This window comes from Panthera onca, chromosome D2 (genome assembly GCF_046562875.1).
Source record: "Panthera onca isolate mPanOnc1 chromosome D2, mPanOnc1 haplotype 2, whole genome shotgun sequence".
Lineage (NCBI taxonomy): Eukaryota > Metazoa > Chordata > Mammalia > Carnivora > Felidae > Panthera > Panthera onca.
The window spans coordinates 8,971,930-9,041,714 of record NC_138349.1 but is presented as its reverse complement, the minus strand read 5'-3'; the positions used below and the strand labels follow the sequence as shown (position 1 = coordinate 9,041,714).

Sequence of the window (69,785 nt, the reverse complement as noted above, 5' to 3'; positions counted from 1 at the left end):
GCTTGAAATCCTGGGGTTGGGGTGCCTGGCTGGCTCAGTTGGTAGAGTGTGTGACTCTCCATCTTGGGGTCATGAGTTCGAGCTCCACGTTGGGTACAGAGATTACTTAAAAAGAAAATGAAATCCTGGGGTATCGCTCAACCACACTCCGAGAAGGGCATGGAAACATGGGTTTTGAGGGAGGAGCAGGGTCCATCCTGGATCCGACATCCCCCCCACCCCCATCCCAGGGAACACATTCAGGCAAGACCCATCATTGGCCACTGGGGAGCGAACTCGGGTTGCACATGCACGTAGTGCAATTCCCCTGAGACGACAAATGACCACAGGTCCATTGGGAGGCCATCGACTCATCACCATCCAACTACTAAAAACTCCAGTGGGTGACCGCATTTACCCTTATGGTAAATCGTGACACTTCTTTGCTTATCTTTCCTAATTCCAAGTCGATTTCACCTAACTTATTTACTATACGGAAAGCCCATGAGGAAACGGGGCACGTGCTCTGAATTTTACTTGACATGTCACCTACCTCGAAGGGGTTGGGAGGGTCCTTAGTACTGTAGCCTTTTCTGCTGGAGGTGCTGTCTCTGGGGTCTGAAATTTACAACTAATCCTAACAAAATTTCAGGGGAATTGGAATAGTTATGGCTGTTTTTCTTTGATGGAGAATCAAACATGTGACTTGAGTGAATACTTGCCTTTTATGACCCATCCCTGTCCGTAAAATATCTGGTTTATGTGCCAAGAAGAGTATAAACATATGGCACAGTATTGGTTTTTCAGTAACTTGGCTTAAGCCAAAGAGGGGAAAAAATCCCATCCTGACACTATTTATGAAACAATTAATGTTGTCAACAGCCTTCCCACCTGCTGAGTTACACACAGCCATCCAGACTCTGATGACTCCGAGAAGTGTCAACAATTCCAATATGAACTGTTGAAGCAAATCCATTTGAAAGGACTTATTTCTACAACTTATAAAACGTGATGATAGATTGCTCTCCAACTACAGAGTACAAAAGATGCCTTATTCTCCAGTAAAATCCCCTCACCATAAAGCTAACGTCAAGATAAGGAGCGACCGTGATGCACCAAGCGTTCCCGCAAATAGTATCTCACTGAATCCTGACAACAACCAGATGGGGTGGGTATTATTATTGTTATTGGCCAGGTTATAGCTACAGAAGGCAATTCTCACTGAGGTTAAGTAACTTGTTCAAGGTCACGTTGAGGGGCTGCACACAGATTTTTGGCTTAGTCAGCCTGGGTTGCTGTAACAGAATACCATTCATTGGGCAGCTCAGACAACAGAAACTTATTTCTTAGAGTTCTGGAGAGTGGAAGTCCCAGGTCAAGGTGCCAGCATGGTCTGGTTCTGGTGAGAGCCCTCTTCCTGGCTCAGCTGTGTCCTCACACGGCAGAGATCCAGCTCTGGTCTCGTCCTCTCTGTACAAGGTGCTAATCCCATCATGGGGGTTCCACCTTCATGACCTCATCCAAACCTAATCCCCTCCCAAAGGCCCCATGTCTTCATACCGTCACACTGGTGGTTAGAGCTTTGACATGGATTTGGAGGGACACAAACATTCAGCCTGTAGCAAATTCAAACTGATCTTCAGGATCCGAAGGACTGTGTGTCCCCCAGCGGGTCACTTAGAGGGGCCTACATTGAACCTCACCTCAATAAATGAGATTCTCTTTTTTTTCCTTAATGTTTATTTATTTTTGAAAGAGAGAGACTGGGGGTGGGGGGGACAGAGGTGAGCAGGGGAGGGGCAGAAAGAGAGGGAGGCACAGAATCCAAAGCAGGCTCCGGGCTCTGAGCTGTCAGCCCGGAGCTCAACGCGGGCTCGAACGCACAAACCGTGAGATCGTGACCTGAGCTGAAGTTAGACACTTACACGAAGGAGCCACCCAGGCTCAGCTTTTAAAAAGGCAAAATACCGTGGAATACTTTTGAAAACTGTTCGGCAGTGTCATGTAAACTTAATGTATTAAACATAGCCCTACCGTGTGACCAAGCAAGTCCGCTCCTAAGCATTTACGTAAGAAAAACGAACGCATATGTCCACAAACACTTGCACAAAAACGTGCATATAGCATCGCTAATTAGGAACAACACAAATGTGCTCCAATAGGTGAATAGGTAAACAGAGAGTGGTACTTTCATACACCTGTATATTAGTCAGCAAGAAACAGGGATGAACTGCTTGTGCCAGCAACAATCGGGATCCAGCCCCAGAACATTCAGCTGAGCCAAAGAAGCCAGACACAAGAGAGTAGATATCACGTGAGTCCATTTATGTATATGAAATCCTAGAATGGACAAAAATAATCTATATTGACACGAAGCAGGTCAGTGGTTGCCTGAGGCTCCCAAAGGGAGGGTGATTGCAAAGAAATGGCTAGGAACTTTCTGGGGAAATGGAAATGCTCTCTCTCTGGATGGGGTGGTAGGGCCACGGGTGTGTGCATTTGACAAAACTTACTGAACCGTGCGCTTTCGATTGCTACATTTTTATGGCATGCAAATTATACTTCAGTCATGCTTTCAGTTTTTGTATTTATTTTGAGAGAGAGAGAGAGCATGAGTGGGGAAGAAGCTGAGAGTGAGGGAGAGAGAGAGAATCCCAAACAGCTGCCCGTGTGGAGCTTGACACGGGGCTTGATCTCATGAACCTCGAGATCATGACCTGAGCTGAAATCGAGAGTTGGACGTTTAACTGACTGAGCCACTCAGGCAGTCCTCAATAATGTTTTTATGTATGTATGTATTTATTTATGTTTATTTATTTTGGGGAGAGAGAGACAGAGTGTGAACAGGGGAGGGGCAGAGAGAGAGGGAGACACAGAATCGGAAGCAGGCTCCAGGCTCCAAGCTGTCAGCAAAGAGCCTGATACCGGGCTCGAACTCAAGAACCGTGAGATCATGACCTGAGCCAGAGTCGGAAGTTCAACTGACTGAGCCACCCAGGAGCCCCTCAGTAATGTTTTTAACAAGGCGATATGGTATGGCATATTGAAGAGATCATGCCCCCGAGGTGAGAGGACCTGACCTCCTTGGCCCCACAATTCTCTGGACCCACCGCGTGGCATGGGAACACATTGCCTAACCCCTCAGAGCCCTGCTTCTTCGTGCCTTAACACAGATGCTAAGGCTGTGCTGGGGAGGGTTAATTTGGGCTGCACCAAATAGAAAGCTTAAGCAGGGGTGGCTCAGTCAGTGGCTCAGTTGGTTAAGCGTTAGCCTTCAGCTCAGGTCATGATCTCACAGTCTGTGAGTTCGAGCCCCGCGTCGGGCTCTGTGCTGACAGCTCGGAGCCTGGAGCCTGCTTCGGATTCTGTGTCTCCCTCTCTCTCTGCCCCTCACCCGTTCACGCTCCGTCTCTCTCTATCTCAAAAATAAATAAAAACATTAAAAGAAAAGAAAGAAACCTTAAGCAGATGTCCCAGAGACGTTCACACACTTCTGCTTAGACCTGGTTGCCTAAAATCTACTAGCATGGTCCTCCCTGCTGCAAGGAAGTCCTTCACTCCAGGCAGCCAAGTGCCCTCCTAAAACCTGGGGTCTGTCACCAGGAGGAGGGGAGGGAATGCTGGAGGAGGCACCCAGGAGGCACCCAACAGCCTCTGCCCCAAATAGCTTTTCTTCCCAAATGATCTGAGGATCCAAGGACATCCACATACCCGTTCTGTGGAGCTCAGAGCACACGGTTACTGGTATTGGTTATTAATGAGATATTGTTGATTATTCCTTTTCTGAATGGAACGCGTTCTACGCAAAAGCTGTCACTTTAGAATTTCATCAGATAGCACCCTCGCCTACTGCCTTTGCACAAGACACCTTCAAGAGTCAGAGTTCCTGACGGGATCATCCAATTCCAAGTCTAGGCCTCACATGCAATAATTGTTAAAATAATAATAAATATAAAATAATGATAACAACAGACATTAACGAGCTCATGAGCTCATATTGTGTTCCAGGTGCTGTGTGCTAAGTGCTTTATATTCATTTTCTTTTTTTTTATTTTAACGTTTATTTACTATTGAGAGACAGAGAGAGACAGACTGTGAGCAGGGGAGGGGCAGAGAGAGAGAGGGAGGGAGGCACAGAATCTGAAGTGGGCTCCAGGCTCTGAGCTGTCAGCACAGAGCCAGACGAGGGGCTCGAACTCACAAACCGAGAGACCATGACCTGAGCTGAAGTCAGACACTTAACCGACTGAGAAACCCAGGCACCCCAGCCTTATATTCATTTTCTTACTTAATTCTCTCCACACCACCTTGAACTTGTGCAGTAGAAATTTGCTGTGTTTCGGGCGCCCAGCGTGGGAACCGGTACAGGGAATCCCGCCACTGCCTGGCTCTTGGAGGTGAAGGAAGAGACTCACTTCCGCTCTGGAAGCTGCAGAGAAACTTCCCGTCATGTGACCTGGGCTTGACCAATCAGATGCTCCTGCTGGGACTTCTCGTCTTGGGAGGGAGTGGGGACTGTTGGTGGTTGTTCCCAGCAAAGACTGGTGGCTGCGCTGGGGGAGACGAGTGCAGTCGCCTCTACAATAGCAGAGCTCCCACTAGAAAGTGCTTGTGGCCACACTGTGTGCTCACAGCTGTCTAGACTCCTTTGGCTCCTGCTTTTTTCTGAGCCATGTCTCCAGCATTCCCCTCTCTTCTCGGATTATCCCGCATCCTTCCAAAGAATTTCTCTCTGCCACTTCCCCTGGGCCCTGCAGGGAGCCTGTACCTGGGGGTGCTGGATGTCCCCTCTGTAAGCAAGTACAAGACTGGTCTCTGACTCTATACCAGAGCCCGGACTCTCAAAGTCTGCGTGGAAAAGACTCTTTCGCTTTCTGTTCCCAGCCTCTCTCCCCTTCAGGGCTCCAGTCCAGTTCACCGGGTGGGGAAGAAGGGGACAGACGCCATGGCATTCTTTGCCTCTTTTCTCATTGTTCTTTCAAGCTAAATAAAATGGAAATAAAACCAAATTCTTGCTCTTCCCTCCGCCCCAAACGGGACACAACCAAAACCAAAAAGCCCAACTTCATCCACATTAATTTACCAAAAAAGAGACCATAAGGTCACCATAAGGTTTAAAAATGAGCCAAATCCCAGGCGCCTGGGTGGCTCAGTCGGTTAAACGTCTGACTCTCGGTTTAGGCTCAGGTCACGATCTCACGGTGTGTGGGTTCAAGCCCCACATTGGGCTCTGTGCTGACAGTGCTTGGGATTCTCTCTCTCTACCTCTCTCTCTGCCCCTCCACCCCGAGTCTCTCTAACTCTCAAAATAGATTAAAAAAAAAAAAAAAAACTTAAAATAAAGAATACTTTAAAAATGAGCCAAATCCCAAATACAGTTGCACGTTTACCAGGAACCACCATGCCTACCAAAATAAAAATAAATATTCTGCTCGCATGTAACTCCCTGCTGATATTCAGATGGAACCTGCACCCCCTATTTGAGTGAGCTGGCTGGTCCTGTCAGGGCCCGGCCAGTTTAATTTATTCTTTACTGTCGGCTTTGCCACTAAATGAATTCCCTATGTGCTATTATTTGTTCAAATAAACTTATTTGAATTTCTTTGACAATCATTTTGTCCTTAGATTTCAAAACAAATAGAAATCCACACCAACTCTTTTTTTTTTTTTTTCTGGAAAACTCACACTGATGCCAATTCCCAATAGAGACACAAAAGTATTTCTCTTCATCCTTATCAGCATCAAGCATTATCTTTCCCTTAGTTTTGCTAACTTACCAATAAAAAGGTATTTCACTGATGTTTTCATTTGCATTTATTTGACTGATAGAGAGTATATCTGTTGTGTCTGTGACTCACAGATTACATTCTTGGCCTAGAGTTCTGTATCTGGTAAATATTTTTGTAACAATGCATAAATGCTTTTTAAACATTGAGGATATTAATTCTTTATCCTATTAAGGCCAGAAACTTTTCTGATTTTTTTTCTATAGTCATAGGCATGTTGTGGTTGCATATTGACCTCATATATCTTTTCAGAAGGACTCAACTTCCAATTTGATAATCAAAATAAATGCAAAATTCCTGGGCTTGATATACAGACACTCAGTTTACAGAATCTCTTTCTTTCCTGAAGTAGGTACAGCCTTAATGGGCCATGGTTTCTTCTTCATAAACTTAAGTTCTGAACTAAAGGTGATCTTTTACGAAAGGCACATAACTCAGATATATGTCCACGCTGGTTCTCCTTTTTTTCAGAACTTTCCATGTGCTCCCCTGTGGTTCCCATTTCCTCCCTCTCTACTCCCTCCAATGGCCTTTGATCTCACCTAAATTCCTTCCTCTCACCTTTGTCTCCACATTCCAGGAATGTTCTCCTCAGGTGTCTGCTAAGTACCTGCTGGCATTAAGACCAGAGGCGACCCTTGGAGTCAGACTGACCTGGTTCAAATCCTGAATTTGCTGCATATTTGCCTTCTGACCTCAGTTAAGGTGTCTGAGCTTCAGCTTCCTTGTCTGTAAAGCAGGGTTACTGTGAACTTTAGGATCAAGGTCAAGTTCAGCACAGGGCCTGGCACACAGGAACTCAGTAGGCAGCTCCCGTTATGACTGTGGCTTCCCGAGCTTATGTCCATCTCATTTCCTTTTCTTTTCTTTCCTTTATTTTAAAAAAAAAAAAATGTTTACTTATTTTTGAGAGAGAGAAAGAGAGAGCGCGTGAGTGAGCAAGAGACAGAGAGGGGGAGACACAGAATCGGAAGCAGGCTCCAGGCTCCGAGCTGTCAGCACAGAGCCCGACATGGGGCTCAAACTCATGAACTTCGAGAGATCATGACCTGAGCTGAAGGCGGATTCGCAATGGACTGAGCCACCCAGGCACCCCACCGTCTCGTATTTCAAGATTGCCTGTCCCATTCCTCTGCCCCAGACCTATTACTCATTAGCTGGGTAACTCAGCAGGGCACCTGCTGGTACAATTCTTATACTATGCTATTAAAAGTGAAATTTTCTTGTATTATTTAATAATGATGTGTTTTTTTTGGTATTTTTAAATAATGGAAAAATGTGTGAACTGTGCTTCTCCTTATTGCCAGGTGCTCCATTACTGTAAATTGTAAAATAACATTTTAGTGAGTAATTTTCCTTCTTCAGATCATACATCAAATATATGTCATCTTCATTGTTTAATTGACGCTTTATTCCCCCCATTAAGATACAAGCAGAAATAAATTTCACTTCCCCTCCTGTAGATGCAATTTCATTTCGATCACACGTGTCAGTGAGAGCAATAAAACATCAATTAAGCAATGAAATCGTGACAAATACATGGCATTTGATGTATAATTGCCCCCTCCAAGCTCGTTTTCCCCAAGGCCAAGGCTTCCTGGACCATTTATGCTCTGTGTTTCCCCCTCTGAAATCAAACCTGGGCTTCCTACCCCGTGCCCCCCCCAGGATGGGTATCTTCCTTCAAAACATCCCACCCAGAAGGAGCTGAGCTGGTGGGGATCTTATAATCACAGAGTTGTGGTCTTGTCATTCAGATCAGGAAACTGAGTCTCAGGGAGGCAAAAGCCTTGCAAGTCCTGTCTGGGGTCCCCTCTACCCCCACCTCCCTGGATCAGAGCTGGGGTTGGAACTCAAGCGAGCTCATTTCCGCTGCACTGATTCGTGACTGCAGGGCAGGGTAGGCCCCCAGGCAGAGGGAGGGAAACAACCAGAGAAAGGCCAGAACGCATGGGCTTGGATCTCAGAGAAGGGAGGCTCAGAGAAGGGAGATGCAGGGGGTGATGGGCACTTGGCTGAGGAGGCCCTCTCTCCACTCCAAGCCCCCTGAAGCTGGCTGACATTTTGCAACTGCGTGCCGGTCCCCTAGGTGCTGGGCTCCATGCAGACCCTGAAGACTGATGGCCCCTGGGCGGTTTGGCTCTCAGACATCCTGGGGGCTGGTGTGGGGCTGTGCGCAGGGGAGAGCATAGGGTTTGGGGGGAGGATCCTCCCCGCCTGGGGGGAGTAGAGGGAGGGAGGGACACAATAACACAAAGTGAGGGCTCAGTAAAGAGTGTTCAACGGATTAAAAATATTTGAAGCGGGATTGCTTCACCCGGGGGAGCCCGCCTAATGCCTTGTCTGGAAGCAGCATAGGAGGGAATTTGCTCCCTGGCCCCTGGGCTGGGCAGGCAGAGAAGGTCAGCTCTGATGATCCCAAGAATGTTCAATGTTTGGGCGGGGGGGGGGGGTTTGGGGGGGTGCCCTGCCACCTCTTGGAGCCCCCAGCAGTGGCCCCTGTTCTCAGCAAAGGTTGCCACAATTGGACGGGAGGTGGGGACCGGCGGAGGGAACGGAGGGGGTGTGAAGTGAGACGCACCTGAAGGGCCGTTGAAAGGAGTGTTTAACTTCCACTCCCTGTTTCTGAAGAGTAATTTTCTGCAGAGACATGGAGAATAATAGGAGGAACTTGGCTCATTTTGGCAAATAGCTCCAATTTTCCCACATTCTCGGCCCCCTGTATCACCTGCCCCCACCTGTCTATTTGGGCCACTTAATGCTCTGGATTGGGCCCTGATAGAGGCTGTTTGTTTGGCCCTGGCCCGGAGGCTAGACTTGTTTTCAGGACAGAAGTGGGAAGAAAAAAAACAATCTGGACATCTAAATCACAGCCAGGACTCATTACATAAATGATATATTTACACAATTGATCCCTTTTCTACTGGGTAATTAATTCGGCATCGGAACTCTTAACGATTTAATTGTCATATGTTTAAACTGAAATGGTTGCCACAAATTTGCCGAGACAAGGCACGGGACCGAGGATATGGCCTTCTTTTGTCCTCCGAGGGTGGTGGTTCCCCACTGCTTCAATACTGCTGCGAAAATGGGGGCAAGCCAGCGGATAGCCCCCAAAGGGCAAACGCGGAAGGATCGCGTCTGTCTTGGAGCGCACGTCTTGCTGGTTAGGTTGTTTGAGGGATGGAAGGGCCTGGTGCAGAGGAAACCTAGATCCGGAAGCCAGAGACTGGGGTCCTAATTCCACCATGGAAGAGGTCAGTGCCGGTGCCCCGGCTGGTTCCCCAGACGGCCTTAGCTGCCCCTGCTTCTCTCTGCAAGCACCTGTGACTGGGAGGCCTGCCTTGGGGCTACTGGAGCCACTCTGCCCAATGATAAGGCTGCTGCGGGTGAACACCTGGGACTTTGTGCGGGTGGCCTTCCGGGGAAGCAGGAACATGACAGGTGCAGCATCTCTGGCTCTGACACAGGCACTCGGGGGCATACCTGAATCATCAGGGCTCCCCCAGGAGATCACAGTGAGCCCACCCACTGCAGAACCTGGCCTGAAGTCGCACCTGACTCAGCCTCCTTGTCTTTCCTGCCTAGCTCTCCCCATCCCTACCCAGTCCCCCTTGGCAACTGCCAGAATCAAGCAAACCCTTACCTCAGGATCCACTTTGGGGGACCCCAATCTAGGGCAATCGCTATGTAGCCGGGTGACCTTAGCAGGCCTCTTGCCTCTCTGGGCCTCAGAGCCATCACCTGTGAAGCAGAGAAAATAGTAACACTGATCCCACCTGTTATCAGGCTGGCATTTAGGGAGTCTGTGCCAGGAACCTTCCGTGAGGCACTTTCCACACGTTCTCTCGTCTGATCCTCTCAGCGGCTCTAGGACGAAGGTACTCATATTATCCGTATTTTACAGATGGGTAATTGGGGCGCAGAGCAGTTAAGCACTTTGTATTCCCCCAGCTGGTAAGTGGCAGGGACAGGACTCAAACCCAGGCGGTCCGGCTCCAGGGAACCCCCCCCCCCCTTCGCCCTATCCTCATGCACAGCCCAGCCCACCCAGCAGAGCCTGGTCCAGACAGGACGATGGACGCAGTGGGTGCAGTGCAGGGGCCCTGGATGCTCACCCCAGCGCTTCGTCTCGCCACCGTCCCCAGGAAGAGAGGGGAGCTTGTCCAGGTCACAGGCGTGGCTGTGTCACTACTGCCTCTGTGCAGACCTCACAGTCTCACCGGGGGAGGCAGAAGCATGCCTCCCCCCCGCCAAATCCCGAAGCTTCTCCTGCCTCAAGAGGCTCCTGCATAGCTCGAAGACACCCCCCCCCCCCATACACACACACACTTTTTTCAGTCATGCACACTTTAGTAAGAATCAGTCTAATTCTTTCCAAATTGACAGGTGAGAATAAGTTCTCAAGCTAGCCTAAGCAGAAAAGGGACATTTAGTGTAAGGATACACGGAGCCTAAAGATGGAAATGCAGCCAGGCCTCAGGAAGTGGGTGCAACCAGCGACAAGAAAGTCATCAGGGATAGGGCCAGCTCGTCTCTGCCGGGCAACTGCTTGCTTCTCTTTCTCCAGACCTACTTCCTTCACTTGGTCGTGCATGTGGCTAGAAAAACGTGTCCAAATACTTCCAGTCAGTGGGCGTGGCCGTGTATCACAAACTTGGCTACTGGGAATGCAGGGAGGGGAGGGAAGGGAAGGGAAGGGGCAATCTCTGGGCCAGGAGGTGTCTCAATAACCTGACATCCATCGCATGCCAGGAGTGAGAGTAGAAGGCCGTGGGGACAGGGGAAGGCAGCAGGGCTCTGTGGGTAAAATGCTGGGCTTGGAATTCGTGTCTCAGTCCCACCCCTCCCAGCTTTGGGGTCCTGGGCACGTTGGCCAGCTTCTGTTTCCTCAGGCGTAATCTTGCAGGTGGGAGAGAATTGAACGCGATAACATTCATCCAACATGTGCCTAGCCAGCGCCTGCCCTGGAATGGATACCCAGGACATTTTGATGAGAGGGTGACGGAGAAAAATGTCACTCCCGCGAAAGGGTTGAACCCTGATCTCTGGGCTTAATCTCTAGGTTTGACAATCTGGAAATTAAATCTGCAGTTAAAGTCAAATTATGTGGGAGGCTATATGCCAGCATTATCAAACAAGAAATTGCTCTAAGGTAGTATTTTTACGGTCGGCCGTCAAGAAAATTCATATCGTTATCCTGCTTATTTTTTTCAGTCTCAAGTCTTGTTTACTTCATTTACTAGTCTGTCTCCCCCACCAGAGTGTGAACCCTGGGAGATCAGATCTCTCTTTTGTCCTATTCATCCCTGACTCTCCAGAGCACAGGCTGGCACCTGGCATGGAGAAAGTACTCAAGAAATAGTAATCTGTTTAAAAATTGTTTTATTTACTTTAATGGAGATTTTTGAGAGGGGGGAGGGGCAGAAAGAGGGAGACACAGAATCTGAAGCAGGCTCCGGGCTCTGAGCTCTGAGCTGTCAGCACAGAGCCCGACGCGGGGCTCGAACTCGCGAACAGTGAGATCATGACCTGAGCCGAAGACTGACGGTTACCAACTGAGCCACCCAGGCACCCCAATCAACCGCTCTTCATTATGTGAGCTGGCTGATGGAGCCTCCGTTTGGCTGAGAAACTTTACTTCAAGCTGAGTGTGCAGTCGGGCTTGGTGCCTCACCAGACCCTCGGCTCTGGTCTGTTTAATCTGGGGCCCAGCCTAAAAGAGAGGCAGCGGCCCCCGGGGAAATTCTCTTCAACTCTATGGCCTAAGAGGGCAAGACTCACTGTACAAGTACATTTCAACCCCCTGCTTGCAACATGCCCGAAGCAAGTCAGATGGCCACGCCTGAAGTCAAGGGACAGGCAAGTACACGCATCATCATGAGGCCAAAGTAAATCTGTGGCCCCAGCTTGATACCATCGGAGTAGGAGGAGCGACCCTCCTGGAGACAGGCTATTTTGAACATCAATTTCATACGCCCCCTCCTCGAACCAGGTTTTCTTCTATGTTCCCCAAATGATGAGATTTCCTTGATTCTAAAGTAGATGTGCTTTTATATTTAATATTTCTGAAATTGAGATAATGGACGACAATTACTGTGTATATTTATTGTAGTGATTTCATGCTTTTTCTTTTACCTAAATATCTTGTTACTAAACTGCTGGTGTACTTTGAGATTGATAGTGTCTAAGAATCGTGGAAATTCAGGGGCGCCTGGGTGGCTCAGTCGGTTAAGCGTCCGACTTCGGCTCAGGTCACGATCTCGCGGTCCGTGAGTTCGAGCCCCGCGTCGGGCTCTGGGCTGATGGCTCAGAGCCTGGAGCCTGCGTCTGATTCTGTGTCTCCCTCTCTCTCTGTCCCTCCCCAGTTCATGCTCTGCCTCTCTCTGTCCCAAAAATAAATAAACGTTAAAAAAAAATTAAAAAAAAGAATCGTGCAAATTCAGTAATTTATGACTGTCCTGCCAGACACGGCAATCTTGAGCGCGTTCAGCTCTTTCCTCTCCCCGGCTTTGACTTGTAAGTAGTTATTGGGTTCTGTGGCCCTGCCTTTTTGAAAAACTTCAAATCAAGCCCTTCCTTCCATCCCCATGGCCATCTCCCTGTTTGGACCCTCGTAATCTCTCTCCTGAACTGTAGGTGCAACTCCTGCCTGGTCTCCCAGCCACCAGACTCTGTCCCCACCCAGCTTCACTCTGATGAAAGGTTTATCTGTATGAACCACAGCTCTAATCCTGCCATGCTCTTGTTCCTACACCTTCTCTGGCTCCTCACTGCCACAAGAGTATCCCAGCTCCCCTGGCTGAGTGTTAGGATTCTCATACCCGGACCCAATCTGCCTTTACAGCTAACCCTCACTCCCACGGCTGCCCTGCTCACATGCCCTGCGGATGGGTCCACCCTACCCTCTATCTGCAGGTCTCTGGGTCTCTGCACGTGCTGTCCTCTCTCCCTGGAATGCCCTCTACCCCCTCTCACCCCTGCTTGTTGAAATCCCGCCTCCTTTAAAGACCTGGTTTCCATACCACCGTCCTCTTCTCCCCTTCACCACAAGAACTTCTTTTTAAAAAAAATTTTTTTTGGGGGGGGGTGGTGCCTGGGTGGCTCAGTTGGTTAGGCGTCCGACTTCGGCTCAGGTCATGATCTCGCGGTCTGTGAGTTCGAGCCCCGCGTCGGGCTCTGTGCTGACATCTTGGAGCCTGTTTCGGATTCTGTGTCTCCCTCTTTCTCTGACCCTCCCCCGTTCATGCTCTGTCTCTCTCTGTTTCAAAAATAAATACACGTTAAAAAAAATTAAAAAGAAATAAAAAGTAATAAAAAATAAAATTAAAATTAAAAAAAAATTATTTTAATGTTTTTAAACTGACCCCTCAAATAGGACTTAGTCCCCCCAAATAGGACTTCCTATTTGTGTCCCTTCCCGCCCAAATCCATCTGTCAAAGCCCTGACCCCCAAGGTGATGGCCTCTGAAGGCGGGGCCTCGGGGAGGTGACCAGGTCTTTAGGGAGGAGCCCTCATGACTGGAACGAGTGCCCTCAGAAGAGGCACAACATGAGAGAGAAGATTTCCCTTTCTGCCACGTGAGGATATGACAGAGAGACAGCCATCTGTAACCCAGGTCTCGCTAGACCCCGGCCATGCTGACACGGTGATCTCAAACTTCCGGCCTCCAGAGCCGTGAGGGAGAAATATTTGCTAAGCTCCCCCCAGTCTACGGTATGTTTGTTCTAGCAGCCTGCATGGACTCGCACCCCGTCACCTCCCTCCTGCCCTCTGTCCACACTCCCAACATTTCGTCGGCCACCATCTACCAAGCCAGGTGCCATGCAGAGCACTCCTCACTCGTGACCTCGTGTCAGCCTCACAGCTGGCCAAGAAGCGGGCACTGTCGTGGCCGTCATCCAGATGAGGAGACCAACGTGTCGGGGCCGCACACGGCTCGCCAAAATCCATGCAGCCCGGAAACAGCCAGGTTGGGATCAGAGGCAAGGCCTGCCTGGCTCTACATTCTAAAGTGCTCCACTTCCCAAACGGATTCCCAGTTCCTGTCAGGCCCGTTATAACCAAAACAAGAAGAGAGAACTTTCTTTTGTGACCTCAGGGGAAAAGTCTGAGCCCTGCGTGAAGACCTTTGGTTCAACCTGGTGTAACTCTTAGCAGCTGAGGGCCCGGTGTTGACTTCTAATGAACAGATTTGCACCAGGGGACCAGGGAGGGTAAAGGCTCAGCAAATTGCACGAGGAAGAGGAAAGCAAGTTGTCCACTTTTTCCCGAGACTTTGAATTTTTGTTTTGTTTTCTGAGAGGCAGTAATAAAGACCCCTGGCCACAGAGTCATGAGGAAGATGTGGAAGGTTGGGTGAGAAAGTGCTTTTCTATGTTTTTCTATTTTTTTATTTTTACAGAGAGAGCACGAGTGGGGAGGGGGGCAGAGGGAGAGATGAGAGAGAGAGAGAGAGAGAGAGAGAGAGAGAGAGAAGAGAATCTTAAGCAGACTCCATGCTCAGCTCAGAGCCTGATGAAGGTTTGCAGGCCCATGACCTTGGGATCATGACCTGAGGTGAAATCAAGAGTCGGATATTCAACCGACTGAGCCACCCAGGTGCCCCAAAACGTGCTTTTTAAAGTGCAGCACATGTGAGGCCTGGCCAGGGTGATCTGGAGATCTCTGGGTGCACCAGGAGCTCTGTGGTACCTCAACTCTGACCCTACCTGGATCCTTGCTTCCTTATTACTGTGGACTGAATAGTGTCCTTCTCCCCCACCCCCAAAGTCATATGTTGAAGCCCCAGTCCCCAGTGTGATTATATTTGGAGATGGGGGCCTTTGGGCCCCTTAGAATGGAGCCCTCATAATGGACACGAGACCTCTCTCTTCCATGTGAGGACACAGCGAGAAGGCAGCCTTCTGCCAACCAGAAAGAGGGCTCTTGATCTTGGTACTTTGACCTTGGCATTCTCAGCTCTCTGTTCCTCCCTCCTCTGACAAATCCTTCAACTCATTCAAGTGACCTTTCCAGAACTTAAACCCAAGCACACCCTCTTGCTTCTGATTGAAAGATCCTTCCATCGCTCCCCATTGCCTACATCTTCAAGAGGCTGCCCTTAGTTCCTGAAAGCAGGCAAGCTGAGAAGGTGAAAGAGTTAATCAGTGAATAAGACAGATGTTCGAGTCTTCTGTCACCTAACCATGGAAGTGACATCCGTCCCCTTTGTTCTATTCTATTGGTTAGAATCAAGTTACTAGGCCCAGCCCATACTCAAGGGGAGGAGGGATCACTGGGCGCTGTGAGCTGAACTGTGTCCCCCAAAAAGATACGTTGGAGTCCTAATTCCACGCACTTGTGAATGTGACCTCATTTGGAACTAAGGTCTTTGCAGATGTAAGATATGAGTCAGGTTAAACCAGATTATGTTGGGTTAGAGGAGGCCCCAATCCAATGACTGGGGTGCTAATAAGAAAGCCCTGTAAAGACCCGGGACACACATAGAGGGAAGAATGGCCATGTAAGGACAGAGGCAGAAAGGGGAGTGATAAAGCCACAGGCCAAGGAATGACCAGGACTTCGAGATGCCAGCAGACACCAGGAGAGAGGCATCCTTCCCTAGAACAGATTCTTCTCTAGAACCTCACAGCATGGTCCTGCCAACCCCCTGACTTCAGATGTATAGCCTCCAGAACTGTGGAAGAAGAGATCTCCATTATTTTAAGCCCCCAACTCTGTTGCGCTTTGTTCCAGCAGCCGTAGCAGACGAGTACACGGCTGGAAGGCTGCCGATCCCAGGTGACAGAAATGGCAGATTCCTGAGCCCGTGACTCACCACTGCCACCACCACCATGTGACTCGGTGGGTTTGGCGGAGTCTTGTTGGTTTTGATGCAGGAAGTCAAGGGCCCACGCAAGGGAAACAGCTTCTCTGGCCAGGTTTCAGCTTGTTCCTCTAGCCTCCTGTGCATCCTCCCCACCATGCGAAGCCCTTTTCCAACCTCTGCGGCCACATCCCGGCTGTTTCCTCTGTCTCTTTGTCCTTCTCTCTGCTCTACCTGATGACGTCCTCATCAAGACTCTAGCTGAACACCTCCTCCAGGAAGCCTCCACTGACCATAGCATACCACCAGACTGAATTCGTTTGTCAAAGCCCATCTAACCATACTCTCAGAATGTGCACAGTTCTTTTTTTTTTTTTTTAATTTCTTTTTAAAATTTATATCCAAGTTAGTTAACATATAGAGCAACAATGATTTCAGGAGTAGATTCCTCAGTGCCCCTGACCCCTTTAGCCCATCCCGCCTCCCACACCCCCTCCAGTAACCCTCTGTTTGTTCTCCATATTTAAGAGTCTCTTCTGTTTTGTCCCCCTCCCTGTTTTTATATTATTTTTGTTTCCCTTCCCTCATGTTCATCTGTTTTGTCTCTTACAGTCCTCATATGAGTGAAGTCCTATGATTTTTGTCTTTCTCTAATTGACTAATTTCACTTAGCATAATACCCTCCGGTTCCATCCAGTTGCAAATGGCAAGATTTCATTCTTTTTGATTGCCGAGTAATACTCCATCGTATGTATGCATATATATACATGTAGATATATACCACATCTTCTTTATCCATTCATCCATCCATGGACATTTGGGCTCTTGCCATACTTTGGCTATTGTTGATAGTGCTGCTATAAACACTGGGGTGCAGACTGTGTGCATTTCTTTTGTGCAGTTCCTCAAAAAAAGCTGATTTTGTAAAACTTACAACTCTGCCGTGATCCTCCATTTTGCTCAGAATAAAGACAAATTCCTATCAAGGTCTCCAGAGTCCCGTGTGCTGCACTCCCACCTTTCCCATCTCTCCTGCTACGTTCCCTTTGGTCGCACCTCCTTATAGCTCCTTCGACACACCAGACACCCTTCTGCCTTGAGCCCTTAAGCACTTCCTTCTGCCTGGAACACTCAGCCTAATGCACCTGCTCAGAGTCTTTGCTTAAACCTCACCTTCTTCTCATGCAGCCTCACTTGACCACCTGATGTGATGTTATAACACCCCCCCAACCTCAGTGCTCTGTCCCCCTTTAAGTTTTACCTATTATACTTATCACCCTCTAACGTACCTTATCATTTATTTGCTCCCTCCGCCAGAATGTAAGCCTCCCAAGGAGGGCGGGGAACTTTGTGTTGCACGAGGAAGAGGAAAGCAAGGTGTCCACTTTCCCAAGACTTTGAATTTTTGTTTTGTTTTCTGAGAGGCAGTAATGAAGATTGCTGAGTAATACTCAGCCTTCCCTGAGGCATCTCAATACAATGCCTTCCCGGAGGCATCTCAAGTGCCCAGAACAGAGTCTGGCACATATTAGGTGCTCAAGGTTTATTGGATACATTATGGTGATATTCTTGATATCTAGAAAGCCTTGCTTTGGAAATCCCAGCCTGTCTCAGCAGTGTATGAGAAAGCAAAGAAGAGTGTCTGTGTCCACAGTGGGGCTTAATGCACTTCAGGGATAGAAGCCACCCCTGAGCAGAGGGGTGGAGAGCACAACAGTTCTCAAAGGGCCGGACCCAGGAGTGAAGACCCAGGGGTGAAGTCTAACAGCTTGTGAAGCCTTTTCTACCATGAGTAGCTCCTTTTTTTAAAAAAAATTTTTAATGTTTATTTATTTTGGAGAGAGAGAGACAGAGTGTGAGCAAGAAAGGGGCAGAGAGAGAGGGAGACACGGATTTTGAAGCAGGCTCCAGGCTCTGAGCCGTCAGCACAGAGCCCGACACAGGGCTCAAACTCACCAACTGCGAGATCATGACCTGAGCCGGAGTCACAAGCTTAAGCGACTGAGCCACCCAGGTGCCCCTACAAAGAGTATCTTCTTCCAAGACTTGACAGGTGCCTTGCATGCCTAACAGAGTGGTTTTGGTGCACCCCCCATTGTATTTCATATGGAGAGGCTGGGACACAGAGAAGTTCAGAGTCTCATCAGAGGTCAGAGCAAATTGGGGCACCTGGGTGGCTCAGTTGGTTAAGCGTCTGACTCTGGATTTCGATGCAGGTCACGATCTCACGGTTGGTGAGTTCGAGCCCCAAATGGGGCTCTGTGCCGATGGTGTGGAGCCTGCTTGGGATTCTCTCTCTCCCTCTCTCTCAATATAAATAAATTTTTTAAAAACTTAAAAAAAAAGTCATAGTAAATTATTAGCCAGAGCCCACAGGGTATCCAGACACTTAAAAATGGTAAGATATGGTAAAGCAAAATGAAAAAAAAAAAAAAAAAAAAAAAAAGCATTTGTTTTCCCCCAGTGAGAACAGGTGAGAGATTCTTTTTGGGAAGAAAGGCTTTTTTGAGAAGACAAAGAGGGAACCAGGAAGAGAACAGGCGTCAGGGATGGGAGAGCTAGCTTGCTCCTTGATACTGAGTAAGACCTCCTTGGGGCAAGGCAACAATTCCCGGGGCATCTTTCCCTGGTAAGACTGCTAGCTTTCTTGGAGAAACCCTGTAAGAATGGATTTCTGGCCCGTTCCGGGCTCATCCGAAAAACTGAATAGAGAATAAGAACAGTAAGAGACACTGCTTACGTAGCACTTCCTGAATGCCTGCACGGTCCTTGTAACAATGCTCTGAGACTACCTTCCCTTTGTCACACCCCCTGTGCCTCAGTTTCCTCGTCTGTCAAACAGGGATAATAACAGCATCTTCCTCACCAGATTATAGTGCCTGGCATATAGTGGGGACCCCAAAACTGCTAGCAGACATTACCTCCAGTAATTATCACCCTTAACTCTCAGGAAAGGGCTAGACCTTCGGCCACTATAAGGAAATTCTATTTTGACTCAGGATGCGTCTCAGAGTCACAATCAGGAGCCAAAGGGAGGGGTCTTTGGTAGCATTCCTGGCAGTGTTGGAACAGATAAGGGAACTTTCCAGTAAAGAGGGCCAAAGCACATGCTGGCTGGGGCACAGTTTCCCCAGGATCATAACTCCAAGCTATTATCCATTCTGCCTACAAATCAAGGACCTGCCAGTCCAGAAGAGCTAAGTGCTCATGCGGTCAGCAGGATCCATGCCCGTTCGGTGGGGAGACTCCGTGCCAGTGAGCTTGGCCGCCTTGGCGAAAGGCCTGAGCGGTCCCACCCCACTCCATGGGTAAGCAGGTGGGCTATCCTAGGAAACTGTTCCAAGGAGGACCCTTGGAGGAAAGCAGATGACGTTTTGAAGAATATGGAAATGTTCCCCTTGGGAGCTCAGTACTTACCTGACTTCTAAGTGTGCATATGTATAGCTATGCTTTGTATGTGTGGTGGGAGTGGGGGGAGGCAGGTGAGAACACCATTCTAAACACTCCTTTGCCAGGCCTCATTCTTTTTTGTGAAAGTTGGGTGCTAATCACTAGCATTCTCCAGGCCCCTTCTGCCCTTGTCCCACTGGGCTGCAGAGACCCTGTTCTAAACGTTCACCCACCTTTGATCAGTCCGGGAAAGACCCCTCCAATAGTCCTATTGCTGGGGCTCTTTAGATGTTGTAAAACGTGTCATCAAAGGACCTCAGGTTCTCACTAAACTTTTTGAAAAATGCTATTGGATATGATCAGGCTCCTGGAAGAACTATAATCAACTGGACAAATCCTCTGAAATGGGAACTATGAATTCATTCATTCACTCAGGCATTCAGATAGGAACACAAGCGCTTACCGAACACCACTGGCCCTCCCAGGGGGTCACATCTAGCCTGCAGTCAGGATAGGCACCTCAGCGATCAGTTACTAGCAGGAACAGAAAATGGGCCCCAAAACAGGGGCAGGAAAGGAGGGAAGGAGGGTGGGATGAAGGTGAGACCACTTCTTATGGTGGCCGGGTAAAGATCAGGCGATTACACTCTCTGCTTTTTCAGGAATCCGGCGCGGGGGTGGGGGATGCTTTTGTTCTCTAGCCTTGGCCGGGAAGGTTTAGACAGCGATGGCTTTTAAACGCTTTTCCTTTTCGCAGGGACTGAGGTTTCTCCCGCGGAGCCTGCCGTTTGGCCTAGAGGATGTCCCATAGAGGGCGCTGTTCGCCTGCCATTGAATGGAGTCCTGCGCGCGAGTAAGCAGAGGCCACACCCCTCGCCAGGGAGCGAGTGAAGGGCTGTGTCCGCGCCAGCGGCCCCACATCCAAGAGCTTTCTGGAAGCGGAAAGGAAAGAAAGATTTACTCTCTGCAACAGGCTATTCAAGCCCAGCATCCCTGAAATTCAGAGTATGGGCCGAAGGTGCTGATACCCAAGAAACTCCTCTTTCCGGGTGAACACACACACACACACACACACACACACACGCACGCACGCACACACACATGCACGCACACCCGCGCACCTGCGCGCCCCCTGGGAGGGAGACACCGGGAGAACTTGGGAGGACTAGAGGGAGTGAGGATCCGGTAGCGGCCTCACTGAGTGCGGGGGCGGCTGTCCAGACTCTTCTCCTGCCAGCCTGGACCCCTTCCCATCTGGGTCTAGTCTTCAAGTTGCCATCAGCCAAGAGCCCACTCTCCCCCCTCCCCCCGCCAGAACTTCTCAGCGATGTCTGCCGGTCGCTTCTTTTTTTTCCCCGGGGGATGAGCAGCTTTTCTGTTCGTCTCAGTTTAAAGGCGGCTTCCGCGAGTCAGAACTTTAGCCAACTTTGCACGCGTTCGCTTTGGATAGGAGAGCTCCCACGACACTCGCCAGGACACGCAGGGGCCTCTCTGTCACAGGCTCCGCCGCGTGGCGGGCCGATCCCAGCCCAGCCCACCCAACCTGCGTAGGCGCTGCGCGCAACGAGCTTTTTCTGCAGCTGGGGAAAAAGGGACTTCTGGGTGTCCGGCACCAGTTGGGTGACCTTGACCCAGTCTCTCTGGGAGCCCTGTTCCATCTGTGAAACCCAAGTGTGAGACCCACCCTGCTTGGCGGGCAATCAGGGCGGTGATTGCTTTCAAACTCAGATTTTGGACGGTATGGCGTTTTGCATTCCATTAACGCTCTGTACCAACTCAAGGGAGTAATAATAATGAGAATAATGATTGTTTACGGAAGTACCATTTACAATGCTTCCAGGTTCCCAAAGCAAAAATTGGGTTCGCTACGGTAGACGAATGTTTGCTGAAAGAAGCATTAAATGCGCCCATCGAGATTTGGGGGGGCGCATTTAATGCTTCTTTCATCGAGATTTGGGGGGGGCGGGGTCTGAAGCCCCGGATCAGAAAATAATAATACAAACCCAGTTCTCAACAGCGGAACCAAAGCGGTTGCATCTGGCCAATGCATCTGCCCATAAGGCAATGGGGAAGCGAAGGGGCCATGAAAACACCTTGGGTGCATGAAAGCTCAGGATGGTTGGAGGGGACTGATGGCCACTTCGCCGCCTTTCTCTGACCAGAGAGCTGTCTCTCGGGAAGGGACCCCACAAGCAATATTCTACTTTATTTGATGCTTAAATCTAGAGTCTTAAATGCCTGCCTTACGGGCTTCTTGTGCAACCTGGGGAGTTGCTTTTTAAACCGATGGAGTAGAGTGATCTTCCGCCCAGCTGTCCCTCAGAGGCCCAGCAGGGTTCCCTAGGGACTCGGCGGCCCTGGGGGACACGCTGCGGTGCCGCTGCCACCGCCAGGGCTGAGCAAGGTGCGCCGCTGTGCCTTCGGTTAGCATTGCCGCTGTTCAGCGCCGGCGGGAGAGACTTCCCGGGAGAAAGTGCTGTCTTCCGGGCCCCGGGCCAGAGAAGAGGAGCGCCCTTCGGAGCGTAGCCGTCGGTGCCGCGACGCTGCTACCCCAGTAGCCCCACCAAGTGACGCGCGGGTGTCAGCCCGTTTTGCGCGCACCCGCAGATGCACAGACACTCACACCCACTCCTGCTCCAGAGGAAAGGCTCACTCTTCGGTTTCCCAGGGCCAAAGGCCAAGGCCACGCTGATTCCTGAGCCCGCTGATGCAGTCCAAGGACTTACACCCTGATTCCTTCCCTAACGATTAGACGGGAACCCAAATCCCCCTCTTCGTGGCCGCGCCCTTAGCAGGCTTTGGGGAGTATGCTGAGGCCGCCGGACCCCAAAGGGTAGGAAAGTGCTGACTTTGCCGAGGGCGGGAGGTCGTGTCCTGCCTCTCAGGTCGGGGCTGCGTGGCTCTACAGCTGCGTGGGGGCGGCGGGACCCTGTCAATCCCCTGGGGGCGGGGGGATCCACAGCTGCGAGCGCGGATAACCCCGAGGTGACCCGGGCGGGCCGGGCCCGCCCCTTCCCCCTCCCGCAGGCCTGGCGGCTGGAAGCGGGTCCCCGAACTGCAGGGGGCAGAGGAAGGCTCGGGCTCCCGGCGCCTTGGCTGTCAGTGCGCTCCGGGCCGGGGGGCGCCGCCGGCTCTGCGTCCCTCGCTCGCCTCCTGCGCTCGCCCGAGCGCTCCGAGTGCCTCTTTAGCGGGAGCCAATATCCTTTTGTGCTAATAGGCTTGTCCTCATTTGCTGCCTAATTGGACTATATAAAGCCAATAACAGGCAGGCTCTTATAGCCCGAAGCCAAAGCGCCAAAATCCGAGCGAAGGCGAGGAGGGGGCGGCGGTGGAGGCGGCTGCGGGGCCCGGGCTCGGCTGCGCCTTCGCCTGCCTAATCCCATTTGCCATTGTACGCGCCCAATCGCCGTATACTCCCCGCATTTAACTTGGATGACATTTTGATTTCATCATTAGCATCCGGCGCCGGATTGACGCAGCCCCGAGCCGGGGACTGCTCCCGCCGCCTCCTCCCCGGGAGCTGCAGCCGCCGCCGAGCCGCCTCGCTCCCTCTGTGCCGCGGCTGGGCCGCTCCCCGCCCCTCAGCACCCCTCCCACATGCGAGCCCGCCCCGGCCGGGTCCTCACCCCGCCCTCCCGCCGCTGGATTTGCGCCTGGGGCGGCCCCCGACTTTGCGCCCCGTAGTTGAGTTCCGTTTATGGTCTGATTTCCGGCCGCCCGCCTGCTCGCCCGGCCGCCCGCCCGTCCCGATCCCTCCCTCCCCGGGACCCGGAGGAGAGGGGACCATGCCGGAGCCCGGGCCGGACGCCCCTGGCACGGCTAGCGCGCAGCCCCCGCCGCCGCCGCCCCCACCTCCCGCGCCCAAGGAGTCCCCGTTCTCCATCAAGAACCTGCTCAACGGAGACCACCACCGGCCACCCCCTAAGCCGCAGCCGCCCCCACGGACGCTCTTCGCGCCGGCCTCCGCCGCCGCCGCCGCGGCCGCCGCCGCCGCCGCTGCGGCCAAGGGGGCCCTGGAGGGCGCCGCGGGCTTCGCGCTCTCGCAGGTGGGCGACCTGGCTTTCCCCCGCTTTGAGATCCCGGCGCAGAGGTTTGCCCTGCCCGCGCACTACCTGGAGCGCTCCCCGGCCTGGTGGTACCCCTACACCCTGACCCCCGCCGGCGGCCACCTCTCGAGACCTGAAGGTACCGACCTCTCTTTGAACTTTCGTTGTCCTCCCCGTGCGCCAGTACCGTCCCCGCCCCGCGCTGCCTCCCACCGCAACCCTGGGACCCCTGCACCCTCCAACCCGCTGTTCGGCCAACTTCCTCCGGCCCCTGGCTCGCACCTACCGCCCGCGCGCTCTGTTGCGCTGCCAGGGAATCCAATCCCACTTGGTGAGAAAAGAGGTGGAATTGGAGCCGGGGGCGCGGCGCTTCCCGGGACAAGTGGCCTGGGGTCCGAACGCGGAGGCTTCAGCCGGCTGCGACTGGGGACAGGGCCTGGATGGAGGGAGTGAGCCGGTGGGGCCCAAGCCAGAGGAGAATCTCTCCGTGGGCCCCCGGCGGGGGAGCTGAGGGAAAGAAAGGAAGTGGCTGCGCCGCCACCGGGTCTGTCCGGGTCTGTCGCCTGCCCTCGGGAGGAAGGGGATCCCAGGGCGCGGAGCCCCTGCCCTGGCCCAGCCGGGAAGGAGGCCCATGGGAACGGAGAGGCCTCGAGGCCCGGGGCCCAGAGGCTACCGCGGATTGAGCCTGCGGCCCCCAGGCGCCAGGCCTCTCTGAAGGCTGTTTCGGTGTGCGTGTGTGCGCGTCCGTCTGTCTGTCTCTCCCCAGCTTCGGAGAAGGCCCTCCTGCGAGACTCCTCCCCCGCCTCGGGAACCGATCGCGACTCCCCGGAGCCACTGCTCAAGGCCGACCCCGACCACAAGGAGCTAGACTCCAAGAGCCCGGACGAGATCATTTTGGAGGAGAGCGACTCGGAGGAAGGCAAGAAGGAAGGCGAGGCCGCTCCGGGAGCGGCCGGGGCGAGCGTGGGGGCGGCGGCAGCGACGCCGGGCGCGGAGGACTGGAAGAAGGGCGCCGACAGCCCCGAGAAGAAGCCCGCGTGCCGCAAAAAGAAGACGCGCACGGTCTTCTCGCGCAGCCAGGTCTTCCAGCTCGAGTCCACCTTCGACATGAAGCGCTACCTGAGCAGCTCGGAGCGCGCCGGCCTGGCCGCGTCGCTGCACCTCACCGAGACGCAGGTCAAGATCTGGTTCCAGAACCGCCGCAACAAGTGGAAGCGGCAGCTGGCGGCCGAGCTGGAGGCGGCCAACCTGAGCCACGCGGCGGCGCAGCGCATCGTGCGGGTGCCCATCCTCTACCACGAGAACTCGGCGGCCGACGGCGCGGCGGCCGCGGCCGCGGGGGCCCCGGTGCCCGTCAGCCAGCCGCTGCTCACCTTCCCGCACCCCGTATACTACTCGCACCCGGTGGTCTCGTCCGTGCCGCTGCTAAGGCCAGTCTGAGGCCCGACAGGGGAGGGGGAGGGAGCGCCCGGCCGCCTTCCCAGATCCCGGAGGAGACTGGGCCGGGCCGAGGGCGCCGAGACGTCCAGCGGCCTTCGGGAACCGGGGCTTGGGCGCGCGGCCCCGGCCTCCCCTCCCCCAATCGGTAGCGTTTTGTAAGTATTTGCAATGCATTTTCGTGCAATTCACCCCTAATGGATTTGAGGCGCTTCTCCCCTTACTTTTGGTTTTGGTTATATTAAGAAAGAGCAGGAAAAAGACAACATTCCCGGGTCGAAGATTTCGGCTGGCTGGAAGATGTAAACGGTGCAGCACTTCTCCCCAAATTTGCATTGCGCTGTGGTTTTTTGGTTTTATTTTTAGAGAAGAGAAATAAGCCCCAGAAACGTAACCCCCTTAGCTTATTCTTTTTTTTTTTTTTTTTTTTTTTATATAGAACTATTTTCAGAAGTCCAGAGAGAGAGAGAGAGAGAGAGAGAATTCAACTTGTGGTACTTTTATTCCTGGATTTCTGGGTGTGGTTCTTCCTCTCCACCTCCAGTTAGCCTCCCTAATTTTCAGAATCTGAGCAGCCTCTGGGAGGAACCCCGACTCAGGCCACTTTTCCGGCAGAGGTGTGTCACAGGTGACCTCTTTATCTGTCCCGCTTCCTGACTGAACAATTCTCTAAATGTTTAAAGGGAAAAGATAAGACAGGCCTCAAGCAGACTTCTGATGATCGAAACAGCTCCACATCTGGCCCGGTGTGAGTGGTCTTATCTATTAGTAGCATTTATTTTGGGGATTTCATTTGTTGGTAAATTATTATTATTACTAGTATTGCTTTGTGCCCTGTTTCGAGAAAGTCCATCCAATATTTAAAAAAAAAAAATCTGTCTTTTAGCCTCTCCCCCTGCCTTTTTGTTCTTCAGTAACTGTTGTACTTTTGAGCTGTGCAATATTGTACAAAATTTCCTGAGAGCCCTGCCTCTTTCTCCAGGGAGAGAAGCAGACGTTTTCACTGTGTAATCTTGGTCATTGGTTTAGGAGAAAATTAAGAAGGGGAAAGGGAGGGGAGGAAAGAAACAGAGATAGGTAGCAATGCTCAAAGGAGTGAGATACGCATACTGGAGCGCTTTAAGTGAAGGACAATCAACTTAGGAGAATTTTAACTTATTTGATATATGTACAGATTTCTTGTAAAGTTCACCCTCAATTCCACAGGGCTCCTGGCTCTGCCCCCCAATCTGTTTTCTTTTTGTCGGCTACACCTGTTGTTCTGCGATAGCTTGGTGTTCTCCCCGCCCTACCCGCCCATCTCCCTCGCCACTACCCGGGTTCAGTCCCTTTTTAAGAAAAAGAGAAAAAAAGCCCACAAAATATTGTTACATTTACTGTTGTCGTGAAATCGAATTAATTAAAAAGAAAAGAAAAGCGAAGCGTTTCGTGTCGCTAGAGTGTGTAAACTTCGGACGATTTTCCGCAGGGCAGGTGTCTCTGGAAGCCTTTTCTGCCTCGCTCTCTGGCTGCCTCTGCGCTCGCGGAGTCCGAGCTGGACGCACATCCCCGTAATCCAGGAGGCGGCAGAGACAGAGGCGGCTTTGTTCCCGACCAGGGCTGCGCTCTCCCCAGTGCTTTTCGAAGCCTGCAGAGCCCTGCGCTCAGAGGGTAACGCGGGGCGAGGACCTAGGCTTATCTAGTTTGAGAAATTGAGCGAAGCGGCCGCCGCGAGCTCCGAGATGGCTGATAAATTTCTGAACGCTGTGCTACAGCCTCGTGTTCCGTTCCCAGGCCACGGTCCCTTCAGAAGCCCCGAGATTCTGGGGAGGACATTCCTAGGCATTCGTCAGCGGGCCTGCAACGCGGTGGGCTCGGTTGCAGCCAGGGGCGGGGGGGGGGGGGGGGGCCGGAGGGAGGAAAGAAGGGAGTGGACTTAGAATTTAGCTGTGGCCGGAGGCGGGTCGCGAAGTCCAGCTGGGAGAGGCCGGATCGCGAGAGGGCCCTAGAGAAGGCGGCTGCCAGCTCCTGGACAGGGAGGCCTCCGCCAGCCTTGAGGAGCTGCGGCTCTCGGGGCGGCTCGGGTATGAGCGCGGTCCCGGTCGGGGAACAGAGACCACCCAACTGTGGCCGCGGCCACTGAAAGGACCTTGTCTCCTCCCGGCCAGACCCTTTTCTGTCCACAGGCGCCCGACACCTCAGCGGCGGCCTCTCTGGTCTTCTGCCCCCACCCCGGCCCATGCCCGAAAGCGCAGCGCTGGCGGTTCCCACGCGCTCTGTGGGCGGCCAGCGGAGGCGCGGCGCGCGGGGAGCCCTAGCGCAGCGCGTGTCTGCGGGCGGAAGCAGGTGCCTGCGCGCTCCTCGCCGACCGCGCGGCTGCCTGCCTTAGAGCGTGGGGTCCGTACGCCCGACTCCAGGCAGGGCAAGTCTGAAGCTGGGGAGCCAGAAGGGGGAGATGAAGAACCTGTAGACGGTCAAGATGCCGAAGAGCACACCGCCCGGCGCGTCCGCTGGGGAGCGCCTGCACGCGCTCGCCTTCCCTCTCCCAACGCTTTGCTGGGTTCTTCAAACCCAATCCACACAGTCGAGTCTGCTATGGCTGAAATGTTGGGTGTCGTTTTCTATTGATGGGAAACTGCCCCCAAATAAACTGGCATGCGTATTTATGGCACAATTTTAGCCTGAACCTCAGTGAAGATAGATCTCCCTTTATTTCCCTGTGGTTTGGAATAAAAACGAGGGCATGTGTCGTAAATGAAAAATAAACAGAAATTCAGGGTCAAAATATGTTGTTCCTTGTGTTACCTGAAAACACAGTGATGCCTTTTACTGTTGGCAATACTAACTGTGGGACAGGCCAATAACAGCTCATTAAAAATAATGTTGCAATAGCAAACACATCCTTAGATTTTTACAGCCAGAACACGATGCTATCAAATGCCAAGAAAATACTTCTTTATTTGTGTTTGGATTCTAGAAAACGGTTCTTGACTGACCCAGTCTTTACAAAGTCGAGAAATAACTGGTTCCCCACACGCAGCGTTTATCCTTTGTCCTGCTCTCCCCGTCTCTCTCTCTCCCTCCTATGGGGGAGCTCAGCTGCCCTGCACCCACGTGTTCCCGCCCCCTCCCCCCCCCCCCCCAGCCACCGTGCCTGCCCTAAGGGAGAAGGGTCATCTGGCCACCTCCAGGGACTGGCCGCCGTGTGAGCCTGAAGCTGGCCCAGGCGGGAAACTTCCACCTCCCTCCTGTCAAGTCGGAGTGGTAGTATTTCTCACAATGCAAGAGAAAGAATTGTGCCAGAGTGTGGGGGCACCATGCATCGCTCTACACAGGAAGCGTCCTCGGCTCTACTGCAGGGCTTTCTGAGGCTTTAGTGACCCCAGAGTCCAAGAAAGCTCTTGGTGGGACTGTCACACCCCAAGAGCTTGTTGGGGTCATCTCCCCTACAAAGAATGACCCTCCCCACCCCTGCCTCCGCAGGGATTGCCGGGAGTTGCTGGAACCCCTCAGCAGAGGGGGGAGGTGTCTGAAGGAGCCACCGGGCATCTACCCAATTCCTCCAGGACATTCCATTGCAGGATGCCAGGGCAGCCCCTGTCCCCTACCCTAGGACACTGAACCAACACTCCGGATTTTATCCATTCGATGCCCCCCCCCCCCATCACAGAACCTAGCCTTCTCTCCACCTACCCTAACTTCAGACCCTTCCCTATCTGCACTCCCTGTCAGTCCTCAAATCAGTGCAAATGACACTGTCTTTCTTCATCACCCAAATAGACACACCAGCAAACCACACATAGGGGACACTCCTGTGTGATATAAACACTCGCCCCACACACGAACACATTAGATAGACCCTAATGAACACCATACCCAGGTGCTTGCGGTACACCCACCCACATATGTGTTCATCATCACAGCTATCGCTAACACACAAAGTCAGGCACACCTTGTTTGAGGGGACCCTGGGCAGCTGGTTTTCTCTACAGCCTCAGGCTAAGTAAGGCAAGCTGGGTAGAATCCCTTGCTAAGTAAGGCAAGCCTGAAATCCTTCCAGCAGGAATGCCTCGTGCATTCCTCCTCTCCCATCTGGGACAAACTATCGGAGCCTGCCAACACCCCACCACGGACTCCCATACTCCTATGGGCTGGGACCTAACTCGGAGCCGAGGTCCCCACAATGTGGGGCTCTGCCACTCTGAGCGCCCTCGATCGCCTCCGGGCCCTGGGAGACGGCACAGCCAGCGCGCGAGCTGTTTCTGTTGGCAACACAGATGTATTTCTTTTATTTGGTAGTAAATAGAGCGGGTGTGTGTACATCAAACAATAGCAGGACAGATATAAACTGCCCCCCCACCCGCCACTGGGCGCTCATTCTGAGCCGGGACGTCCTCCTGGCAGGCTCCCGGCACGCCAGAGCCAGAGGCCCCGCCGCGAGAACCCCAGAGCGCTGTCCTCTCCTCGCTCCCAGAGCGCGCGTCTGGAGGGTAGAGCCCGAAGAAAGAAAGAGAAGGCAAGGTCGGTGAGATTTGCTTTCTCTTCTGCGGGCGGGCGCACGCTGGGCCAGCTAGGGCCTGGGCGATGGGAGCGGGGTCCGAGGGCTGCGCAGCCTTTGGCCTTTGGGAGCTTTGGCGAGGCCTCGCGTTGTTGGGCTTCCCAAGCCGGCGCGACGCGCCCTTGCGTGTGCGCGGGGCACCTCAACTTCCCTCGAGGGGCGCTGCGGGGTGCAGACTTAACTGCCCGCCTCCGAGACTCCATTTTGCCCCACCTCTCTCGGTTTTCCACGCCCCGCGGCCCAGTGACCCATCCAGAGGGCCTCTCCCCTTAGCTATCTAAAACCAGACTCTGCAAAGCAGCTAGGAAAAGATGCCTCCACTGGGTCGCCAAGATGGAGTCAGGGTGCAAGAACCCTGAGCTCCATAGGAATCCCCTCTTGGGATCCGGAGCGCAGCTGGGCAAGCTCGGGGGACTACTCCTGCCAGGGCGCGGACACGTGGCCCCGAGGAGGCAATCCGCCAGGCTCCTCCTCCAGGCTTCCCGCCCACTCTCTGCCCACCACCTCGCCCTGCCTGCCCGCTCTCCCAGGCTCCTGGGTGCGAGCGATCCGTGCGTCCCGGCGTACGCCTCTGGAAGTGTGCGCGCCAGGGTGCACGTGCCCCGGTCGAGGTGTGCCGGGAGGATGTTGACCCTTTGATCTATAAACAACTGGGGGTTGGATGGGTGACGAAAGAGAGGAAAAGGTCGCAAAAGATAGCTAGGCCGGCTGTACTTTGGAGCCCTGCCTGGTGCTCGGACCCGGATCTCGAGTTGAGATTTGGGTGCGCTTGTCCCGGAGTGTGAGCCCCTCCTGTGGAAGTCCCCTAAAGGCTGCTCGGGTGGGGAGCGGCAGCTTCTGGAGAATCTGGTCTCAGACGGCAGCGCAGTCCTAGCTCTCCCCGGGGTCCATTTAACCGCCTGGGATTTCCTGCCACCCTTGTCGTGCCTCTACGATCCGGTAGACCTTCATGCGAGCGTCGGGCAGTTTCGGAGACCTGAGGCAAGGGATAGCCGGAGGCTGCGTGCCTCGTTGGAGAGTTCCCAGGAGGTGCACACTGGTTGTACTCGCCCAAACCCTTCCTTGGCTGCTGCTCCAGACGAATCTGTCAGGAGAAACTGCCCAAAATCTGGGTCACCGGGGTTCCAGAAGGAGTCCTTCTGGCTGCGGTGGAAGAAGAGGAAAAAGAGCTGGGGTAGAGGTGTAGAGCCACCGAGCGAGCGCCCCGGAGAGCGCGTTGCGCCCATCACTTAGGAGCGGTCAGGTGGAGTCACCTGGTGTGCCTCACCCGAGCGCAAATGTCTTAAAGAAATAGAAAGAATCCCCTTCTCTCCTGAGCTCCTCCGCCGCCCTCGCCCCCCGTGGTGATGGAGTGCACGCATCAGATTTTCATCAAAGTTCTATTAAGTGAAACATAGGTTGCAGGGCACCCTTTGATTGAAACAGTTTAAATTTTAATTGTGTTTTTAATTTGACATATAGTTGCAGAAAGGAATGACACTGCGTCGCCAAGGGGTGGTCGATTTTCTTAATTTCTCCCAGAGGAATTGATGAGTCTATCAGGCCACTAGATTGGAAACCCATTAAAGCTCTCTGGTTAGGCTGTTAATTGGAACTTGATGGATGTGGGGGGGGGGGGCGGTGTCGGGGCTCGGCTATGCTGATCCAATCTTCATGACTTTCTGTTTTCCAATAAATTACACAATTCATTTTCCAGCCGCAGATTACATAAATTGTACACCTCTGGGGCTCTCTTTTTCAAATAGGGAGCCCTTTTCCCCAAAAGCCTATTGCGAGATGTCATTTGCACCAAAGAACGAACAGCAGAGGTCCTTGAATGAAAATCGAAACATAATCAACGTTTATACTTAGAAAATTTATTGAGATCATTTTCTCTGGTATTTCCTTATTTTAAAGTTTGGACGCGCCATATATCATAATCCAGTCCCGTAAAGGTGGGGGGGCAGACTGTGTTTAATATTTATCGAAGCTTGATTCCAAGATCAAACTTGTTTATGACTTCATCTGTCATTTCGGAGGGAGCCTTCTTCCACTATTACTCGGCTCAGCCAGCCTATTTCCCAACTGCTGCAGAGCAGAGAGGATCAATTTTTATTAGGCTCGGCAAGTTTGCTCTGGGCCGCTTTAATATTGAGCAGTGGCATAATCTCGAGACCTAAACTTTAAGCGTCCTTTCAATCTCGGAAAGTTTATCATTCCTTGGAACCCGGTTGTGTCTAATTCCTAGGGAGGGAGCGATCCCCAAAATGAGGAGGGGCCAGAGCCCAGAGTTTCCGCGGTTAATCTGAATGGAGCAGGGAGGGGCGGAGCTATCCCGAGACTCCGAGGGGTGGGGTGGGAGGTGGTGCGGGGTTGAACGATTGCTACACTCGAGGGCAGAGAGAATGGGTGTCTGTGGGTGCTGGTTCCTGGAGCTAAGGGTTCCTGGGAGTGTGTTTTACAACTGTGCTGGGCCCAGGAGAGGGCGTCTGGGCCTTTGAGCTCTGGGTGATGTCTCGGGGACCCCCGGATGCCCCAAAGGGATGGTGGGAAGATCTAGTCTTGGCCTTCGGGCCCCTACCGTGTGACTGCGGTCAGTGCACGGGTGGGGGGGGGGGGGAAGGGGGAGCGGAAGACAACGCAGGTGACCCGTTCAGAATAGCAGAGGAGAGCCCAGAGGAGAGTCCTTCGGGTAGCAGAGCTGGGAGTCCGCTGGTCTCCGCCACGGCCTCCCCGCCTCCGTCCTGCTGCCACCATCACTTCCTTGGCTAAGTGGAGAGGGTGAGTGTGCGCGCGCGCGTCTGTGCGCGCGCACTAGTCAGAGCTCGGAGAACGTCTGCTGCCTCAATGCGTGTGAACGCGTAAGCGTTTATGCAAGCGCGTGCATACAGCTCAGCGCGTGCGCGTGAAGAAGTGCGGGGTGTGCAGGTGATAGAAGCTACGCGGGACTCAGTTGTAGCGCACCTCTGTGTAGACCAGACGGTCAATGCGAGAGAAAGTGGGGTGCAAGCAGAGTACGAGGCCAGATGGCTCCTTTTGACCTCCCAAATTAGCCTGGGGTGGGGGTGGAGGTGGGGGCAAAGTTGTGGGGTCGCGGGGCTGCGTGGTTTCCTAGTTTTGAGTCCTCAAACCAGGCTGCATGGGTCAGCTCACACCCCTCCCGACCTGAGCTCAGTCCCTCGCTGCTTCCGGTCTTGGAGTTGCATCTCTGAAGCCTACCCCAGAGCCCTGCCGCCACCTCTTAGGGTCCCCGCCTTGGCAGAGGCCAACCCCGTGGGCCCTTGACCCCGGGCTCGGAAGATAGCTGAGGTCCTCACGGACTCCATGCCAAACTCCATACCAACGTCTGCTCCACCCCTCGCCCCCTCCCAAGGGCCTGGTATTGGCAGTGGAACAACCTTGAGCTTCAATCTTGGTTACTCTGCCTGGGCTGGTCACTTTTTCCCCCCGGGAGCCTCAGTTTCGCCGCCTGTACAATGGGGTTAAAGATCTGCACCACAGGTTGGCTATGAGGATTAACGCGAAGAATGATGGGAGGCTCCCGGCGTGTTCCAGGTTGCTGGCACCAGGTATTTACTAATTTGGAAGGGTCCAATCAACACCCGCACCCCCTCCCCTCCCCGCCCACTCTGCTTTCTTCCCCAGAGGGTGGTGGGTTCTACTCCTCGGGCTGGCCAATTTCCCTTGGGATAGCCTTGGCTAAGGCCAGGAGATAACGCCCACTCAGGGTGTTTGAGGAGGCAGAAAGGCCGCAGGCGGCTGAGAGTCGGCTGTGTCTTTCCAGGAACCTCCCCTCTGTCCCCCAGCCGTGCGGGAGCGCGCGGGACAGGCTGCGACGTGGCCCTGGAGCTTGTGCCGCGGCCGCGCAGAGGACGCACAAATTGTATTTCAGCGCCGGGTCCTTCCGGGTTAATGAGCTGACACCATGATTAAAGCTGACCATTTGTAATGTGTCTCGACCCCGCCGCCGAGCCCTGAAGAGGTTAATGCGGTGACGGAGGCCGGCACCTGCCCCTCGCCGGCCTCCCGGGCCGTGGCGCACAGCCCCTAGCCTCCACCCCCTCGCCTGCCCCTGCTCGGCTGCTCCGCCGACTCCTAATCAATTAGCCCATTAACGAGCCCTTCGAGGAGTTAAGTAGCGAGAGGTTCTGCCACGGGTAGGGCTGCAGTCGGTAACTCACCGAGGCTAATGATATTATAAGCGCTTTACTCAATAACCCCGCGCGGCGCGGGCCAGGAGGGAACTGCACCGTCATGGTGCGGCGTCTGGACATTTGTGGGGACCGATTCCAGAGTCTCCTATCACCTTGGTTGCATTTGGGGGAATATCTTAGGGGCAGGGGGCTCCCAAGAGCTCTTGGTGGAGCGGTCCTGGGGTCGCAAACCGAGCTGGTGTTGCCTGAGTGCCTCGGGGCCTTACTTCACCTTCCTTTCCTCTCAGCTTGTGTAGACAACTGTGCCTCTGTAATGTTTTGCCTGCGCCTGGCTGCTTCGAGGTCCAATAACAGCTGATAGGGAATTAAAGGGGCAAGAACCAGGGCTCAGAGGTCGCCAGGAGGAGGGAAGGAACCACGGTTTATTGAGCACTTACCCCTCGCCGCCTCGGAGTTGGCCATGCAGACCTAACTATAACTTCTTCCAGGTAGGCATTTCTTCCCCCAAGTTTAGGAAAGGAGGAAATCCAGGCTCAGAAGGTTTTAGTGTCATGTTCAAGGTCACCCAGATGAGATTTGAATGGACTTTGCCCAATTCTAAAATCATGACCCGTTCTCACCTCTTTCTCCTTTTCCCAGCATCAAAGCGCCTCTATTTCTGCAGTAATTCTGTGACCTGCAAATTTGCCAAACAAACAAACAAAAAAACAAAAAAAACCCAGAAACTTGTGAAATAGAGAGTGGGCTGTGGGCTATTCAGCAAAAGTTTACTGAGTCCCTACTATGAGCTCCTAGGTCTCCTGGGCTTTCTGCAGCTTTCCATCCCTATCTAAGGACATCCTCAAAACAGGAGAAAGGGGGAGATGCTAATGAGAAGTTCATTCCGCCAGGGAGGGCAGTGAGGCTCTGACTCGTCCTGGTTCACAGCCTGTAAATGGTGGGGCTGGGACGTGAACCAGGATGTGTTGCCACAAGATCTAGGTCTCTCTTCCACACCCCCAAGGATCTTGCAGCCCTGTTGGGCCTGCGACAGGGGTGGGACCTGTAGGCTGGGATGGTCAGAAGTTGTCTGCCCCGGGCCTGCCAGTTAGGGTCCCAGGGAGGGCATCAGTTCGGAAGCGCATGCTCTTAACCCCCCTCCCTCCCGCGCCAGGCGCAGTGGTCTGCGGGGCGCCGGCTCTGCCTGCCGGTCCGGGGCCGGAGGGGTGGGAGGGTAGGGAGGATCTTGGAGCAGCCTGTACCAGCTCCTCCGGCGGTGCGAGGACCGTCGCCTGAGGGAGGCGTCGGGCCGTTCCAGCTCGGAGCCCCGCGCTGCCCCTGCCCTCAAGAGGGCAGGAGTCCGAGCGGTCAGAGTCGCCACAGCGGCCAGGAACCTGGGGCTGGAATCTATGCTGCTTTCCGCCCGGCTGTCCCTGGATGCACACAGCTGATGCCCGCCGGGTTCTCGGCGCGCTCCGGGGCGCACAGTCGCTGCGTGCCGGGCCTGGGCTTTTTGAAAATTTCCGGGGCCGCTCGGCGGCGCTGCGATTGGCCGCGTCGGGGTAACCTCTATGCAAATGAGGCCGCGCCACCTCCGCGCCGGCGGAGACCCCGGGAGCTGGCGGGCAAGGAAGGGGCATTCGCGCCGGGGCTGGGCGGGCGCACCCAGAGTCGGGCGGGCAAGGATCCCCGCGCAGCCATCCTGTGCCCGCGTGTCCCCCGCGCAAAGGGGACGCCTCACCAGCTTCGCCGCCCCCTCCCCCTGGCTCCCCTCCCCGCCCCTCCCCCCGCCTGCCTGCCTGCACCACCTTCCACCCAGATCGTCTCTAAAGGGAGTTCTTGGTTTCCTCCGATTTCTTATGAACCCAGGATGGGCAGCAAGGAAGATGCAGGCAAGGGGTGTCCGGCGGCCGGCGGCGTCTCCAGCTTCACCATTCAGTCCATCCTGGGCGGGGGCCCCTCGGAGGTGCCACGGGAGCCCGCCGGCTGGCCGGCCAGGAAGCGCAGCCTGTCCGTGTCCTCGGAGGAGGAGGAGCCGGACGACGGCTGGAAGGCACCTGCCTGCTTCTGCCCAGACCCGCACGGCCCCAAGGAGCCGGGCTCCAAGCATCACCCCCCCATCCCCTTTCCTTGCCTGGGTAAGGATCTCACGCCGCCGGGTCGGCCGCGAGCAAGCTCTAGGGGCGGGAAGCTGTGCCGGGGTCCAGGCCCCCTCTGGCCAGAGCCCCGGCCGCCCAGGGTCGAGGGAGGAGGGGAGGGGACGCGCGCGTTGTTGTCTCCTCCTCCCGGAGGGGGCCCGGGAGGTGACTGGGAACACAGACCGCGCGGCGCGGTCTTGGAGAAGGTTGGGTTGGAGGGAGAGTGTACCACAGCGGGCTGGGTACAGGGCCGGCCGCACACACGGCTCTGCCCTCAATATCCCCCTCGTACATCGGTCGGATACTCTCCGAACAAGAGGTCTGGAAGTCGGGTGCCAGCGGTCCGTCTGTCTCTACCGCAATCTCTTCCAGCGTCTTTTTTCTCCTCTCCCTCCCTCCCCGCCCCCCACCCTGGGCCTGATTACCACTCCAAGATGATTGACAATGGTGCCTTTCAGAGACGGTTCCTCTTTACAACATCTGACGGAGGGGAGCCCCGCGTTAGTCCTTAGCGTGATTTCCGAACAAACGGCCTGTGAAATGATGCCATACTATAAAGCTCGGGGAACTCTGCCAGCTCAGTTATTACAAGGCAAAATCAGCTTTTAAAATGATGCTAATGTCCCCCTCCCCCCCCCCCCCCACCGTCCAGACCTCCTCCCCCTGTTGCCACACGTCCTTTCACGAAGCTGGGGGCACCGAGACCCCGCACTCGAAGCGGCTGGATCCCTCTCCCGCCGCTTTCCAAGGCCAGGGTGCTGGGCTTCGGGTTCCGGCGAGAGGGAGAAGAGAAAGGGGTTGGGACCAAGGCTGCAGCCGCCGGCCGCACCCCACCCCCCCATCACCACCCCCGCCCTCCCACCCCGGGTCCTGGCCAGAGCTGGGGCTTTCTGAGGCTCCCCAACTCCATGCCCTCCTGTCTGTTCTCACTCCCAAGGTACCCCCAAGGGCAGCGGAGGCGCGGGGCCCGCGAGCTCGGAGCGCACGCCTTTCCTCTCTCCTTCGCACCCGGACTTTAAGGAAGAGAAAGAGAGGCTCCTGCCCGCGGGCTCGCCGTCGCCAGGGCCCGAGCGGCCGCGGGACGGCGGCGCCGAGCGGCAGGCGGGCGCCGCCAAGAAGAAGACGCGCACGGTCTTCTCGCGCAGCCAGGTGTACCAGCTCGAGTCCACCTTCGACATGAAGCGCTACCTGAGCAGCTCGGAGCGCGCCTGCCTCGCCTCCAGCCTGCAGCTCACCGAGACCCAGGTCAAGACTTGGTTCCAGAACCGCCGCAACAAGTGGAAGCGGCAGCTCTCGGCCGAGCTGGAGGCGGCCAACATGGCGCACGCGTCGGCGCAGACTCTGGTGGGGATGCCGCTGGTGTTCCGGGACAGCTCGCTGCTGCGGGTGCCGGTGCCGCGCTCGCTCGCCTTCCCGGCGCCGCTCTACTACCCCGGCGGCAACCTCTCGGCCTTACCTCTCTACAACCTCTACAACAAGCTCGACTACTGAGCGGCCGCCGGCCCCGCGCCGCGCTCCCCGGGGCCCCGGCGCGGGGCGGGCTGCGGCCGGAAATATTAAGAAATACACCATGTGTATTCGTTATCTCTTATTTATGGCCTCTGCCCTACTTTTCGTTTCGAGCGTTTCGGGTATTTATCGGCCTTTTCTCCAGCCACATCGCCTGCTCTCGCCTCCCCCCCCCCCCCAAAACCAGTACGCTTTGAAAACCATGTCGGAGGGGATGTCCTCGGGTGGTGGTGGGAAAGGGGGTTTCGGCCAGATCGACAGTGACTGGTAGAAAAGAAATATCAGAAAAACGCCAACCAAGCCAGGTACACTCCTCACCCCATATAGACACCTGTATGTAGGTACACGCACACGCAGCCGGCCAAGCCAGCGGGGGGCTTTGGACAATGAGCTCAACGCCTCTTTTCGTTTCCCTCGTCCCGAGGATGGGTAGGGGCGAAAGGGGGAGATTTCAGATCTGTAAATATTTTTAAAGAGGGGGAAAAAAAATAAAACATTTTAAGCATCGTTGCCAACTTTGGTGAGATTGATTGCCCAGCGTGCTGACGCGCGGCTTTTCTTCGTTTTTGGTGGAAGCGTGCGACAGCAGACGCCGGCTCTCCCCACGTGGAGGGTGGGACCGGGGTCAGGGGTTAAAGGTGGCGACCTTGGCGCCGCCGAGGCGGCACGTGGGCTGGAGCTGCACCCCCCCTCCACTCCCTTGATGCCCAGAGTTCTGGCTCAGGCCACGGTGCACCTGGACGGGAATCCAGCTCCGGAGCCCGCGCGGAGAGGGACAAAGGCCGGGAGCCTCACTGCTGAAGCGCTGCCTCCCGGGACCCAGTATCTACCCAGCACTAGGAGCGCCTTGGGCTGGTCCGCAACAGGGCGCCCTGCGACGTCGTGCAACCCGTGCCACGAGCCTCCTTCCGAGGGCGAAGGTCAGGTGGGGTGGCGCTGCCTGAACCAGGTAAAGAGCCCGCTTTGCTCGTCCCTTAGCCTGGCGCGACAGGCTTGCAGCCGCTCACAGTTCCGAAGCCGGTGGCACACTTGAGCGTCCCTCGCGGCGCGGGAACCCGGCGCCGAAAAGAGACGATTCGGCTGAGCAGGGATCTGAGGCTGGAGACTCGGCAAAGAAAGCGCGGGAGGCAGAGGCGCTTCCCCACACTTTCAAAAATTGTTGTTGTTTATAGTTTTCATTGTGCGTGGCTGAACGGCGGGGTCAAGGGCGAGCACTTGGCCGGTCGCGCTGAAAGGGAACGCGGCGCGCCGCCTGCACGCCCACAGGCTTTCGCGCCACGGGATGGGAGGGCGAGGCGCTCAGAGAATAGCCGCGCGAGCGGCATGTAAATCGCGGAGTTTTGCAATGTTTGACCGCAGCCGCCTGTTCCTTGTAAAACGTCGGAAAAGATGGCTGGACCTTAGAGGAGGAGGGTGGCTCGGTGTCACGTGGGGAGAACTCCCCGGCCCTCCAGCCTCTGGTCCTGAGGTCCTCTTAGTCGGTGCAAGGGTGCTGGAAGCGCGCAACGCGGAAGTAGGACCTCACCCTCTGGAAGGAAAACAGTTGCGTGATAGACTGGTCTCTGAGCCGAGAGGCATCGAAATTAATCAGCGTTTTATGAAAATATAGGATATCTATTAACCGTCTATGTGACCCGCAGTATTCTGCCTGAAGTGCTGGGTCTCTCGTCCACATTTTGAGGTCATTGTTTTCCTCTCACCTAAGCTCTCATGAAAATTACAATCTCTTTCAAGATGACGTCAGAAGGATGTTATCCAAGAATACATCCGCCTATTCTGTTTGTTCTAGTCCACTTATTTCATTTCAGCTTAGTTAAATACAGTAAATATTTACTGAGCCCTAGAACTTGCTGAGAACTCTGCTGACTATTGTATAGGCAGAGAGGGAAAACAAAAGAGACACTGGATCCGTTTTCTTCTAATTTATTTGGTCCACATATTTTATTTCCATGAAGTTTTTCTTTCCAGATGACCCACTGTAAATTCTTCTTTTCCTTTAAAGTTGTTATTTGAATATTCCATGGAGAAATAACCCATTTTCTCCAGGAACTACTTGTATAGGAATATTCCATCCATATCATTATTGTCTGCATTTCAATAGATTATGTGTTCGTCAAGCAATGATGGTTTTAACAGCATTGGCTCACTATATCCTCCTTATGCTTACTACTCTTATTGGAAGTGGGTTTCTCTAGCCACTCTAGTCTCTGAATGGCAGTGATTTTGCCCTTAAAATATCAAGGATGACACTTTTCAAGTTTGTCGTATAGTGGATATTTCAATCTTTTTACTAATCCAGAAATTAGCAGTCCAAGATGATCCAACAGTGTAATTAGTTTCTAGGAATTCCTCTCTCTTACAGGTAACTGATTGTTAATACACACACACACACACACACACACACACACACACACGACTTGGATTTGGATTTAAAATGTTCAAGACTCCATTGTGGCCAGATCTCCTATCTCGAGACTATCAATTCATTTGAATAATCAGCAAAATCATCAGCCTCCTTTCAGGCTGTAAACTGGATTTAAAAGATTGACGGTTCTTAAAACTCAAATAGAGTTCAGCTGCAACTGCCTGCCCAGAGGGACCTGAATCATACACACACCGTATAATGAAATACACTTAGATTTTATTAGCAGATAATTCATGTTCAGAATCTCGAAACTCTAATAGAATTAAATAAACAACTGGAAGAGGGAACCAAATAGAATTATTTGGAGATAAAATTATTTAGCCAAAGTTAGAATGGGGGCAAGGCACTGCATTTTAAAATTCTTAACCTCACCATTAACTTGTTGAGAGAGAACAGATAGAGAACCAAGTATGAGGACTGGTGAGGAGGGAGGGCAAGAATCTGTTCTTTTAGGAGTAATATCAGCACAGTGGGCAGAAGGGTGGTTACTGTGAGTGTGTTTATTGTGCTGAGAATCATAAAAAGAAGTGCACCTGAATAGTGTATGTGAATGTGTAAAGGCCAACAACATTTTTTTCTCTATTAGTGTACCTTAAAAGTTAAACACTTTAACTCCAACAATTTGCTTCCACTTCATAGAAAATCACACAAGAAAGTAAGTTTTTTTGTGTGTCATAAAAGGCAGTGAAAAAGCGGTTGCAGTATGGATTAAAGTAAATATTGCCAGTGAGTTTTTGATATTCAAGAGTAATCGAGTCACAGCATTCTAGGTATAAATTAAGAATTACTTTTCTTTCATGGATATTATGTCAGTTACAGAAGCAACCTTCTTGATTCTCCTATTTCTGGAGGAGTCTAGAAACAGAAACTCTAGGGAGTTTTTGGGGTGGAGGTGGATGGGGAGAAGCTGTCATTGTAGCTGTCATTTTCAGACTCTGCTGAAACATATGTCTATAAGAAGCTTTTGAGCTTTAACGCACTGCAGAGTAATTGTTTGTTTTCCAGTCTGTCCACCCTTCTGGACAGAGTCCCCCAAGAACGAGGACTGTTTGATTGATGCATCTTCTCAGAGTCCCTCACCAGGCCTGCTCAATAATTGTTTGCAAAAAAGATGGAATGGAGGGATAAAGCCTAGTATAAATAAGGGTGAATTTCTGTGATATCGATAGATCTTAAGACAATGGGAAATGTGAGACCCTCGTTCACAGGTGGAAACTCCAGGAAAATGGGAACAAATCAGGGCAAAATAATGCAAATGATTAGGGCAAATATTTCCTTCTCCACTCCAATTCTTGGTTAACTTCATGGCTATATGCATGTCCAGTGAAAGGGAGAATAATTTATTTCTATAGATGTATTGACCAAAATGGGATTTTTTTTTTTGTCTGAGAGACCGAGTCGGGGTGGGGGGACCCTAAGGGTCAAACTGGAAAGAGCATCTAGCCCACTTACTATCCAGAAAACCGGCAGGGCGTCGGCCCCAGGGAAACTACATTTCCCAGCGTGCCGCACAAGGGCGGGAGAGAGCGTGAGCTCAGCCTTGGCGCGATGCTCTTTGGGAATTGTAGTTTCCACTCCTTCCTCACGGGCCGGGGGGCTCAGCCTTGTGATAAAGGGAGACCACGTGATCGGAAAAACCGTGGTTTGCCTTTGAGCCGGAACAAGATGACTGGGTTGACCGACGCCGGGCCTCGGAGCGGACCAATTGGCGGCCTCGAATGAGACGTTGGCGTTTGAAATTAGCCAATTGCAGCCATGCGCTGGAGCTTCCTCTCCGCCTCTTTCGCCCAGCCCGCGAGTGCTCGGAGGGAAGCGAGGAGGTGGCGCGTCCGCGAGCGGCGGCCAAGTTGCTTCTGAAGGGAGCCCAAGGTAGCGGGGCGAGGCCACTGGGCGCAGGGACGGACCCGTCGGGGACTCCCCAGGTCCGGAGCTGCCAGAGCCGTCCGCAGGGAGCCCGTTTCGCTTCCATCGCTCTTTATTTTCGGAGCGTCTGGGGCGGTAGGCCCGGCGGAGGGGCCGGGTTGCGGGAGCCCGCGGCGGGCTATGCTGGGGGCTGGAGTTAGGGGTGCGCCGGTAGGGGTCGGGCCGGTTGGGGCGCTGAGCGGGGGCGGCGGGGGAGGAGCGGGGGAGTCCCGACCGCGGTGGGCGCGCACGCTCCGCGCAGGCGCAGACGCCCGGTAGCCTACGTTCGCTAGTTCCCTCCCCGGTGAGACGGCCCCTTGCCGATAAGGCACTCCTTCACCGTGACCCCCCCCGCCCCCCCTCCCCCCAGTGCTCGGCCAGCCCAGCACCCCGTCCTGGACCTTTGGGGACTGACTGGTCGCTTGTTCCGTAGATGACCGGTTCCAACGAGTTCAAACTGAACCAGCCACCCGAGGACGGCATCTCCTCGGTGAAGTTCAGCCCCAACACGTCCCAGTTCCTGCTGGTCTCCTCCTGGGACACGTCGGTGCGCCTCTACGATGTGCCGGCCAACTCCATGCGGCTCAAGTACCAGCACACGGGCGCCGTCCTGGACTGTGCCTTCTACGTACGTGTTCTCCGTTCGCGCACCTGCCCTCTTTGTTTTCGGGTATCCTGTGTTCAGAGCGTCCTTCTAACAGCATCGGGTGGAAGCTTTTGTCCGTAGGCATTCGGGTAGCTCTTGACGTTTTCCTGAACACCCGTCTTGAGCCCAATACCGTGTTTTACTGTAACTTTTGGCGTTGGGGTTATGTAGAAGTCGGAAACTCGGTCTCCTTTCCAGTGGAGTAACCCTGCACACTTTTTGGATACATGACACTTGTATTTGAAATTTGCCCCAAGACGGTAAAATTTGGTTGCTTTATAAAAAGGAAGGTTTTTTTTTTTTTTTTTTTCTTCCCACTAGGAGATAGAAATGAAATGCCTGTTTTCCTCTCAGCCAATGTGCTGAAACAGTTCTTAGTTTGCTGATGTGGTTTTTGCTGTCTTTTGTGCTCTTGGGGTTTTGTGTGTGTGTGTGTGTGTGTGTGTGTGTGTGTATGTATGTGAGAGAGAGAGAGAGCGCTCACATCCTCAACATAAAGTGAACAGATGGCTGTAGGAACCGGAATTTTGAAACACTGTAAATGTCTATAACTTTTAAATGTCTTGAAACTTTTATTTTGTAGGATCCAACGCATGCTTGGAGCGGGGGGTTAGACCATCAATTGAAAATGCATGATTTGAACACGGATCAAGGTAATATGGCCACATTTCTACCAGTTTATTGTTTTCTCGGCTCAGGTACTAAAGTGTAAATGTTTATTTAGGAAAAGTGGCTTCTGAATTGCTTAGTTCCCAAGTTGTTCAGGTACAAGTAAAAGTGGCTTGAATTTAGGACTTTTTTTAAAAATGATCACCGTAAGTTACTGATCACAAAATACCGTGCATTTACTTTCTCAGTAAATTCAGTTCCATTAGGATCTCCATTCTAAGTCTTTACATGAAGTTGCCCTTAAGGATATGACTTTAACCTGTCCTCAGAAGGGGACTGGATTCCACAGTAGTGTCCTGTACATTGGGATTTTCCAGGAAAGTGGTGATGTTTGAGTGTTCTTTGTTCTGAAGCTATTTTGGTTCAGACTGAAGGAAGATAGGTTTTTAAAAACTAGATATAAAAATAGTCATCTCCAGCTTCTATATTAATTCCACTTGTGTGATTATTTAGCCTAGAATATGCCTGAGTTGCATTTATTGGATGAGTAATAAAATGACACATTTTCTTATAGTTAATTTAAGAAATTAACTGAATAAATTAAGAAGTTAATTAAGGTGCAGATAGGAAATGACTTACTCAATTTTTTGTGGTAACTTCGGAGCAGAGCAGAAGTGCAATGGAACTTAAATGCACAGAGCTCTTGGAGCATTAAAAAAATGTCTTTTTTGTATATGCATCTATTAGGTAGAGTTGTACTTGAAGCAATTGGCGAGGTACAAAGATATGACTACATGAGGGTGAGCTGGACAGTGGGAGGATGGAAAGAGGATGGACACAATATTGAGTCAAAAAAACCCAAACAACTCAGAAGAGGAAATTTCATGAAAGTCCCCTTGTCATGTAACTTAGAACTGCAGATGTTTGGTTTTGTTTGTTAGCAGCTTATTCCACACAGTAAGTTAGCTTGCAGGTTTGGGTCCTCTTTGTTGGAAAACTTAGGAGAAAAAACACACTGAAATACAAAGATTTTTGATCTGGAGACTATAATTAAGGGAATTAGCTGTTTATTCGCAGGAGGTCATTGCCGAACTTCATGAGGAATTTTTGTGTGTGTGTCAGTGATATGTTTTTAAATAGGTGATTTTTCTGTTTGAGGATCAGGACCACATAATCTTTGTCGTGTCCTTAGCATGTGGTATAGATTTTGGCACATACCAGACATTTAGCAGATGTTACTTGAATGAATGAATGAGACTGGGTGAAGAGTTGAAATTGAAAGGAAGGAAATTGTGTATTGGAAACTTGATCCACCATTTGAAAGCCGAGGGGACTCATCCCGAGACTCCCTGCCTTCCTTATCCCCTAGCTTTCAGATGATACTGTTACCACGTAAATAAGTTTCTTATAAATATTAATCTAATGCAGCAAGTTTTATCCAGTTCCAGAAGACCAGAGGTCTCTACTCATTCATTCATTCATTCATTCAGCAGATATTTGAGTACCTCCATGTACCAGAACCTGCAGTAGATAAAGTCAGAACTGTAGAGTTTGACAAGGTTTCTGATTTTTAAGGAATCTAGAATCAAGTGAGGAAAATAACAGCTATGCCACCCATTTAATGCAATGTGAAATTCAAGTCAGCCTTTGGTATGTGTCATGCCAGTGAATCAAACTATGCATTGTAAGGTGAACAGAGGAATGGGTGACTGTAGTCATGGAGACATTTTTCTGTGTGCGGACGTTTTCATCGAGTTGGTGGAAGCGGATTCATTACAGTTTAATGAATGTTTCCTTCTATTCACTTGAGGAATCTTTGTTCAGGAGAGGTAGTAAAGGTGGGTGATTTTTTTTTTTTTTTCTTTTTCTCCCCCCCACTGTAGAAAATCTTGTTGGAACCCATGATGCCCCTATCAGATGTGTTGAATACTGTCCAGAAGTGAATGTGATGGTTACAGGGAGCTGGGATCAGACGGTTAAATTGTGGGATCCCAGAACTCCTTGTAATGCAGGGACCTTCTCTCAGCCTGAAAAGGTAGGCTCTTTCCTTTTATAACAAGAATTTTAGTCTCACGGGTGATTTGACTTGGTACATGTTTGCTGAAGGTGGTGTTGAACTTGAAGGTTAACTACCAGTTGATGAGGAGCGCCTGGCTGGCTCAGTGAGTAGAGCAGGCGACTCTTGATCTCAGGGTCGTGAGTTCAAACCCCATGCTGGGCATATAGAATACTTGATTGAGTCTGTTTTACAACACAGATGTTTTGAAGCAAAAGGAAATGAATTTTGGTGTGTGGGTTAACTTTTTTTTTTTTCTGTTGTCCTCTTTGTGCCAGATGGCACTAGTAAATAAACCCAGTGCTGTGTATTATTAATGCTTTAAATCCCAGGACTGAGAAGCAACTCCGTGCCTTTTCAGAGAAGTCATTTAGCAGAGACCGTTGGATTGCCTTCAGTTGGGTTTGACGCCCAAACCAGGGAGTAGGATGGAGTGTCACTCGTTTTCACTTAGGACCCGAGGTTTCATTTGAGCGGACTGTTAAGAGGGTGAAATGGGTTATCACTTGAGGTGAGAAAGGTGTCCTGCATTCCTCGGTTTCTGCCATTTGTGTATTTATTTTTATTATTGATAGATGTAGTTTGAAGGCTGTACTGAGGGAAGCTTTTTAAAACTGAAACTCTGTGTATTCTAACCTTTTCATCTGGACAGTGAAAGTAATTGAGCATTCTTGCTGTATCCTCATCAGCCTTTATCAGGTGGTAGTTGATTTTAAAGATTGATTGTTTTAGCAGTTTAAAGGTATCCTTCACTTGAATCTATTTCCTTAGTGTAAATATACTATTCAGTTCCCGTTAGCCATCATTATATACTGTAGTGCATCCAAAGAGCCATTATTTTTGTCACATCACAGTCGAATCTACTCCTGGCAAGACCTTTGTTCAGAATAAAATAATTGCATTGTTTCTAGTTTTGATTTATGGTTGTATGTAACATGTTAAGAGCTGTGATAAATTGCAGACAGAATATCGTATAATGGACAGCCACACTGAATCAAGCTGCTTATTGGTTCAGCAAGGTTCATTATGTCACTTTTTTTAATACTTTCTTTGATAAATGTATAGACCTAGTCAGTGGCATGACAGTGGTTTCACTTGATTTACGATCAGTGGGGATAGAAAGCCCTATTAGAAGCTTGTGTGTCACCTGTATAGTAAAGATTTAAGATAAAATTCCCAATCTGATCGTGCTAGTATAAATCGATCTCTTTCTGGATTCTGTGTTGTTTAAGTTTGGCGTTTCACATGTCTTAGGTTAATTTCTGGTTTTCTGCAAATGTGTTTTTTGAAGAAACTGGTAAAGCTTTACATCTTTCTTATTTAAATGTGCTTAACTAAATCTACTGTTTTGAATCTTTTTAATTTCTCGTAATTTCCCTTAGATTAGTTGGTTGAATTTGAAGGCCAGATTGTGGAGATGATTTGATTGTTAATTGTTAAACCTAACTTGGTATTTTTGGTTGGTGGTATGTATTTAACACACTGGTGGCTACTAACCTTGTGTTTTAACCACTGAACGTTAAAGAGGTGTCTTACATTGCATGGCCTGGGTTCTGTTCATTTTTTAATAGTGTTTCTTCAGGTTTTAAAATACTAAATCAGGTTCAATTAGAGTTGCTTATTAGTTGAAAGTAATAACCAGAGTACCATTATATATCTAAAGTCTAGATTTAAAAAAATTCTTTAACGTGATCAGGAAAATACATTGTGCCACCTTTTTCATCAGTTTGCTGTCTGTTTGGTCCCCAAATAGCATGTTTGAAAATAAACCACTTGAAATGCTTGCTTGCAGGAAATTCCGTAACTTGTTATAAAGGAATTTTTTGCGAAAAGTCGTTGTAATACTGCAAAAAGGGCATGATGGGGGCGGGGGATAGATGCTTTTAGAGGAGAAGATGCTTTTTAAATTTTCACTAATGATGAACTTTGTCTTGAGTGTTTAGTATGACATCAGGGCACAAGAATGTGCTTTGTCACATGCCAGACCACTGTCCTCGTCTTTTGAGTTCATATGCCACAAAAAGCAACTAAGCAGCTAATTAACGATGGCTTCTTCATTCTTCTTAGAAAGGCCTAATTTTATTCAGTGTGACAGCTGAGAAAAATCAAGATTTTTAGAGTCAAACATGAAATCTTTTTTCAAAAGGTGGTCATAGAAAAATAACTTTGAAAATGATTATCTTATGAAAAGTTAGATGCCCGTGGAGAGGTTTCTTGAATTGTTTTATGGCTTTATTGTTTCCTTTTTGAGTAGTTTTTACGGTTTTATATTGTCACTAAATGAAACAAGAAGACTGGAAAAATTGTTAAATAATTTGTTTTATCACGAAGAGAATTAAATCTTCCAAAGTGTTTTTGCAGAGTTAGAATGTACATCATACAATACTTCGCTAAGTATTAAGGATATATTGGGTTGAAGATTTTGTGCAAATTACTTGGTTTGTAAAGCTGTAATATTTAGAATTTAATACTGGTGTTTGAGAACCTGATCGGCTAACTTTTTTATGGTTTTATGATTAGTGGACTTTTGGGGGACCAAATATCATTTTCTGGCAAATAGGTGGATTTTAGTGAGTTTTGGTCTTTCTTGAAAGGTGTATACCCTCTCAGTGTCTGGAGACCGGCTGATTGTGGGCACTGCAGGCCGCAGGGTGTTGGTGTGGGACTTGCGGAACATGGGCTACGTACAGCAGCGCCGGGAGTCCAGCCTCAAGTACCAGACCCGCTGCATACGGGCTTTTCCCAACAAGCAGGTGCGCACCTGTCCCCCCCCCCCCCCCCTTCCTTCAGTTTGAAAATAAGAGGATCTCACTGGTCATTGCCTTTTAAAGCTTCGCTTCTCTTTTGTTTGTAATCAGTAGTGGTTTAGAATTTGCTGTTACGTTTTCAGCAGCCTTGTGTTACAGAGTAGTGTGTTAACCCAGTTTCAGAGAAGACCTTGACGTTCAGAGAAATCAAATCATCTACCATGGTTGGAACAGAGGTCTTCTGATTCCTTGGTCCAGGATGCTTGACAGGTATATGGTAATCCAAGAGGGTTTTGCAGACATTTCCATTCACCAAACCCATGAATTCAGACTTAGATCTGGAAACTCAGGATTATGGAATTGGCTCTTCTCTCTCTCTCTCTCTTTTTTTTTTTTTTTTTTTGGCCTCTTTGTAACCCTAACACGAATGGAGTTCTTTAGCAGGTCTGACAGCAGCACTTGGATTTAAAAAAAAAAAAAAAAAAAAAGCCACTGAAGTTAGAGAGGCCATGCTCTTTACATAATGACTTACTCTTGATATACAGGTTCTCCTCCCTTGTCATCACTGCTAAACAAGACTGCCCTGTTTATTACTGAGCCCCTTCTCCCCTCAGATCCTGAAAGTTTGAAGGACAGTTGGGTGGTGTGGTCAGCTGCTGTAAGAATTTTACAAGAGGAAAAGTCATTAAAAACGGCAGTTATCTTTGGAATCTTCTGCTGTCCTTTCATGGTTGAGGAGCTGGATGCAGTTATGCTGGTTATTCTCTTGGCCCTTTATCTCAAAAGGCTAGTGCCTCAAATGGTGATCCCTGTTCTTTTTCTCAGGAAATTGTAAATTTCCATTGAAGATAAGGAATGGCAGTTATGTGAAACTTTTCTAGATCTAAGCATGTGATTAAAATATCCTTGCATTTATCAATCTCATTTTTAGGTCACATCTAAAACTTTGTTAGACTATCTCTAGTGGGTCATGGAAGTTTCAGATTTCACTGATTTTTTTTTTTTTTTTTCTCCCTAAGTAGTTCTTCAGGAATAATTTGTTTTCATACCTTGAAGAATTAAAAAAAAAAAAAAAAATCAAATACAGACTCATTTATCTTATGTTTTAGTTTCTTTGACATATTGTCATTTCAAGGAAAGGTGAGAAAAGGTTTGAAATGGTAACCCACTTTTGAACATTGTTGAAAATCTGTGTCGTTTATGTGTGAGCTCAGCTTGCTGTAGTTCAATGCAAGGGGCAGGATGACTGAGATGGAAGGCTGGCATTCTAGCTCATTTGGATCTTTGATCCCCCCACTGGAGGAATCCCCCTTCTTACAGTTGTTGGAGGTAGAGAGGCCCGGGGCATAGCAAATTATATCCAACTGACGGAACACATTTGAGCCCCATTTGAGCCCCCTCTGGACAGGATGAATAAATGATACTGAAGCCCTTTAGGATTCTTGTCTATATTTTAAAAAGTTACTAGATGTGATAGCTTTATTGTTCTTTTTCTATAGAACAGGTATTCGTGTTCTTTAAGTTCTGGAATGGTCATAGCTTTGTTAGTACAGCTTAAAACCTACACCTGGTTAAAACCTGGCTGTACTTACCTTTCATTTCTGAAATAACCGTCTTTAGCACAGGTTGACTTTGGGAATCAGTGCTTTGTTTCGGGAAGCTGGAGTCACCAGTTTTGTCCTTCTGTGCTTCCCTCTTGGCAGGGTTATGTATTAAGCTCCATCGAAGGTCGAGTGGCAGTTGAGTACTTGGACCCGAGCCCTGAAGTGCAGAAGAAGAAGTATGCCTTCAAGTGTCACAGACTAAAGGAGAATAACATTGAGCAGATTTACCCGGTCAATGCCATTTCCTTTCACAACATCCATAATACGTTTGCTACAGGTACGGGATGGCAGGTGAACCTGCATCGCATCACTGAGATAACAGATTTTGCTGTAATTGAACATGAGGCATTTATACTTAGAGTTTAAAAAAAAATTGTGCTTGCTTTTTCTGATATGTAGGGAGCAGAAATTTTATGTGATCCTCTGTGGGGAAAATGTAACTCATGTGACCTTAAAAATTAACCGTTAAAGGTCCTGGTTTTTTTTGTTTTTGTTTTTGTTTTCCTGTGTCTGCTTTTTAAGAACCCTTGTTTTACCTCTCTTGAAATGACTTCTAGGCGGCTCTGATGGATTTGTCAACATTTGGGATCCGTTTAACAAAAAGCGACTGTGCCAGTTCCACCGGTACCCCACCAGCATCGCGTCGCTTGCCTTCAGTAATGATGGGACCACGCTCGCAATAGCATCATCGTATATGTATGAAATGGATGACACGGAACATCCTGAAGATGGTATCTTCATTCGCCAAGTGACAGATGCCGAAACAAAACCCAAGTGAGTATGCTTCACCTGTATGTGAGCCTTTGCTTGCATTCAGCCCAGGATTTATTAATTTTTCTAAATTCACGAATAGCATTGTTGATGCCTGCTCGGTATTACAGCTGACTGTAGGGTCGGAGTTGATTTTATCTTGTTCTCCCAAGCTTTCAATATCCGTAGGTTGATAGACGTCTGATGGATAAAATTGTGCCCAGTTGTTGGGTAGAGAAGAATGTCAAACTCTCATTCTTCTTGAATAGGCACTATTATTTGAATCTCTGGAGTTATTACTAGCACAGTGCTTCAAAATTAAGTTGAGGAATTCAAGAATAATTTATTTTAGCGAATCTGTTTAAGATATTTGAGAATTTGAACCACCAAAAATCTTTCCTCTCCACCGAGGTTGTTCCTTTAATATTTACACAAAGTGAATGACCTTCAGGTCTTACTGGAAACCCAGAATAATGTGGCCTTGCCTGGAATAGCAGATTTCCGTAGTTTTGAAATTTTCATAGCTGTCTTTGGCTCTTGGTTGTAACTGTTGACAGAGAGGAACAATTGACATTTTTTTTGGTACCAACAGGGCAAAGCTCTTTACTTAATTACCTGTACCAGGCCTAAGGGAAAACTGATACTTAGGCGCTTGTTAAACCATAAAATACCTGCCCCTGCGGGTCTTTGTCCCTGTTCCCTGTCCCTCTCTACCCAGGCCTCAGTAAATATAGAATGACTGAATGTTTTCAAGATTCTTCTACTTTTCTGAGTTAAAATGGTTTAACACCCTTGCTAAATTGGTTGAGTCCCAGAGAAGGGGCAGAGTGTTAAATATTTCATATGATGCATATTTTTACAGATTTGACTTTAGCAAAGACTTAGTATGTGAAGCCTGTTGGATAAAGGGCTGTGTTTGCATTTAATCTCTCACTTTTGTGTTTCTTGTCCTGGCCGGCCATTTTGATCTCATGCTGTTCTTTTTTTCTTTTGAACTTGTAGGTCACCATGTACTTGACAAGATTTCATTTACTTAAGTGCCATGTTGATGATAATAAAACAATTCGTACTGCCTAATGGTGGATTTATTACTAATAACAAAGAAACCAGGGAAATATATTAATCTTAATATTATAAGAACCTGAAAATAATGGAAAAGTGGTTTTTGTTGATTTTTTTTTTTTTTTTTTCTTTTAAACCGAACACTCTTAAGTGCATGAGACGGTTGATGGTTTGCTGCATTAAAGGTATTCGGGCAAACAAAATTGGAGGGCAGTGATTGCACTTTTGAGAATCAGTTTTGACCTTGATAATTTTTGTTTCCACTGTGGAAATAACATGTTTGTAAATAAATACAGGTAATAAAAACCCCTTTGCATTCTTTCTGGACCTTAAATGGTGGAGGAAAAGGCTCTTGAGCCATTTGTTTCTTTTGCTGGTTGTAGTTGCTAATTCTAAAGCTGCTTCAGACTGCCTCATGAGGAGGTTAATCTACAATTAAACAGTATTTCCTCTTGGCCGTCCATTATTTTCCGAAGCAGATGGTTCATCGTTTCCTGGGCTGTTCAACAAAGCGAGGTTAAGGTTAGACTCCTGGGAATCAGCTAGTTTTCAATCTTATTAGGGTGCAGAAGGAAAACTAATAAGAAAACCTCCTAACTTCATTTTGTGACTGTAAACAATTATTTATTAGCAAACAATTGATCCCAGAAGGGCAAATTGTTTGAGTCAGTAATGAGCTGAGAAAAGACAGAGCATATCTGTGTATTTGGAAAAATAATTGTAACGTAATTGCAGTACATTTAGACAGGCATCTATTTGGACCTGTTTCTATCTCTAAATGAATTTTTGGAAACATTAATGAGGTTTACATATTTCTCTGACATTTATATAGTTCTCATGTCCATTTCAGTTGCCCAGCCGCTGGTGATTAAGGTTAAAAAGAAAAAAAATTATAGTGAGAATGAGATTCACTTTAATGTAATGCCCTGAAGCAGAACACGAACTTGGCTTGGCCTGTTCTAGCTGGTTCCAGATAGTATTTCTGTTGTCAAACTTTTGGTGTTTCATATGTATTCTTTGCACATGTACGTTTTTGAATGGGACTTGGACGTCTACTGAAATTGATCTATGACGTGTTTTTAAAAAAATTCTTTTGATAACAGAAAGGTCTTAATTTTAAGTGTTTCAGTGGAAAGTTAGTGCAAGTCTGAACCCATCTTTTGAAATGTATTTTCTTCATTGCAGGTCCACGTAATCATCTCGTGAAAGTGGTTTCTCTGTGGAAAGCTTTGTTTTGCTTCCTACAAATGCATACTTATCCCCTAAGGGATGCGTTATAGTCATTGTGGACACCTTATTTAGTATGTGGATTTCCCAGTTTTCTGTCTTAAAACAACTTGTCTGTGTGCCCTTTCATGCTGACTTTGTGTAGGGTGAGGAGTCTTTGTGTCCTCGTGCGGTGGTCTGAAGAATTGTCCCCACCCCAGCAAGCCCCGTGGTTGTTTATGAGCAGCTTGAGCTCTTTTTTGTAAAATAATCTAAACCTGTTATTTCCGTGCTGCCTAATAAATCGGAGATTCAGAACCCTTAAATGTTGGATGTTTTTAAACGTTGGTAATTAATGTAATTTACTTCATAAAAAGCCTTCTGTAAAGCAAAACTCCCTCCATCAAGGGCCTGGTGGGGATGACATTGTACCTTTAAGTCCACACTGCCTCGTTTAATTATGCCTATTCTGGTGTACGTTGGGGATTCAGTCCTGGCTAAAGTGATCTGTTGGAGTTGTGCCATTTCCCTGGTGCCCTCTTCTGGATCGGCGGGGCCCCTGAGCCGACTGGGCTGCGTCACGGGGGGGGGGGGCATGGACCGTGCACGGCTGACGGGCGCCCTTTGGCGTGGCGCTCTCCTGGTGCCGGTGCGGGAGGGCACATGTGGCCCATACATCCCTGGGCTGGCGCGGTCCCCGTACGCGCGCACACAGAGCCAGATGACAGACCCGGCTGTACTTATCCATCAGATGCTAAATCAAAGTGAAGCCCTTGGGATGGTCAATAATGTAACAGCCAGAGACTAACTGACGGTATTGGTTCTTTAGTGTGATTATGTGCTTTTTAGAGTCATAACCACTTGGTCGCGGACAGAGCATAAATTTAAACCATTGTTTAACTGAAAGAGAATTAATACGGTATTGTCAGAGGTGACTGAAATTAAAGCAACGTTTGGGACCTGTTTCAAGTAGGTGGTGTGGGAGAGCTTTTTTTGGTACTTCTGTGTGGATGTCCTCTCCTCTCTCCTGAAACTCGTCTCAGCCTGAATGTGTCTCCTTGCCTCCCCTGTGGACCGTTAGCCACTTCGCGGTTTGCCTGCTTATGATGACAGCTGCTTTCCCCCCAAATGACCCAGTGTGATTCCTTAGTGTTTTCAGTGATTTCCCTTCTCCACGGTCTCGTCATGGTTTTTAAGTTTCTCTTCTGTTTTTTTTTTTTTTTTAAGTGTATTTGTTTATTTTGAGAAAAGAGAGTGTGTGTGCACAAGCTGGGGAGGGGCAGAGAGAGAGGGAGCGAGAGAATCCGCAGTAGGCTCTGCACAGAGCTTGACCTGGGGCTCGATCCCACGGACCAGGAGATCATGGCCTGAGCTGCACACAGTCAGGTGTCGGGCGCTCAACCGACTGAGCCACCCAGGTGCCCCGCTTCTGATGATTCTTTCTGCTGCTGCTCTCCCGCTGTCTTAAAAGGGCCTTCCGCCCATCTGGGGGCGTGCAGCAGCCTTCGGTCTCTGTCCTAAGTTCTCCCATCTTGTGGAGCAGTGACTTTCAGACCTCTTAGCTGTGATCCCAGGAGGAAATCTGTCTGAACCGCAGTCCGGAACACAGAGGTCGATACAGTATGTGTAACAGACACAAGTTTCATAAACTTGCCCTTTGTGCCTGGGACGCATCTGCTTGTCTTTTCTCTTTTTCTAAAGAAATGCTGGTTACGGCCCCTTGAACTGTGTGTGTAACAAATGCCTTGCCACCTCTAATTTGAAAAAGCTGCTCTATACCACTCAAGACTTTAAACACACTTGCTTTTTTTCTCACGCTGTGCTTGGGATTGTCAAGTGCTCCCCGTTGCTCATAGACGTCCCTGCGTCACTTTACGGGAAGGTGTGTGTCCGAGGCCCGCAGATCACCAGGAAGCCACTGCTGACTCTCCTGGTGCTCGCAGAAGAATGGGGGCTGACCGCTGGGGACTCTGACAAGTGGATGGAGATGTGGTGGCAGCGACACCTGCTTCTGAGTTCTGTGTAGAAACTTAGGGGTACATCAGTTCCTCCTCTGTTCTGGGGAAAATCCTGGCCCTGTTGGAAGGACCGAGGCCACACTACACACTTGGCCTCTGGCATTCAAGCCCTTTATTGTTTTGCGTTTGTTATCTGTTAAACGTGTTTCCCAAGGTGTTTTGCTCTCCGTTAATCTCTTCAGTGAAAAAGGATTGTGTGGTCAAATAAGACTAGATTTCTTCTCCAGGAGCGGAAGCTCAATACACATTATCCTGTTAAGAGCTTGGAGAACGAAGCAACGAAGACGTGCCTGTTAACTTTGTTAAACCTAGTTTTCCCAAATTTCTTTGCCCCTGAGCCTCTGTTCTTTCCCCTCGTCCCCTGTTCCCACACCCCCTTCCCCATCCCCCCAACACTGTACATTTTACCGTTCCCCAGAAAAAAGATCAGGATTTTGTACTCAGTGCTGGGCTGTTTGCTTTACTGTTACTCAGATACACGTGCTGACCTTCCAGATTTCACAGTGTTGCTCACACTTTTCCCTTTTCTGAATTGCTCTTTGAGTTTTCATTTGAATCCTTCTGTAAGGTCCTGTTCGAGATCCCGTTTTCCATGAAACTCTCGTCACTGCAGCTCGCGAGAGTATATTCCTCGAAGCTTGCGGGAAGCACCTCCTGTCTCTATACCTTTAGCATATGCTGCCTGGCATTTTACCTGTTTTGTGTGTCTGCACCTTACCTCACCTGTTACGTTCCATCAGAAGTGGGGAGCACACGGTTTTGTATGCTCTGGCACATGAGCACTGCACCACTTCGGTGTTGTTGAATGATCGGGGTGATCTCTTTTTTCAGAATAATTTTCGTTGTAACTTTGGAATAGCCCTTCGGTGTCCAGTACGCTGGACATGTGATCTTTAGCTTTGTTAATTCAATAAGCACTTGACAACTGGTACAGAATTAACGTTTATGGTAGACAAATTTGGATAACTGCATGCAAGAAACGAATTGTACTATCACCTGGTCCTACAATAGGAGATGACAGTTTGGTTACTCAGAATATCCATCCTTCAGAATTCTCTGTGCACATCTTCCTGTAAATAAGCGTTTTTGTTAACCACATCAAATGAAAATGCCTGGGTGAACGTGTTTGGAGATTTTCTTTGAGATGGTTTGATTTACGGTACGTGCCATGCGTCTTTGTGACATTTACTTTGAGGAGGCGTCCTAGGCGTGCTTTGAAGTCGTCGGTGGCTGGTCAGCCCCTAGAGCATTTGAAGCCTGGGTGTGAGCGATCTTACGGCGGTGGCCGAGAGGAGTCTGGCCCTGGCGAACTCAAGACACGGATTTCAAATCTGCACCCCCAAGTTTCATATTGGGCAGGTGTTCCAAATGGCTGGTGACGGTTGGTAAATGAGCTGCTTCTCACATGGCCTCACTCTTTCGGCTTTTCCAGAGAGGCTGCAGGTGCCTACTTTACCTACGTCTAAGATGCTCCTGAGCGATACGGCGGGGGTGGGGTGGGGTGGGCTTTGGTATATATCATTTGATAAAACTTGGGTCATATAGAAGAAACCTGCTTTTTACACTTAAATGGGGGAAATTTTCTCATAGTTTGTTTCTTGCCTTATTTTTAATTGCCACCTGGTAGGAATATTGAACAAATATTTAATGCCTGCTATATGCCAGGCACTGCTATGTGTCGAGGCTCCGGTGGGAAGTAGGATAAAGTACCTGCTCTTGCTGGGTTTCCAGTCTGGGGCAGGGCTTGTGGCGGGCAGTGATGAGCACGCAGGCAGTTCTGGCTGGCAGGTGCTGTGACTCCATAGTGTGACCAAGTTTTGCTTTCAAGCACTTGGCTGACCTTTGGTCCTCACACCTATCCTGTTAGTGAAGGGGGCAGTTAGGTTTGGTGATTGCTCTTAAACCTGAACTCATTAATAACGCAGACACTGTAACAACCTGGGCACCGGGAAGAGCCGTGTGGACAGAGAGCCCCTGTTCAAGAACTTTCTGGTTAGTACTTTAAAGAGGAAAGAGTGTTGCGAGCTCCTGTAGTCTTAGAGCCCCTCACCTGTTTGGCCTGTTATTCCTCCAGAATTGTGCCTGCTTGTTTTTTTGGGGGAAGTGTGATGAGACAGCTTGAGTCCAGCCTTCGAACCTGACTCTGAATCCTCACTTTTCTGCTTGACCCCTTGAGTAACAGTGGTGAGGTCAATTTCTTCCTTTCTTTTCCTTTTTTTTTTTTTTTAAATGTTTGTTCATTTTTGAGAGAGTCCGAGCATGAGGTGGGGAGGGGCAGAGAGAGACACACAGAATCTGAAGCAGGCTCCAGGCTCTGGGCTGGGCTCACGAACTGTGAGATCATGACCTGAGCCAAAGTCGGACCCTCAGCGGACTGAGCCACCCAGGTGCCCCTGTGGTCAGGTAATCTCTGAGCCAGAAAATGGAGAAAATACCTAATTCATGGAGTTACAAATGAGTATATAGCAGAAAGTTCGCTTGACAGTGTCCATGAATAGCAAATCCTTGCTCTCCTTGGATAAAAAATATTCAGTTCATGGCTCTCACGTCTTAATAATTGACTTTTAAGTTTTTTTTTTTTTTTCATTTTAATATACTAACGTAGTTCTCAGGTTATCTATAAGATTCCTAGTTCTTGTGTGTGTGTGTGTGTGTGTGTGTGTGTGTGTGTATAGTAAGGATTTTATATTGGTTTTGCTTTTAGTTTTTTATTTTTTATTTTTTAAAATATAATTTATTGTCAAAGTGGCTAACATACAGTGTGTACAGCGTGCTCTTGGTTTTGGGGGTAGATTCCCGTGGTTCATCGGTTACATACAACACCCAGTGCTCATCCCAACAAGTGCCCCCCTCAATACCCATCCCTCAGTTTCCCCTCTCCCCCACCCTCCCCATCAACCCTCAGTTCTCTGTATTTAAGAGTCTCTTATGGTTTGCCTCCCTCCCTCTCTGTTTGTAACTATTTTCTCCCCTTCCCTTCCTCTCATGGTCTTCTGTTAAGTTTCTCAAGATCCACATATGAGTGCAAACATAACGATATCTGTCTTTCTCTGATGACTTATTTTACTTAGCATAATACCTTCCAGTTCCATCCACGTTGCTGCAAATGGCCAGATTTCATTCTTTCCCACTGCCAAGGAGTATTCCATTGTGTATATAAACCACATCTTTACCCATTTGTCAGTTGATGGACATTTAGGCTCTTTCCATAATTGGGCGATTGTTGAAAGTGCTGCTGTAAACATTGGGGTACACGTGCCCCTGTGCATCAGCACTCCTGTATCCCTTGGGTAAATTCCTAGCAGTGCTATTGCTGGGTCATAGGGTGGTTCTATTTTTAATTTTTTGAGGACCCCCCCACACTGTTTTCCAGAGCGGATGCACCAGTTTGCATTCCCACCAACAGTGCAAGAGGGTTCCTGTTTCTCCACATCCTCTCCAGCGTCTGTAGTCTCCTGAGTTGTTCATTTTAGTCACTCTGACCGGCGTGAGGTGGTATCTCAGTGTGACCTTGGTTTGTATTTCCCTGATGATGAGTGACGTTGAGCAAGATTCCTAGTTCTTAAGTTTGTCAGTATATGTATCTTTTTAAAAACATTGACAAGCTTTTTCAAGCCTTCAGAAATACTCAGAATCACACAAGTCTACCATCCAGATTTTGCCATGTTAATATTGCCATATTTACTTAATTGCTTATCTTTAAAATAAAGCTTTGCACACACTTGAGGCCTCATGTGTAGCCCTCTCTCACCGCATTCCCATTTTCCATTCTTCTGAAGTGTACTCACTTATGCCTTCATGCTCCTGTGGTAATGCTCCTGTTTTTAAAAGGTGCAGAGATGATATACTGTTTCTATCCTGGAATGAGCCCAACCCTATTCTACATCAAGTGGTTACTATGTAGAAGGAAAGGGACAAAGACAGGATCATTGGTAGGGAAACAGCTGAGCCAGGTTATACAGTGGAGTGCCTGAGCTAAGTGCCCACTTTCTCCTATGAGTGAGATCAGCCACCATCTTTCACCTGGGAAAGAACTTATTTAAGCTGTTAGGCCTACTTCTAGCAGCTTCCTTAAAACAATGGCACCTGACTGGCCATATTGCTTTGGAGCTAGCGCAAGGAGGAACGAAAGCTGCTTAGCCCGCTGCCCACAAATGCCCGTCGGACCGGTAGCACAGGGGCACTTTTCCCCTGAGAAGAGGCGCGTTGCAGCAATGCTTTCGTTTTCGAAGGATAGCCACAGAACTTGTGGGGTTGTGGGGCGTTGGCTTCTTAGCTGGGAAGAATTTTGTATCCCGATGGAAAGAAATCTGCAGGTAAAGACTAGACTGTGCTGTGACTGACTGGGCAGAGAGTGGTCATTGAGAGAATACAACACAAGTTAGCTTGGCCGTTTAGTGTAACTCAGGGTTTGGCAGCTGGCTTTCAGAACTTATTTTCAATGAAAAGCAATTGGTTTTATTTTGTTGTTTTGCTTTCCTTGAATACACCGCTGGGGGAATGACTTTCCGAATCCCCTGACTTGAATAGAGACATGGCAAGAGAGATGTTTTGCCTTCCTTCGCTTTAATGTAGCAGGGCGTTGGACCAGAGTACGTGAAGGCTCATTTCCAGTGGTTTATTTCATTAGCTAATTTCCCAAGAAGTATTCTTTGACCTCTGACCATCCTAGCCAACAAACCCGAAGAGGCCGTACAAATTATACCTAGTGGTCACAGAAGCACCGAACTTTGCTTTTCCAATGTTGTAATGAAGTACCTTTCATCCCGTTTATAGGACTGTGTTACAGTCTATTGCAGTAATTTAAAACCTATGTACCTAGACTCCTGACCTTGTTATAACATCACTTTATAATTCTCAAAATACTTGGCTCTCGAAGATTTTCTTAGTACCAGCCATGTATTCTTAAAGAGCCCAGACGATTTGTCTTTGGTGTTTTATTAGCCATATCCCCTCAGCCGGTAAGGCCTAGCATTCTTACTGAATCACCTGACAAAAATCACTCAATTCTTTCATTATTTCACAGCTTAACATGGCAGTCAGTTATTAGCATTCTCCATTTACAGAAATACCCTTGGTCAGAGTAATGGCAGTGTGCACCTTCAGGCTTCGGATGTGGAAGCAGCTCTGTGGCCGGGTTCACTCTTAGTTCACCCAGATTGCTGGCGATATCATGGAGAACACAGCCTTCCGGATGTGACTGACGTAGCTGGTCCTACACGTGGAGGACAAGTGTGTTAACACGTAGGCTCTCAGCACGTTGCCCTTTGTCGCTCTAGTCCGGCAGCTGAACGTTGACCTCAGCTCCTAGCGGAAGCCTAGAATGGGTACTGTTCATTGAGAGCTCGGTCCTTCCTTGGCGGCTCGGCTTTCTGCTTGTCACAAGCACGCGTACTGTTCCATGCTGGACTTCATCTTTGCTTTGCAGTAATATGTACTATTTCAAAACATCCTGTGCTTGTGCTGTCCTTCATTATCCAGGATTTGCTTTATTTTTATTTCATTTTTTTAGAGGTTTATTATTTAAAATTTTTTTTTATTAAAAATTGTTTGGAATGTTTTTTGTTTATTTTTGAGAGAGAGCGAGCGGGGGAGGGGCAGAGAGAGAGGGAGATGCAGAATCTGAAGTGGCTCCAGGCTCTGAGATGTTAGCACAGAGCCCAAAACAGGGTTTGAACTCACAAACTGCAAGATCATGTCCTGAGCCAAAGTTGGAGGCTTGACCGACTGAACCACTCAGGTGCTGCTAAAGGTTTATTTAATTTTGAGAGAGAGGGAGAGAGAGCGCACATGGGGGAGGGGTAAAGAGAGGGGAGACAGAGGATCTGAAGCAGGCTTGGCGTTGAGAGCAACCAGCCAGATGTGGGGCTCGAACTCCTGAATCGTGAGATCGTGACCTGAGCCGAAGTTGAAGTTGGCTGCCCAACTGAGCCACCCAGGCGCTCTTATTTACTTTTATTTTTTAAAAAATGTCTATTTACTTAGAATACACATACATGTGCATGCGAGCGAGGGAGGGGCAGAGAGGAAGAGAGAATCCCAAGCAGGCTCTGTGCTCTCAATGCAGAGCTGGATGTGGGACTCGAACTCACAAACCGTGAAATGACCTGAGCCGAGATCAAGAGTGGGACGCTTAACCAACTGGGCCACCAGGCACCCCCGGAGGTTTACTTTTGACTCAAATCTGAAGCTGTTGAAGAGGAAGAGAAATCTCACTCAGTTGGACTCACAGAGAATTTGTGGTAAATCAACAGGAGAAAAAGCAAATGAGATCAGAGGAGATATACTAAACTCTTGAAAGGTGAATTCTTCATGGCGATTAACACATTATTGATAATAGTAGTAATAATTTGATCCGTGCATCAAACAGGGCTACTGCCTGGAAACACTTGGTAGCCATCTCTGTTACTGAGGCTGGGCATGTTTATTATTTCTAAAGAAACACTTTTTGGGTGAAAATAGTGAAACAGTTTGATTTACCCCAGACCTCTCAGCTGGTGAGTGGGGACTAACCTTGGGAAACTTGCAGAGACTAACTTCTTGGGATTAATTGGGAAACAGTAGGACTAACCTGAAATTTAAATTGGGCTCTGTAAGCAAAATTTTAATTTGGCCACCAGTGACTATTTTAGAAAAGGTAAACACCAAAAGGGAAGATGACTTCTGTTTCCTTTTGGACAGTGTTTAGATCTCGCTCAGCAAATTTCTTGGTTGACTTCATCTTTTTAAGGGTTTTTCCTTGACTAGAGCTTCTTAGTGGAGAAGAAAAAATAAAATTAGGGAAAGTTATTTTTAATTCTTGTTGCCTTGAGCACCTAATTGTAGATTTGGAGTTAAAGAGACAAAAATGCCTGTAAAAGGTTCTGTTTTGGCAACTTGGGAGACGAACCTGGCAAGAGAGAGAAGTGGGCACGTTGGAAGGGGCGACCATGTACCAGAGCCTATGCCTATAATATTTGTGGGTGGAATTGTCATTACTTTTGGCAGAAGGGGATTCCTCTTTGTTTTTCTTAGCCCTCCAGAAATACAAAGGTCGGGAACTAGAAACTGAAGAAGTCAGTTTGAAACAAGCCGCCTTCAACCTCTGTCAGAACTTGCTGAGCAAGGGGTACCCAAAGCCTTGGACATCTGGAGAACAGAGATCTGAAAAGCTTCTGAAGGCCTGGCCTCTTACTGAATGTTGAGGGCCTTACAGAAAACATGAAGTCGTGGCCATTTTTCTCATGGAACTATCCATTACTGCCAAGTGCTTGCTGGAAAAAATAACAGGGGTCTTTCACAAGAGCCTCCTCATCCTCAGAGATCAGAAGCCTGGGCCAGGCTGAATGATTCATGGCACAGGATTCAAGGTCTCTTGGCTACTGCTTAGGGCCAATCTTGCAGATCTGTAATTCAGGGGTCACAGTCCTTCACTTTTCTTTTTTTCTCCCTCTGTTCCTCTCTCCTCTTTTTCCCTTCCCTTCAATCCACGGGCAGATCATAAAACGCATTTGTGGGGCACCTGGGTGGCTCAGTCGGTTATGTGACTCTTGATTTCAGCTCGGTCATGATCTCACGGTTCATGAGATTGAGCCCCGTGTCACGGTCTGCGCTGACAGCGTGGCCTGCTTGGGATTTCTCTCCCCCTCTCTCTGCCCCTCCCCTGCTTGTGCTCTCTCTCAAAATAAATAAGATTTAAAAAAAAAAGCGGCAGTTGTGTAAAAGTTGGCTTAGGAAAGTAAGGCCATTGGTGGATTTCTGAAATAGGTGCTCAAGACCCCACTGTGCCATTTGGTCCAGGCGCTGGTGGGTGGCAATGGACAGTCAGCCCAGTGTATGCCCATGAGACCAAGTGTTGGATCCAGTCTGGCATATGTGATGCCATGAAATAACTGGGCTATTTGAGGGAACCGTGAAATAGCACATTTTATCTTCAGTGCACGAAAACACAAAAAACAACATGCATCGTGGAAGGATTCTTCCAGGCAATCGCTTAGGAGATACTCTCATCCCTGCTTCTCTGCATGGCTCACATAGAACAGAACATGCTTCTGGCCCACTCAGCTGGGTGCCCTGGGGTGCTGGGGGCACCTGAGGCTGTAGCTTTTTCTCTGGCTCTCTCAGGCTCCTCTCCATGCTGGCATGGCCTAACACGCTGTCCCTTTGCCTTTGGAAGGCAGGGGTTCTCAGCTTCTACAAATACGGACTTGTAATGTTTCTTAAATGTTTGAGTAGCTTGAAAGTTAAAAACCGAAATGATTTACCTCTACCTGCTCAGAGCCCTTAAATGATTTTATCCATCTTTCCTGAATGACACTGGATCATTTTTTTCCTTGCATAGTGTTACCTCTCAAAACAATGAGAATGATGTTGTTATTACTATGTTTTTAAACAAATACATATTTTTAAATGTTTATTTTTGAGAGAGAGGGGCACAGAGGATCCAAAGTGGGCTCTGCACTGACAGCACAGAGCCTGACATGGGGCTTGAACTCATGAATCGAGACATCATGACCTGAGCTGAAGTCGGACGCTCAACCCTCTTAGCCACCCAAGCGCCCTGAGGATGATATTATTAACCCCCCAAGTCAACAAGAAATTAACATCCTCCGGGTCATACAGCTACTGTCTGTAGGACCAGGATTCATACCTGGCCTCACTCTGGAGCCTGAGCACTTAACCCACTACACCATTTTGGTTCTCTGTATCTGAATAGTTGATGATGTGTATTATTTCCCTTTCATTCATTTGTTCATTCACTCACTCGTTCATTCATTTTCTATATATCTATTGACCCATACTAAGTTCCAGATTGCTAAGTAGTGAGTTCTTTTGGGATGAGGACTGTGTCTTGATTTTTATTTTTTCTATAGTGCCTGGACTAGAGTAGGTGCTCAGTAAATACATGTATGCTGCATGAATGACTGCCTGAAAGGGTGGATGTCGTTGGATGGTACAAGAGTTTGCTTGACCCAAGAGTTTCTAGTTTCCTCCATAGGGCATGAGTTCTTTAAACCCAGGGTGTAACACTTGATAGAAGTGTTTATCACTGTGTTTGGGATCTAGTGGGGGAAGCCATGGGCACTCACTTTGCTGTAGGTTAAGGGAGACACATGGAGAATGTTTTAGGTGATCCACTGATAAGTCAGGCCCCAAATTACCCCCAGACAGGTTCTTCAGTCTCCCTCCTCCCTCCTTACCTCCTCTCCCTCTCGTCTCTCTGCCAGTCTGTCTCTCATACACATGTACAACCTTTTTTTGAAGTTTTAATCTTCAAGGCCTTGCTCCTGCCACCTCCTGTAAGAAGCCTTCCCAGATTTCTCACATCACATGGATCTCACCTCTTCCCGTATTCCCCAAAGCATGTTTCCTTGTACTTTTCAAAATCCAATTTATTTCTGTTTCAGAGTATATTTTGTGCACGAGTAGTCTCTTGTCTCTTGTACTGGCTAATGAGCCCCTAGAGGTCAGGAACCCCCCTGGTTCACAGCTCCCCATCACCAAACATAGTGCTTTGCATGAAGTATGATGCAGTAAATACGGAATTAGATTGAAATTTGTCAAGACATGTTTTCTAAATGCCAGTCGTCCTGGTACTAGGTGCTGTGAGGGCCTTTAGAAGTAACAGCACAGCCCCTAACCTCAAGGGATTTGAAAAAAAAAGAAGATAATCTTCAAAATGAATGCCCCTGCCTAAACAATGGCCAGAGAAGAATGGATATTGATTTCATAAAACTGACTAGATTATTTCTTGCCAGATTATAACATGAGCTGGATATGTTCTTTAGGTTTTTACCCCACGCTTACAAGCACCCGGATTTTTTCCTTTTGCATCATTTCCATTTCAGTGCCCTTTTTGAAACACCTAGTTGTGACATGTTTCTTGGGAGATCATGCTTGAAGACCTTGAGTTACCTCTGACCATATTTCAATCATGGCTTTAATCACATCCTCAGCCAGTTGAATTATTTAGAATCTTTTTGAGATTACATTTTTTATTCCTAATTATATGACAAAGATATATACCATGAAATATTTATCATGTAATTATGATTGAAATGTACAGTCTCCCCAAAGATATGAATAATAACGTTAAGTATTCTATATTTAATTAAAGGAGTCTGGTGGACTAGGCTGGGTTGCCTTGCTTAAGCTGAGAACTACGTTTCCCAGCATCCCCTTGCCTGTATGGTTCCGGGTTAAAGTTGGCCCAAAGAGGAATATACACAGACCAGAAACATGGCCATTATTCTTCAAGGTTTGTTGGCTGTCAGGTGCAGAGACGGATGGCTGCAGAAGTGTGTAATGGGTGCCCTGCTTATCCTTGCCGTCTTCTCATCTGCATCCAGCGTTTCTTCTTGACCCGAAGCCCCGAAGCCCTGATGCCCAGCTAGAGCCCAAGACCCACCGCCAGTTGTGCGGCTGCACACCCACGGGACAGCAGCTACGCAGAGGCCTTTGTCCAGCTCCCCTTTGTGGTCCCTTTTGTAGCTGGACATGCCTGCCCTCTCTGATTGACAGGTGACTGCTGATCTTCCAGCACCCGTTTGGATCTTCATACCCTGCTCCCAGCTCCTCTCCTAACTGTATGTATACAGTCCGATTCCTACCAGAAAGTCCTGTTCCATTTTCTCGTGGGGTCTCTGCTCTCTGCCTGAACCCTGAGTAACACAAGAAGTAAGAGAATTAGAAGCAAGTGTGAAATCTTTCTTTCAAAAGGGCTCTCATTCTTTCAAAGCCTCTTGCTTTTAAAGTTGTTCAGGGCAAGTGTTTAGTGGTGGACAAAAGTGCTAAAACCTTTTTGCCTTGCTTCCATGGTCTCTGGGACATAATGAGATGTCCTTTTTTATATGAAGATGACCCTTCTGACTCCCTACCATTTGTGAAGGTGGGTTCATGCTGATCCAGACAAGTTTAGATTTGTGAAAGCTCATAAAAGAGAATAGACACTCACATGTTTATGTCTGTCCTTCATCCTATCCTTCTCATATGACCTCTTACGCTTTTAGGACCAGTGGTGGGGATTTTAGGTTTTAGCGAGACTAGGAATACAGCAAGCCCATGGCCTTAACCTCACTCGGGAACATGCCTTAATGCTGCTAAGCCCACTGGCCACCGAAGTATTCCCTTTGTGGGTCACTGTTTTTGTTTTCCTAACATTTTCATCCACCCACCCTCCTGCTTATTCATCTATCCATCTATCCATCCATGCGTGCATTCATCCATCTATCCATCCATCCCCGATCTTAACACTTCTGAATGACCTGCCTTGGACATAGCATTGGGTTTAGAAGGATGGGCTCTGCAGTAGACCTGTCAGGTTTGAATGCAGATGCTAGGCCTCAGTAACTATGAGTAACTATGGTTGCTAAATCACTTGAGTTGTGTGTCCTTAATCTATGTGGTGATAACAGCCTAGGGATTAGATGAGCTAATGGGTGTAAAGTGATTCCCACCCGTATATGGCATATTGATGGTACACATTGTCAACTGCTGTTATTTTTTCCAGCCTTATTGATATGTAACTATTATTAGTCAATTATATGGATCACATATAATCATTGTCTTCAAGGAGCTTACAGTTTACTGGGGTGGGGCAGGGGCAGACACCTGAGCCAGCAAAGTGGCTTGAGGCTAAGAGGAAGGAGGCACGAATTAGGTATTTTTTTTCTCAAGCCTAGAGATATCGGTAGTATAGGTAGATAAGCAGCATGGGGATACGTACAAACTTAAATATATAGTCATAATCATTGTTAGAAAAAGTCTCCCAAATTACCACCTTCCCAACATATCTTGTGCATAATTGCTCTTTCAGTCCTGGACCAAGTCCCCTTCCTTAGGATGGTATCTAAAGGCGCAGAACTATATGCACCGCCTCCCCCTCCTCCCTGGCACAGTTAAATGGGCTTGAGAAGGATACTTGACCTAAGAGCATCAGGTTTTCCGATTGGAGATAGGGTGGCGACCGTAGACTTCCATTGTCCTGCTCAGGGAAGAGGAGTCCGGTCAACTGGAATTCATTCCTGGGGCCCTAACCAGACCGGGCCAGTTGGTGGTGGGCTCTGAAGCTGGATGGAGCCTCTTGTTCGTTTGATGGCTGGGAAAAAGCCCCTTCTGGTGCACGTGCAAGCGGGCAAGTAAGTTGGGGAGAAAGAGGCAGAGATGTACGTTGAGGAGCAGAACCATGGAGCCCCTGAGAAATGGAGATCTGGCTTCCGTTGAGACATTGGGTCTAGGTGTATTTTTTTGCAGTGGCATCTAGGCTGTGTCTGCTGTTGCATTTCTCGGTTTTCTTGTTGGGGTCTCTGGGATGAAGTTCCACAGGCCACATGTAGGCCTTTTTTCCTGTCCTGCAGTGTAGTTGTGAATCGGTTGACTATTGATTGCCAGATGTCTGCTATTACGTTTCAAAATTGGGAGCTTTACTTTTGGAGCTTCAGACCCTATCCAGCTGTCCTGTGAGTTTGTAAGGTAGTCCAGTCCTGAGCCTTCAGCATTTAACGTGTGCCACAATCCAAAGGGAAGCAGTTGGGTGCCTGCTGTCCATAGTCTCCACTGAGGAAAGAGCGTTGTCAATAACTGGGAAGCGCAGCGAGGTCATGTGAGAACTGCAGTGTGGCAGATCGAAGTCCTTCCTCTTCAGAGGAGCTCCCGTTTTCTGAAGTGCGTGGGAGCTAACTTGGTGAGCAAAGCAGAGCTTCAACTTAAATTTTACAAGAGAGAAAATTGGAACAGTAGAAAAAGATCTTGAAGTCTTATGACTTACGGACTCGGAAACTCTAAACAGACTGCCTGTGACTCAAATCCCGGCTTTGCAAACGACTAGCTGTGTGATCCTGGGTAAGTTTCCTAGGTCCCAGGCTTCAGCTGCCTCATCCGCAAAGGTGGTCGTTAGGAGAATGAAATGAAAATGTAGGAAAATTACCTAGCCTAGTGCCTGAAATATAGTGAGAACTATATTTGCTATATATGCTAATTTGTTACATAGTATATGATAATGATAATATTATGTTACACTGGCTATTAGATTGAACGTATACGCTTTTTGTTTTTGTTTTTTTATTTTATTTTTTTAATTTACATCCAAATTAGTTAGCGAATAGTGCAACAATGATTTCAGGAGTAGATTCCTTAATGCCCCTTACCCATGTAGCCCATCCCCCCTCCCACCTTCCCTCTAGTAACCCTCAGTTTGGTCTCCATATTTGTGAGTCTCTTATGCTTTGTCCCCCTCCCTGTTTTTATATTAGTTGTGTTTCTTTTCCCTTATGTTCATCTCTTTTGTCTCTTAAAGTCCTCATGTGAGTGAAATCCTATGATCTTTGTCTTTCTATGACTGGCTAATTTCACTTAGCATAATAATACCCTCCAGTTCCATCCACGTAGTTGCAAATGGCAAGATTTCATTATTTTTGATTGCCGAGTAATACTCCATTGTATATAGATACCGCATCTTTATCCATTCATCCATCGATGAACATTTTTGGCTCTTTCCATACTTTGGCTATTGTTGATAGTTGATAGTATTGTTGATAGCTATAAATATGGGGGTGCATGTGTCCCTTCGAAAGATCACACCTGTATCCCATGGATAAATACCTAGTAGTGCAATTGCTGGGTCGTAGGGCGGTTCTATTTTTAGTTTTTTGAGGAACCTCCGTACTGTTTTCCAGAATGGCTGCACCAGCTTGCATTCCCAGAATATATATGTTTTGAAGGTGATCTTTGACCAACAAAGCCAAAAATAAATTCCATTCATTCATTCATTCATTCATTCGTTTGTTTATGGTCTACAGGAGTATCATTCTGTAGTGTTAGACTCTCATGGGACTCAATAATCTAGTAGTCTTTCTGATCCACAAGGACTTTTATTTCAGGGAGTGCATTTTATAACTACAGCCCTCCCCCCCAACCCCTGCCCTATTCCCCAGTCTTTTTTAAACAAATTGAGCTCTAAAGTCTGAGCTGTTACTGGGGGAGCAGCAGCCCTCTTCCACAGGTGCCTGCCGTGCTGTCTGTTGCAATTAAAATCTCTCTGACCGCAGTGCGATGCTGCTGCGCAGCCTGTAGAATGGCAGTTATAAAAGACCCAGAAAATAACAAGTGTTGATGAGGATGCGGAGAAGTCGGAGCCCTCGTGCACTACTAGTAGAATGGAAAATGTGCAGCCTCTGCGAGAAACAGTATGGTTCGTTCCTCAAAAAATGAAATCTAGCATTATCACGTGGTCTAGCAAACTGATTTCTGGGTATCCACCCACAAGAGTTGGGAGCAGAGACTTGAAGACACATTTGTACACTTATGTTCACAGCAGCCAGAAGGTGGAAGCAGCTAAGCGTCCATCAGTGGGTGAAAGGATAAACAGAATGTGGTCAGTTCACACACTGGAATACTATTCCGTCTCGAAAAGGAAGGAGGTTCTGACACTGCTCAACATGGATGAAGCTTGAAGACTTATCCTAAGAGAAATATACCAGGCACAGAAGGACAAGTACTCTGTGACTCTACTTAATGTGAAGCACCTCTGGTCAGATACACAGAGACAGAAAGTAGAATGGCGGTTGCCTGGGCTGGGTGGAGGGGGAATTTGGGATCTGTTGTTTACCGGAAGCTGAATTTGGGAAGATGAAAAGAGTTCTGGAGATGCTGGTGATGATTGCACAACTACGGGAAAATGTACTTACTGCCACTGCCCTGTATGCTTACAGATGGCTAAAATAGTAAATTTTATGTGTGTTTTACCACAATCACACCCCACACACAAGTCTTTGTTGAGTGCCCAGCGCAAGGTCTGAATAAACGCTGGCTGTTAGAAAATGAAAAAGGCCCTTTGGGTGTGCATGAGACCAGAGGTAGTGTCTGAGTAGAGTCTGGCTGATTTCACAACCACCTGAATTCACCCCGTTGTACTGAAGAGCAAGAAAACACAGCTTCTAGATTGAACGGGAGGAAAAAAAAGAATTTTCACTCTTGCCGGATTTCTACTTGAAGTTTTCTCGAAGCTGGTAGGGTGTAGCCTCTCTGGCCTGGAGTTGGGGTGCTCTGGTGCTGCTGGGTGGCAGTGCTTTCTCTCCATTCTAGAATGTGCTGTTCCTGTGTGCTCTGGGATTCCTTTTCCGCACGGATCTTGTCCAGTTGTACCGTGCAGTTTATTGTTCGTCCTGAAAAACAAAGTGGCTGCTTTCCGTTTTTCTAGTCTCTGAAACAATGTAAAATAAGGATTACGTGGTCCCTAAAGATTTGGTGAAAGCTGCCTAGAAAATCATCTGGACCTTGTTGGTTTTAAGTGTTCGGGATGGTGGGGAGACTTGATTAGCAATTCAGTTTGATTTATTCAGTTTTCTGTTTCTTCTTGTGTCAGTTTTGGTTATATATACACACACACTTTGTTTCGTGTACATTTCCACATTTATCATTTGCAGCCTTCTCTTAGGATTTGTAAAAAATCTTTACTGCCTATTTTATTATTCCTCATATTGGTTGTGACTTTTATTGACCAGTCCTGATTGGAGATTCTCTGTTTCATTCCTGCCTCTCACCAAAGAACATTTTTTGATTTCGTTGCTCCTGCCCGCTGCTGCTCTCCTCTTCCATTAATTTCTCCTTTCTTCTATCTTCTGTAGGTTTTCTCCCTGGTCCTCCTTCTTTCTCCTTGAGTTGAACACAGAGCTCACTAATAAGCAGTCTTTCTGATTGTAAAATAAATTAATATAAAGCTGTATTCTATTTACTGTTAAGTACAATCTTGGCTAGATCTCACCAGTTTTGAAAGGAGTTATTTCATAGTTTTTTGTTCCACATACTTTATAATTTCCACTGAGACTTCCTCTTCTAGTCATGACTTATTTAGATGTATGTTTTAAATTCCAAACATGTGGGCTATTTGTTGATTTATTAGTTAATGACAGTGTAGTCAAGGAGAGTGGTCTGAATGATACCAGTTTTGTGATTTGTTATGTTTTCCACTGTGACACAAATTGGTTTTATAAATGACTCATGTACATCTGCAAAGAATGTTCTGTTTGTCAGGTGCAGAGT

At 49.1% G+C, this 69,785-nt stretch overlaps 3 protein-coding genes across 6 annotated transcripts; all 3 read left to right on the top strand.

The window, feature by feature from the left end:
• The first annotated feature begins 22,688 nt into the window (after positions 1-22,688).
• Positions 22,689-26,186, top strand: HMX3 (H6 family homeobox 3). The gene is made up of 2 exons (XM_060641284.3): positions 22,689-23,149; positions 23,777-26,186. The coding sequence occupies exons 1-2, from the start codon at positions 22,750-22,752 to the stop codon at positions 24,448-24,450; spliced, it is 1,074 nt and encodes a 357-aa protein (XP_060497267.1). The 5' UTR covers positions 22,689-22,749; the 3' UTR covers positions 24,451-26,186.
• A 5,411-nt stretch (positions 26,187-31,597) lies between these two features.
• HMX2 (H6 family homeobox 2) lies at positions 31,598-38,712 on the top strand. The gene is made up of 2 exons (XM_060641281.3): positions 31,598-35,234; positions 36,172-38,712. The coding sequence occupies exons 1-2, from the start codon at positions 34,547-34,549 to the stop codon at positions 36,723-36,725; spliced, it is 1,242 nt and encodes a 413-aa protein (XP_060497264.2). The 5' UTR covers positions 31,598-34,546; the 3' UTR covers positions 36,726-38,712.
• Positions 38,713-40,940: 2,228 nt separating this feature from the next.
• BUB3 (BUB3 mitotic checkpoint protein) lies at positions 40,941-52,076 on the top strand. Of its 4 annotated transcripts, none has more exons than XM_060641271.2 (8): positions 40,941-41,037; positions 41,504-41,698; positions 42,300-42,369; positions 44,209-44,360; positions 46,976-47,134; positions 48,832-49,009; positions 49,290-49,506; positions 50,485-52,076. In XM_060641271.2, the coding sequence occupies exons 2-8, from the start codon at positions 41,504-41,506 to the stop codon at positions 50,498-50,500; spliced, it is 987 nt and encodes a 328-aa protein (XP_060497254.1). In that variant the 5' UTR covers positions 40,941-41,037; the 3' UTR covers positions 50,501-52,076. The 4 variants fall into 4 exon arrangements, with proteins under 4 accessions (XP_060497254.1, XP_060497252.1, XP_060497253.1 ...); XM_060641269.3 differs by having other exon boundaries at positions 40,966-41,090; XM_060641270.3 differs by having other exon boundaries at positions 40,967-41,090; positions 51,730-52,076.
• The last annotated feature ends 17,709 nt before the right edge of the window (positions 52,077-69,785 follow it).

Excerpts from the sequence above, each read along its gene's own strand:
- HMX3 (XM_060641284.3), top strand. The coding sequence starts at position 22,750 with ATGCCGGAGCCCGGGCCGGACGCCCCTGGCACGGCTAGCGCGCAGCCC. Across the intron at positions 23,150-23,776 it reads CCACCTCTCGAGACCTGAAG|CTTCGGAGAAGGCCCTCCTG; the intron begins GTACCGACCTCT and ends GTCTCTCCCCAG.
- BUB3 (XM_060641271.2), top strand. The coding sequence starts at position 41,504 with ATGACCGGTTCCAACGAGTTCAAACTGAACCAGCCACCCGAGGACGGC. Across the intron at positions 44,361-46,975 it reads CCTTCTCTCAGCCTGAAAAG|GTGTATACCCTCTCAGTGTC; the intron begins GTAGGCTCTTTC and ends CTTTCTTGAAAG. Across the intron at positions 49,010-49,289 it reads CCATAATACGTTTGCTACAG|GCGGCTCTGATGGATTTGTC; the intron begins GTACGGGATGGC and ends AATGACTTCTAG.
- HMX2 (XM_060641281.3), top strand. The coding sequence starts at position 34,547 with ATGCCCGCCGGGTTCTCGGCGCGCTCCGGGGCGCACAGTCGCTGCGTG. Across the intron at positions 35,235-36,171 it reads CATCCCCTTTCCTTGCCTGG|GTACCCCCAAGGGCAGCGGA; the intron begins GTAAGGATCTCA and ends CTCACTCCCAAG.